Source organism: Zosterops lateralis (genome assembly GCF_965231275.1).
Source record: "Zosterops lateralis genome assembly, chromosome: W".
In the NCBI taxonomy this organism is placed as follows: Eukaryota; Metazoa; Chordata; class Aves; order Passeriformes; family Zosteropidae; genus Zosterops; species Zosterops lateralis.
Window position 1 is genome coordinate 23,967,508 of NC_139801.1, and position 72,089 is coordinate 24,039,596.

Genomic DNA, 72,089 nt, shown 5'->3' on the forward strand with positions numbered 1-72,089 from the left:
CAGTTTTTTCACTTTCTTCCAAGAAATCCTTTTCATATTGGTGGATGAGGGAGTGCTGAAACCTGCCTTCTTTAGAGGAAAAGTTCATTTCAGGACATTTCCTCCTAAACTTGTCTCAAACTGAGACATGTGGATAAGTAAAACTTTACAAAATTAAGACCTTGTTACCCTTGTAAAATCATGTCTCACTCCTCTTACTTCATCTGAGTAGAAAAGGACTCTGGGAATGACTTGGCTGAATTAGAGGTAGAAAAACAAGTTATATATTCATCACATGTTCACACTGTGGTGTATGGTGGTTGGTTGAATTATGTTTGTTGTATTTTAAAGGTATGTAACTGATAAAGGTCTAACTACTTAAAAAGGCCTGTTTTTTGCAATAAACGAATTCCCTTTTGCACCTCTCTGAGGGGGGTCTGCATCACTCTGTTTCGGTACAATTGGCATCCCGTTACCCTTTTGGATCCTTGAAGTATCCTCTCCTGAGGTAATCTGTGCCATGGATGTACAGGGCCTCTGCTCTAGTCACAATAGCATGCTTTTGCCACTCATTCCCAGTCAGGCTAATCTCAGCCTACAATACAATCAGCTGTTTGGATCCCCTTGTGTTCTGGGTTGACGGTGCCTCCTATCCCATATCGTGGACTACATTGTTATGTCTAACAGCTGCTCCCCCCCTTTGGCGGGGGCTGCCATTTTGCTGCTGTCTCTTGGCTGCTGCTTCTCTCTCCGCCGCTTCTGCCTGCTGGCTTTCGCTGCTTCCGTTTTTTTTTTCCTTTTCTTTTCCCCTTCCCTCCCCCTCCCCCGAAGATTTGGATCGGCTCCGGACCTGACCTGAGAATTCTGGGAATCTCCGCGGCCCGCAAAAGCTCTGTGCCCTCCCCTTTCACAGTAACTTGAGCATTGTTTTTTCCTTTTCCCTTGTGTCGAGGAGTGTTTTTTTCATTTGTCAATAAACCGTTTTTTTCCACTCTTCCTCCAAGGAATTTCCTTCCCAAACCCAGGGCTGGGGGGGAGGGGTGGTGGAGGTTTGTTCGTTAGGGGACTCCTTTTAGAGGTTCTCCCCTAATTTATCCTAAACCAGGACACCTTGTCACTCCAGAAATGCAAATGGATTCTGGCCCTACATAGCTTGATGGCATTAGGGTGCACTGTGCACCAGTGTCTACTAAAGCCTTACCCTCCTGTGGGGCTGATGTGCCAGGCCACTGAATCCACACAACCCAGTTATCTCTCTACTCCACCTGGCTGGAGGCAGGACCCCTTTAACTTTCCCTAATAACATCTTGTAAAAATGGATTAAAACTTCTCTCCATAGAGTCAGTAGAATGATCAGACCTTCCATTCTGCCTGGAAAACTGCCCACTGGAGCCTATAGCAGCAACTTTCCTGGAAAAAAACCCCACATTTATGGCTGTTTTTCCCTGCAATTCCCACACCCATGCATCTAGGATTAAGGTAGATTGTCCATCCCACCTCCTCATATCCTCCCACAGGGTACTCTGTGGTGTGTACTTTCTATATGCTCTCTCTTGAGCAAGAGGACACCTGCTGTCAATTGCTGAGATTCAGGCCTGTACAGCAGGGGAGTAGGACATATTCTCTCTGAATTTCTGGAACTTATGAGTCAGTTTATCTGTCAGTTTATCTGACAGCTTTTCCACAGCCACAGTGATGGAGGAAGGAATCCTGTCTTCATATTCCTGGAGTTGCCAAATCACATAACCCACTGTTGCTGGTGCATTATCTTTCCAAAGTAATGTTGCCAAGGGGTTGGCATGTGCCATTGGTGCAATCTGTATAAATTTTCAACACATGGGTCATTGACATAAGACACTGTTGCTTTTGCAATGCCTAGGTTTTGGTAGCAAGGAGGCCACAGAGGTGGCTTCTGTGAGAAGCTGCTAGACACTTTCACTATGTCCGCTCTGAAGAAGGACATGCTGCTGGCCAAGCCTGGGCCAATTAGAGATGATGGTAACGCCTCTGTGATAACATTTTTAAGAAGAAAAATCAAAACAAAGTACACAGTTTTTCTTCTAGTCAAAGAGAAGGTGAGAACATATGAGGGAAACAACATGGAGACACCAAGGTCATTGAAGAAGGAGGGGAAGGAGGTGCTCCAGGTGCCTGAGCTGAGGTTCCTCAGCAGGCTGTGGTGATGACAGTGGTGAAACAGACCGTCCCACTGCAGCCCATGGAGGTCCTCAGGGGATGCAGAGATCCACCCGCAGCCCGTGAGGGAGGTGCTTATGCTGGAGCAGGTGGATGCTTAGAGGAGGCTGTAATCCAGTGGAAGACTCAGTGGAGAGAGGGGGGCCCTGCTTCCAGGCTAGAGCAGCCTGTACTTGGAGGACTGAAGAGGTGTCTTGTCTCTGCCTCGGCCAGCCCTGACACCTCGACAGTAAAGGGTACGGCTTGGTAGCAGGATGAACCTCACCGATCCCTGTGAGTTCTTGTTTGCCCGAAGGAGTGAAGCAACCACAGCAGGAAAGAAAGAGGAAGGCTGTTCAGGGTTAACTGCTGGCTTTATTCATCAGGGTATCTGCCCCAGCAGACACCCCTCAGCAGAAGCAGTGGGGAAGAAAGGCGAGGGGAAAAAAGCGGGAAACCTCCCAATGTAACTCCTTTTATTGGGGGGAGGAACTCAGGGTGGGTTTAACTGGGGACAAATCAGGACCAAGGGGGTATGGCTCTCCAGGTAAATGACATACATTGTAACAAATTAATAACTCAGGTGGGGAGACAGCTGAAGTCTTGTCCAATCACTTGGGGTTCTTCCTGGAACTTTCCAGACTTTTGGGAGAGACCCCAAAGTGACAGACAAGACCCAGGGGCTGTATAACTTATGATTGACATATAACTGGGGTTGGGATAAAACCAATAAGGGTGGAACATGGGTGACATGGAACAAACCATTACAACTTATAAAAAAGAATATAAAACAAGGAACAAATACATACATAAAATTGATAAAACCAAAACCACATCACTACAGAGGACTGCGTCCCGTGGAAGAGTGACCCATGCCACAGCAGTTTTGGGAGGACACTGTGCCCATGGGAGGGACTCACACTGCAGCTGTTTTGGGAATGCTGCTCGTGAGATTTGGAGCCACATAGGAGACATTTACAGAGAACTGTCTCCCATGTGAGGCACCCCATGGTGCAGCACAAAAACTACTCCTCTCCCTGACCATCGGAATAAAATCTCAGGTGATGAACTGACCAAACCCCCCATGCCCTGTCTCCTTGTGCTGTCAGTGGGAAGGAGGGGCTGGGGAAAGAAAAGATATTTTTAAAGGGATTATTTTACTTTTTATTATCCTCCTCTGATTTTGTTAGTAATAAATTTGTTTTGTACCTCTAAGCTGAGCCTGTTTTGCCCTTGGAGTATTTTCTCCCAGTCCTTATTTCAACTCATGAAGCCTTTGGTTTTTTCTCTCTCCTCTGACCAGCTGTAGCAGGGGAGGGTGAGCAAGCGACTTTTGTGGGTGTTGGAGTCCAGGGCATCCCTCTGGGCATACTGGAGGGTCAGGGACCTTGGCAGAGATGTCTGGGACGCGAGAAAGAGGGTTTGAATCCTGGACAGGGGGGTGTGGAGCCGGACCAAGGAGGTTGGAGACCTTGGCACAGAGCCCAGAAAGACACTGGCTTTGATTTTAGTCCATGGGAAAAACTTCCAACATTGAGAGAAGAATTACAAACCACAAAGGTGTGAAAAACAGTAGTTTAGCATAGCACAGAGTGGAAAATTGTATAGTTTTGGGGTTTTAGAATGGAGGTGAATGGGGGACAAGATGGAGGATTTAGGGTGGTGCCCTGGGTTCTTCTTGTTCTCCCTTGGCATCCATCTTCTGATGTGTTGGTGGCACAAAGTAGTTTAAGGGGATTGAATCAAAGTAGAAATGACCCTTTTAGTATAGGTAATAGGTATTGGCATGTAAATGTAAATAAGAGACACGTCATTATCTGTATAAAAGGACAGCAAGGCCCCATCGGCAAGGAGTCACCTCGTGTCCTAGCCACTGTTCAGATCTCGGCTGGGCACGGAGAAAATTGTGAGATATGGAATAATAAACGACACGAGAAACCTTGAAAAACAAGACCTTGAAGACTCCGCTTCTTTCTTGCAACCTGGCTCAGGACTTTCAGAGGGCAAAATACTCTCAACTACCTGAATCTCGGGTGAAGAACCAAACCCAAGAGTGGGTGCCTGGTGTTTGGCCAGCGTCAAACCATGACAGACATCTGGATCTGTGGAGAGCTGTGCATTGTCCAGGTCAAAATATATCATTTTTTTCATGGCTAACTCCCTCAGGTATTAAATATATTTCTCTGTTGTAGTCCATTTGCCTAAGGTACATGGAATATAGTCTTCATAGGGATACCTTTCCCTCACACTTGATAAAGAGTCATCTCCCAGAGACTAAGGACTTGTGTCTTTTTTTCTCATTGCTTTGTCAATGCCTGGTTCCTGGGCAAATGTTTTTGGTTTGCATGGCTAAGTTTTGGTAGAGGGGGAGCTCCAGGGGGGCTTCTGTGAGAAGCTGCTAGAAGCTTCCTCTATGTCCAGCACAGCCAATCTTTGGCATCTCCAAAGACAGACATGCTGCTGGTCAAAAATGGGCCAATTAGAAATGGTGGTAACACCTCTGTGATAGCATAATTAAGAAGGGGGGGGGGGGGGGGGGGAGGAAGTTATTCAGCAGTTGCAGTTGCACCCAGAGAAGAGCGGGGTGAGAATATGAGAGGAACAACTCTGCAGACATCAAGGTCAGTGGAGAAGGAGAGGGAGGAGGTGCTTTTCCTCTGCAGCTTGTGGTGCAGACTATGGTAAAGCAGCTGTCTCCCTGCAGCCCATGGAGGATCACAGGGATGCAGAGATCTACCTGCAGCCCATGGAGGAGACCCATGCTGGAGCAGGTGGATGCCTAGAGGAGGCTGTGATCCCATGGGAGGCCCATGGAGAGAGAAGCCTATGCTGGAGCAGCCTGTTCCTGAAGGATTGCACCTTGTGGAAGAGTGACATGTTGCAGCACTTTGCAGAGAGCTGTTGCCCATGAGATGGGCTTACACGAGAGAAGTTCATCGAGAACTATCTCCTGTGCAAGGGACCCCATGTGGGAGGAGGGGAATGACTCCTCTCCCTGAGCAGCAGGAGAAACAACTTGTGATGAGCTGACCTGCACCATTGAGAGTTCAGTCTGACCTAAAAACAGAATTTACTGAGCTGAGTGTTATGCAGCTGCATATGATTTCCAGTCATATAGCAGCCTGCCAGAGCTGCTGTGAATGCACAATAAGGTTTCAGTTGAAAACAATTTAGCTGGGGTGTAGTGGTAGGACAGAAGGTCACTGGTGTTCACAACTCCTTCCATGAGTTGTTTCAGACTGCCATATCAGGTCTCTACAAGACATCTCAGGAAATATTTAAGGGGGTTCCTGGGGCATGTAGAAAAAAATTAGAGAGGCCAAAGCTCAGTTAGAACTTAATTTGGCAACTTTTATAAAAAATGTTTTTACAAATATATTAACGGCAAAAAGAAGGGTAAGAACAACCTCGGTTCTCTACTGGATGCAGGAGGGAATTGAGTAGCTGCAGATGGGGAGAAGGCGGAGGTGTTTAACACCTTCTTTGCCTCAGACTTTAGCAGAAAGATGGCTTGTCCTCAGGACAGCTGTCCTCCTGGGCTGGTAGATGGTGTCAGGGAGCAAAATGGTCCCCCTGTTATCCAGGAGGAAGCAGAGAACTGCTAAGCTGCTTGGATGTTCACAAATCTATGGGACCAGTTGGGATCTATCCCAGGGTGATGAGAGAGCTGGCAGATGAGCTTGCAAAGCCACTCTCCATTGTTTACCAACAGTCCTGGCTCACTGGTGAGGTTCCAGATGACTGGAAGCTGGCCAATGCGATGTCCATTCACAAAAAGGGTAGGAAGGAGGATCCTGGAAATTATAAGTCAGTTGGTCTGACCTCAGTACCCAGTAAGGTAATGGAGCAGATTATACTGAGTGGCATCATGTAGCACTTACAGGATGGCCAGGGTATCAGACCGAGCCAGCATGGGTTTAGGAGGTGTAGGTCGTGTTTGACTAACCTGATCTCCTTTTATGACCAGGTCACTCGCCTAGTGGATGCGGGAAAGGCTGTGGATGTTGTCTATTTGGACTTCAGCAAGGCCTTTGACACTCTCTCACTGCATACTCCTGGAAAAGCTGGCAGCCCACGTCTTGGACAAGAGCACTCTTCGCTAGGTTAAGAACTGGCTGGATGGCCAGGCCCAGAGGGTGGTGAACAGTGCTGCATCCAGTTGGTGGCCAGTCACTAGTGGTGTCCCCCAGGGATCCATACTGGGGCCAATTCTGTTCAATATTTTTATTGTTGACATGGATTAAGGTATTGAGTCTATCATTAGTAAATTTGCAGATGACACTAAGCTGGGAGCATGTGTCGATCTGTTGGAAGGTAGGAGGGCTCTGCAAAGAGACCTGGAATGGTTGGATGGATGGGCAGAGTCCAATAAGATGAAGTTTAATTAGTCCAAGTGTCGAGTCCTGCATTTTGGCCACAATAGCCCCCTGCAACATTATAGGCTGGGGACAGTGTGGCTGGACAGTGCCCAGGCAGAAAGGAACCTGGGGGTACTGACTGACAGCATGCTGAACATGAGCCATCTGAGCCATCAGTGTGCCCTGATGGCCAAGAAGACCAATGGCATCCTGGCCTGTATCAGGGATAGTGTGGCCAGCTGGACTAGGGAGGTCATTCTTCCCCTGTACTTGGCACTTATGAGGCCGCACCTTGAGTACTGTGTCCACTTCTGGGCCCTCCAATTTAGGAAAGATGTTGAGATGCTCAAATATGTCCAGGGGAGGGCAACAAGGCTGGTGAGGGGCTTGGAACACAAGCCCTATGAGGAATGACTGAGGGAGCTGGGGTTGTTTAGCCTGGAGAAAAGGAGACTCAGAGGTGACCTTATGACTCTCTACAACTTCCTGAAAGGGGACTGTAGTCAGGTGGGGGTTGGTCTCTTTTTCCAGGCAGCCAATGATGGAACTAGAGGACACAGTCCTAAGTTGCACCAAGGGAAATTTAGGCTGGATGTTAGGAAAAAGATTTTACTGAAAGAGTGATAAAGTACTAGAATGGTCTGCCCAGGGAGGTGGTGGAGTCACCATCCCTGGATGTGTTTAAAAAAAGATTGGATGTGGCACTCAGTGCCATGGTTTAGTTGAAGTGATGTTAAGGCATGGGTTGGACTCGATCTTACAGGTCTCTTCCAACCTAGTAATTCTGTGATTCTGTGATATGAATTACGAAGATTAATATCAAAGGTCTTTTCCACCCTAGTTCATTCTGTGATTCTGTGAAAACTGACAAAAGTTATAAAATAAAAAAAAATACACTTGGTATATTTTCCAACAACAATACAAGCAATTATGGTGGCAATTAAATTTTAATCAGTTCCCACACAGCTCCATCTCATCTGTTGGCAGATTCCTATTTAAAAAAAAAAGTGAAAATTTGTCCCACTACAAACTGATTATTAAAAGGAAGGAAAAACTCCTTGTAGCTATCACAAAGGTGACAGGGCCAAAGCGAAAAATTATTATCACATGAAGGCATAAATCTGCTGGCAGTTCCTCCACTCCTAGACTCATTATTCTGATCCCTTCAGTGCAGGGATGCTGGATTTCCTAGAAAAAGAAAATAAAGACACTTCCTGGGAAAAATATGCCTCAGTGAATCAAGTTGTTTAACTGCATCAACTTCAGATTGAAAGGAATGAGAAGGAGATGTCTTTACAAACTATGGGCAGATAAAGCCAGATACAGAGAGGTGAAAGAAGCAATGGAGGGAACCATAAATTCCATAGGAATTCCACTAATTGACACAAACCGTTACTCACCCAAAGCTGTGCTAAATCTCTGGGTTTAGAGAAAAAGAACAGAGACACAAGGAAAAGAAAAGACGGGAGTATATCGTTACAATTCAGGATGGCTCATGTAACAACACGTAGAACTCCAATTTCTTCAGAGGACTTACAGCAAAGTTTATTGAAAGACAGTTTATTTTATACAGAGTTTCGGTACAATGAATAGAATTGGTCCTTTAGGGCACCACCTTTTTGTAAACATCTCTACCAGTAAACAAGTTGGAAAAACACCAGGTGTCAGGAGGAGGCTATCTACAGGGATTGTTTATAGGGATTGTTTTGGGTTCATCCTCACGATTTCCCAGGCCAGACTGAGAGAGTTTTGTCCTTGGCTTTCCCACAGGCTTCGAGGCACTGCCTGTAGCCTAAGAATCCATGTTCTGACCACTGTCAGTTCCCACAGGGATACACATTAGAAAGGGTGTCTATATTAGGCAATTCAGGAACCCTGTACCTCTCAAGTACCTCAGCCAATGGGGAAAGAGAGAGGGAAATGCAGCCCGGAAATTAGGATAAAAAGGAGGCTGTGTCCTCCAACCATTTGAGAGACCCTAGGGGAAATGCCCCATGGCATATCCCTTTATTCAAATAAAGTTACAGGACTCCTCTGTCTCTGTTTTGGACATAAACCTCTGGTGTTTGTGGATTAATTTTCCTGAGAGTATCTTTTAGGTGGAGTTTTAACTTTTATTTCCTGAAGTGCTTGCTGCAGTACTCTAGTTGCTCTCCCAAATTTTCAGTGGAGTGTCCTCTGATGAATTTCTTGTTCAGCGAAGGGAATGAGACTGCTTGTAAAAATTTGGCAAGCATTGGAGCCTGTGAAATAAGGAGTGATTTAGCTGCCTGGGCTGGGTTTCTTTTAAGGTTTTTAGCAAGCTTCTGCTTCTCACCATGGAGCAATGAATTAACCTTATCGGTTTCGCCAATAACATTTGCTCTGTTTATTCCAGTGATTTTAACTCTGCCATTTACCCAGTTTCTCAGCATCCCACTGCATTGGTATTGACTGGATTTCGATCTCACCTGATTTATGGCCAGATTTTATTATTTTGGTAGCCTTACATGGCACCATTTTAGTAGCAGTTGGCTGACCCTCGACAGTTTTAACTAAGGCTCGACATGCTGCTTCCTCATCATCAGATTTAAATGTAAACATCATTTTTCGCTCTTTAACAGAACAGATTTGTTTACATTCTCTCAACTCCTCCACTAAACACAGCAAAAGGTATCGGGATTTAAGCAAGAGGGGACAAATGAAGATACGTTGTAAAAAGATGGTTTATTGCATCAGTCTCACAGAAGGGTGAGATTTTAAAGCTATTACAACCAACACCATAACATCAGAAGTCGTAGTAACTCTAGTTGCAATGCCTTATATAGGTTTACTAGCCAATGAACTGCTGCCACAAAGTTAGTTAGTGTCTTTTATAGCAATCATTAATTGTTTTGTCTTACACGGTTCTGCCACAGTGCGTCTTTTCTTACCCAATCATATAACGCCACACAAACCTACATTACTACACCTTAATCTTCTAAATAACTGTCCTGGGTTGCAGTGTAGGATGTACACAAAGTATTTATTCTATCACCATCTTCATGAACTTTTGAAACCAGGTGGACTAGTGCTTTCCCAAGCCCCTGCCTTTGGGGTGTCTTCTGCTAATGGCCCATCAACGCCTGGCCCATGACTCACAGGTAACTCCCTCCAGGGGTTATCTCTGTTTAATGGGCCATCAAGGACCCACTTCACACTCCTCATCCCATTGTGAGATGCTCTGCCCAGGGGGAGGAGCCAAGCATTCTCACCTGGATATAAGCTGGTATGTGGGACAGTGCAAGGGGCACTTACCCACTGGATTCCCAGAGGAGCAGAGCTACCAGACCTTTCTACAGGATCACTGCTTCAGGAAGAGCACCTCACCTGGACTGCTTCCACCATCCTGCTCAGGTTGTATTCTGACTCTGTCAGTGATCCTTTGTGTTATTGCATTTATTTTATTTTATTTTTACCTTTTTACCTTTCTTCTTATTAAATTATATCTCTGACTTGGAGCCTCTCATTCGTTTTGCTTTCAAACCACAACATTTTTTGGTGCCCAACGTGGGGCAGAGGCACTGAGAAAAGTCAGAACTACAGTTTTGTATTTGAGAAGACTCCTGTTTGCTATGATGCTCAACATGCTTACATGTGTCTTATACCTATCTCTCTATATTTTTCCACACATGGGGCACTATCTGCCGGTCTTAATGCTCCTGCGTAGACCAGGGTATGGTACTAAAATTGCCTTATTGGTCTATTATGTCCATTGCTTGATAAACTCCGAGGCAATGAACAGCATTCAAAATATATACCCAGTTTTGGATTCGTTTTCTGGTCTAGGATGCTACATCTGGGGCCTCAACAATCTTACCCAGCCCCTGTGGGGAGGAGTAAAGAATGATTTTCCCCAGCTTTTCAGGCATAACACAGCAGTTTTTGAAAATATTGAGTACCCTCTTGATACCAAGGACAGTATGATGTTGTTGTTAGTCCTGCTTTGTCTTCTCTGCACAGCCCATACCATGCTTAGGATCAAAACAATACCTGGTGTGATACAGCGTGTTCTTAAGGAAGAGGAAGAGGGAAAGAGAAGCAAAACAACAGCATCAGCATCTACACGGACCATCACAAAGAAGAAGAGAACCAAAGGCAAGACAACAGTGTCCTCACCTACACAGACCATCGCAGAGGAGAAAGAAGCCAAAAGTGAATCAACAGTGTCCACGTCTACACAGACCGACCCAGAGGAGAAGGGAACCAAAGGCAAGGCAACAGTGTCCTCATCTACACAGACCATTACAGAGGAAAAAGAAGCCAAAAGTGAGGCAACAGTGTCCACATCTACGCAGACTGTCACAGAGGAGAAAGGAACCAAAGGTGCCATCAGCATCTCCACACAAACCGTCACTGAACTGGAATCACCTAAACCGGTAGCAGTTGCCACCACTCAGAAGAAGAAGTCAAGGAGCAAATCAGTCCGTGTAGTGACTGACGAGGATGCAGCAGGACCTTCGCAGCCAGCAGAAGAGACAGAGATAGAGATCATCACTCGCTCTCTATCCCTGGGTGAGTTGCGTGACCTGCGAAGGGAATTCACCCGCCAGACCAACGAGTCTATCCTGACCTGGCTGCTCCGCATCTGGGACGCTGCAGCCAATGACACCATTCTGGATGGAATTGAGGCCAGGCAACTAGGATCGCTCTCCCGGGATGTGGTCATTGACCAGGGGATTGGGAAAACCCAAGAACCTCTGAGCCTCTGGCAGCGACTGCTAACAAGTGTGAAAGACAGATACCTTTGTAAAGAAGACCTCCAAGTGCACCAAGGCAAATGGAGCGCAATAGAACAAGGTATCCAACGCCTGAGGGAATTGGCTGTGCTGGAGATCATTTTTTCAGAAGACGAGAGATTTCCTAAAAGCCCAGACGATGTCCAGTGCACATCATGGATGTTCTCGGGTTGGTATTCTCACCCGAGATTCAAGTTGTTTAAAGTCCTTGGCCCTCTAAAAGCCCCGAGTCGCGTTGGTACAAAGAAGCGGAGTCTTCAAGGCCTTGCTTTCTGGTTTCTCAAGTTGTTTATTATTTGATATCACAAAGTTTTTCTCCGCTCCCAGCCGAGGTCCGGACAGCGGCTGGGACACGAGGCGACTGCCCACCGATGGGACGTCACCTTACATTTATACAGATAATTACGTATAGGATATTTACTATTTCACACCAATGCCTAGTGCTTACACTAAGAGGGTCACTTCTGCTTTGACCCAATCCACTCTAACTATCTTATTTCATCACCACCCCAGAAGATGGAGGACGAGAAAGAAGGAGAGGGACACGAGGTACCACCCAAATTCCACCATCTTGTCCCCCTTTACCTCTATTCTAAGAATCCTAAAACTACTGAATTTTGTATGTTCTACTGTATTAAACTACTATTTTCACTTCCTGGTGATTTGCAATTCCTCTCCTAATGCTGGAAGTTTCTCCCATGGGCTAAGATCAAACTCAGTGTCTTCCTGGGCTCTGTGCCAAGGTTTCCAACCCCCCTGGACCGGTTCCATACCTCCCTGTCCAGGGCTCAAATTCCCTTTCCCGGGTCCCAGGTCATCCAAAGGGATGTCCTGGACTCCAACATCTCCCCCTCCTGTTTGCACCAAAAAGACCTCTTTTGCAGCCTTGTGCATGAGTCACCATATGCATTGAAAGAAGCACGGCACGACCATGAGAAGAATTACAAATCCCAACAGGATGCAGAAACCTGTTTTTGAAATTTCCTTCCACAAAGGTGAAAGGTCTAAAAAGTTGAATATGCCATCCAACCACGACCCTGTTACCTTTCCAATTTTGTTCACACTTTCCCGCAATTGTTTGATGTTCTCATGGGTTGATTTAGAATGATCTGACAAGTTCATGCAACACATCCCTTCAAATTCCTCACACCCGTGCCCGTGTGACAGCAAAAGATAATCAATTCCTGCCCTGTTTTGGATAGTTGCTCGTCTTACACTATCGGTGTCCATTAACATGTCACTCAGTGTAAGAGAAATGTCTCGGGCATGTTTACTCTGCCAACAAGCCATATGATCCAATTGTGTCAAGGCTACTCCTGATGCTGTCTGCGGTGAAAAAATTGCAGCTGCAATTCTCTGTGCCTTAGACCAAGTATGAACATCATCATCACATTTTGAATCATATTGCTGGATAGATCTTTTCTCTTTGGGATTTCGCTCTCTCAGTAACGTTATGTTGGGTGTTAACAATGAAAGTCTTCCAATGCTGCATGGACCGCCTTTGACATTTGCGGGGATTGCGGGCCAAACTCTGTCCCCACAAATAAAAAAGATTCCTCTTGGCAATTGCACTGGATCATGGTTGGATGGTCTGCTCACCATCTTAGTGTAGTTACACCAAGACGATGCTTTTCTATAGATTATGTGATTTGGAGTGACATCTATTGTTTTGTTTTCCACCACTCCACAGTGATCAAATTTCACACAAAATTTCATTCTGACCGATCCAAGAATTTCCAGTTCCTGAGGTTCAAAAGGAGCCACAGGAAGGAACTTTGTCCAAACGTCCCATTTGTCCACTGGATTTAAAATGATCTTTAAGATTGCTGGAGGGACGTTTTCTGGAATTGGCCATTTGCTCCCTGGCAACCCTACCAAGCATGTTGAAAAAGGCTTCCCTGGTCTTGAGTGTGTCAGACAAATGGTGTCCAACCCTGATGCATTGGCCAGAGTTTCCCAAACATTTTCCTTTGGTTGAGCCATGGGCCAATCTGCAGCGTTGCTCAAGGCAACCAATGAGAAAATGAGGCAAATGTGTGCTATCAGAGGCCTCCTTCCCCTAGGAACTCCTAAAATGCACCACCACCCAAGTCCCAAGGGAAACCCAAATCCCAAAGTCTCTCTTGCTTGTAGAACAAGGGGACGTCTGCTGTCTTGACATCTCACGTCGGCGTGCCTGTGTTCCTGCTTCCCGTCTTGGGGTCCGTGTCTGCTTGCGTTTGGACTCGGTGGGGCTTCACGTTCTTTGCTGCCACCCATCTCGGTCCAGCTCCTGTGGAGACACAAGCATAACCCTTGCCCCAAGTTACTAATTTGAATGGTCCTTCAATTTGTCCTGTGTCTGGGTTCCTGACCAAAACTAAAGGATTCTCCTTCAGTTTTGCTTTTGTACTATTTGAAAAGTGTCTGATGATTGGCGGAGTGGGCTCTGTAAAAGACCCATTTAGAAAATTCAACACATACAAGGCTTTGTTCAAGCGCATGTGTGGTGTTGCATCTGCCTCCCCCCTTTTCTGTTTTTCCAAAAGGACTTTTAGTGTTTGGTGTGTCCTTTCAATGATTGCTTGACCTGTTGGAGAATGTGGGATACCAAAAGTGTGATGGATGCCCCACTTTTTCAGAAATTTGTCAAGCACTTTCCCTGTGTAGGTTGGACCATTGTCTGTTTTGATTTCTTGCGGCACACCTAATGATGCAAACGCTTGTAAAAAGTGTCGACAAGCGTGTTGTGCCGTCTCGCCTGTGTGCAACGATGCAAAAGTTGCACCTGAAAGTGTGTCTACTGAGACATGGATGTTTTTAAGTTTGCCAAAAGATGGGTATTTGGTGACATCTGTCTGCCACAGTTGCAGACTGTGCAATCCTCTTGGATTGACTGCTCCCATGGATGCAGGAGGCTGTACACGCTGACAGTCTGGACAGGTATTGATGATTTCCTTTGCCTGGCTTTTGGAAATGCGAAAGGCTTCCATCAATGCCTGAGCATTCTGATGAAAAAATGCATGACTCAGCTTTGCCTGCTCGAAGATGTTCAGCAAAGTGTTTGAAATTGGCATAGCCAATTCATCTGCGTGTGCATTGCCCTCTGCTAAGAATCCTGGAAGGGAAGAGTGTGCCCTAATGTGAGAAACAAAATATTCATGTTTTCTCTCTTGCAATACAGTCCTCATACAAAGTAAGTATGAATACAAATCTTCATTGTCAACTTCCTTTAAAAGTGAATTTTCAAGCCTTCTGACCACATTTGTTACATATGCTGAATCTGTGATCAGATTGAGAGGTTGAGAAAACAGTTCGAAGACTCGAACCACTGCTGCCATCTCCACTATCTGTGGTGAACCTTGCACTGCTTCTATGTTTGATTCCCACTTTCCTGTTGTTGCATTTTGCCATGTGATTACTGATTTGTGAGTTTTTCCTGAGCCGTCGGTAAATATGGTTATTGCATCCAACGGCACCTCACTTATTTTTGGCTTTTCTCTAAAACCTATTTTTGCTTTCAACAATTTGTGGCTTGGAAAGTGGATCGTGCAAGTGCCAGGATAATCTAACAATGCAATTTGCAAGTCTTCTGACTTTTGCAATGCCCAGTCAAAATAATCTTTTTTCAAAGGCAGGTAAATTGTTGTAAAATCTTTGCCTGCCATTGTCAACAGTCTGGACCTAGCTTTGATGATGGCCTGAGCTATCATTTCCAGACTTGTGAGAATTGTTCTTGGAGACCTGTAAGATAAAAAGATCCATTCTAAAATCAGCAATGGGTCTGTGTGAGATGCATCCCATTGAAAAAATCAAACCATACAGTTGTATTTTCTCTCCCAACACTGCAAGGAAGAATGGTAATGATTCTACAAAACGATGTGCCTGTCTCTGTTGAAGGGCTTCTGCAATCCTTTCGAGGGCTTCTTGAGCTTCTAGTGTGAGAGTTCTGGGAGACTTTATATTGCAGTCTCCTTTCAAAAGGTTAAACAATGATGTAAGTTCATAATTTGTGATTCCTAAGACTGGTCTCATCCAGTTGATTTCTCCCAAAAGCTGTTGCAAGTCTTGCAGATTGTTGACTTCTGCTTTGATTTGAATTTTCTGAGGTTTTATGGTCTGTTCTGAGATCCTCCATCCTAAGTATTTCCAAGGTGCGACTTCTTGAATTTTCGAAGTAGAAATTTCCAATCCTGCATTTTGCACTTCTGCAATCACGCAGTCACGAGCTTTCTGCAGCTCCTGTTGTGTCGATGCTGCAATGAGCAGATCGTCCATGTAGTGAACGATTCTTGCCTCCGGATATTTCTTTCGCGCTGGAGACAAAGCTCGTGCCACGAACCATTGGCAAATCGTTGGAGAATTTTTGAGTCCTTGGGGTAAAACCACCCAATGGTATCTTTCCAGAGGTTCTTGTCTGTTGATGCTTGGGATGGAGAATGCAAATCGAGGAGCATCATCTGGATGAAGTGGAATGTTAAAGAAACAATCCTTGAGATCGATGATCACAAGTGGCCAGTCTCTCGGAATCATTGAGAGAGCTGGAAGTCCTAATTGAAGTGGACCCATTTCCTCAATGACCTCATTGATTTTTCTGAGATCATGAAGCAGTCTCCATGAACCTGAGGCTTTCTTGTGGATCACAAACACCGGAGAATTCCAGGGACTATTGGTTGGTTTGATGTGTCCCTTTTCTAACTGTTCTTTAACTAAAAGCTTAAGTGCACTCAACTTTTTCTGCTCAAGGGGCCACTGATCCACCCAGACAGGATCGTCTGTTTTCCAGGTCAGTTTCAAAGAGGTGAGTGCCACAGTGACCCCCACTAAAAATCCAGTTCCAATCTCGCACCCCATTGTGCCAAAATGTCTCTTCCCCACGCTGTGATGGGTTTTTGTATGATGAATGGACGAATGACTGCCGTCTTTTTTCCTGGTCCTGAGATGAGAATTGCATTTTCACTCTGTGGACAAACAGAACTTCCTCCAATGCCTGAAAGTGAGCTCAAAGGTGCAATCAGGCTCCACTCTCTGGGCCAAAAAAATATATGAAATTACCGTGACATCAGCCCTTGTGTCAATCATTCCCTGGAGTGTGATTGTCTTCTGGCCATAGGTCAAAGAACATGTAATGATGGGTCGATCTCGACCTAGGTGCTTTACCCATGTGGCATGAACCTCCACGTGCTCACTCGAAGGGGAGTCCTATTGACGAAACACTGGCATGACCTGTTCCGTGGTGTGAGATGGCAATGCAATGGCTTTGGCAATGGAAGTGTTCTCAGGAATGACCAACGGTGGTAGAAGAGCCTTGGCTAAGATTGTCAATTCTTCATTGCAGTTTGCCCAAACAAGTGTTGGATAAATGATGAGACCTAAAATACTACTTCTGTCTTTACCTATAATTAAAAATTCTTGGCTTTTCAATGAAGTTCCAGTGACCCCGGTAGGTATCACTGCATGGCTCTCATTCATGAAACATGTCATTTGGGAAGCTGCCAAGTCACATTGTGCCCCTGGTGGCAGCAAGTCTGGATCACTGGGGATCCTGTAGATTGTCCTGCTGAGGGTATCACATTGACGTTCCCCGACAACTGTGCTGTTTGTGGAATTTGATTTTGAGTCATCGCCATCACTTGTGTCGTCGCGCGTTGACGATTCGCGCTCTTCTTGGAGTTTCCCGAGAGAGGCAGAGGTCTTTCATCCACATCTGTTTTTGCATGGCAATGGCTTGCCTGGTGCTTCCCTCTTCTGCATCTTGGACAAACACCTGATGAACTTGCATTTTTTGCATGTTCTGGACAGTTTCTCTTGAGGTGCCCTTGTTTGCTGCACTTATAGCATTGTGCTCCTGAAAGTTTCGCTGTCATTACTGTTGTGGAGTTATTTTGTCGAAGAGCTGCCAAAGCCTCCTTAAGGTTTTCAGTCTGGGCTTTGATGATTTTTTCCATCTGTTCTCCCCAGATGCTTGCTTGAATGGATGCAACATGCTGTGGTGTTCCTACTTTGCTGCATGCTTCCAACATTTCTGCCAAGGACGGCTGGCCTGGCATTGCACTGATGATGCGTTTGCAGTCTGCGTTGGCATTTGCAAAAGCAAGACTTTGAAGCAGATGTGGCTTCGCTCCCTCATCATTGACTTGCCTGTCTATTGCTTGTGTTAGACAATCAATGAATGAGGAGAAAGATTCTGATGGGCTTTGCTTTACCTCTGTGTAAATGCTTTCTGGAATTCCTGCTGGTGGAATTTGCACTATTGCTTTTCTTGCTGCTTCCTTTACATCTGTCAACACCTCTCGTGGCAAATTTCTTGCTTGACGACTTGGGTCATCATTTGGTGGATCACCTGCCATTTCTGCCACGGTGATGCCTGCATTTGGTCCTCCTTGATATCTCCTCTTGAGCTCTTCAAGGGCTCTTTTCCATTTCGCTTCCCAGATAAGGACTTGCGAATCTGTTAGAATCATTGATGCGATAGATCTGAGATCAAAAGGCGTTAGATCATATATGTTGAATGTTGCCTTCAAAAGCTGCTTGAAGTACGAGGATCCCAATCCATTATCACGGATGGCTTTCACTAATTCCTTGATGACGTCATGATCCAATCGCTCCCATCTCAGATTCTGACCTTGTGCATCGTATGCCACTGGCAATGCTAGACTTCTTGCACCTGTTAAATTGAATTCTTTCAATGCTTTTTTCTTTATCTCAGTCCAATCTGTTGCACTGGGTACCTGTGCATCAGATATCTGTGAATCTTCCAAAAATGGAATTAATTGCTGCGATTTCCATGATGATGCTGCTCCTGTCATTCCGGAGTCTTCTTGTGTTTGGTGTTTGTTCACATCTTCTTGAGATGTGATCCCTTCATCCCTGAGGGATATGTCTCTTCTTGAGATTTCTTTTCCTCCTAATTGAGGAGTAGGAAGCTGGGATTTCTGTGCAGCGCGTGATCCCTGTGCAGCACTACCAAAGGAGAGGGTTGATCCATCGGGTAGCCAGAGGATAAATGGAGAATGCGTCTGTGCAGTTGATTGAAGAGGAGCTTGATTGGCTTTTGGTGAAAGGAACACTTGAGGGAATTGAGTGTTTGAATCTGGGTTGAGCTCCAAAGCTGTTTCTTTAAATTGCAGGAGAAATTGCTTCATGAAATCTTTGGATAATAAAATTGAAGGAGCTTGAGATGAAGAATCTGCAGTTGCTGTTGCTGTTGATATGAAAGGAATGCCTTGCGAAGCAGTGATATGAATCATGCTTTCATCCGTGCTGACTGCTTGTTGTTAGAGTTGAATTGCTTCGTGATCCTCTAAAGTTGACACAGGCTGTGTTTGTTCCTGTTGAAATTGCTGCTTTGGAGAAGAAATCTGGGTTTTGTATGTAATTGGGAAAAAATGGTGTAATGTGGGTGTTCCGCCACTAGCTGGCGCTGTTGCTGGACTGGCTGAGTATGGAAGTTGCCGTGTTTGCTGTAATTGTACAGTCCCGCCACTAGGTGGCGCTGTCATCGAGACAGCTGGACCCTGTCCGACACTAGGTATTTTTTCTGGGATCTGTTCCATCAGCTCCGACAAAAGACGCTGTGCTTGTAACAAATTCTCCGTTTCTGGATCTCTGGAAACTGTTGTAATATTTTTTGGACGTGCGCCCATGCATATGAACGAGCTAGCTGATTTTGAATCACTGAGCGCCTGCTGTGCTGGTATCAAGGCGCCGCTCGTGGGCGGGGTCATGGTCTGCGGCTGCCGTGAGGAGGCGGCTCCCTGGAGAAATTCTCCGCCCTGGCCACTCTCCATCCCCGCCTGCGCCACCCCCGCCTGCTCTGATCCTGCTTGCGCTGTCCCGGCACCCCCCTGGGAGGCGTTCCCTCTCGACCCGCCCCCAGAGACCGCCCCGTCCCGCTCGCCATCGGGGTTTACCCCGCCCCAAGCGAGACTGCGGCTTGGGATCCACTCCACTCCCACCGCGCCTGCGCCAAAATCCGCCGCAAGCGCCTCTGGGGTTTGCAGTGCATGGCTCTGCGCCTGCGCCTGCGCCGCCCTTTCTGGCTCTTTGCCCATGCTTTGCGATGCGAATGCAACTTGGTCCACATTGCTCCCCGTAGCTTGCGTCATCAACCTGCACTCAGCTACCGGCATGGACTTTACCCCGCTGACGTCCCGGTCCCGCGGTTTGCAAAATCCCGACGATCGCCCGCGAGTTGTTTTTCCCCGCGATCCGCGCCCCCTTGACACGGTATGTTTTCCCGCTGCCCCCCGTCACGTTCCCCGTCACCGCCGTATGATTGTTCCCGGCGCGACTGATTCGGATCGCTTTCGCGCGCATGCGCTGCCGTCTTATCTCCCGCGGCTGACGCAATTTGGGGTTGTTTTCCCTGCTGTTCTGGTGTTTGGCGCCCTCCCCCTCCCCCCTGCTGTGTCTGTCCTTGCTCTGCTGGAGGGAGAGGCGGCGAAGCGATTTCGCGTGATGTCTGGGGGGGGGGGGGTAAACGGGCTTCTAGATGGAATATGTTCTAAATCTCCCTGTTTCCCCCCCAGGGCAATTGTCCCATGTCCAGGGGACATGTCTCAAAAGAACGCATGTCTCTATCTTGATCGCTGGGATAGAGTACAAGTTTTTGTTTTCCCGGGACTGGCTTTGGGGAATCAGTTTTTGGGGTTTGAGGCACCGAGACAAGCTGCTGTGCATCATGTGCCTCACCTCGGGGAAGCTGCTGGCTTTCCCCTGATGTTGCCTGGGTGAGCTGATGGCTCTCCCCTCCCACATCCCCACTAGGAGATTTGGGATCCGCCTGCTGCTGAGAGGCAGAACAAGTCGCTGCTGGCTGCTGCCCAGCGGAAGAAACCTTGCTTTGTCCCTCTTGCGCAGTCCTCTGCTGTTGTAAAGAAGGAGGAACTGCTTTTCTGTTACGTGAAATGGACTCTAGCATGGTTCTCGCTGCGGGCAAAAGCTTCGCAGCTGCTTTATCTTTCTTAGTTGCTCTGTTGTAAAGTTCCCTGTTTGCCTCTTGCCAAAATGCAGGCTCAAATACAACGTGGGTCTCACAATGTGGAAAGTTACACCGAACCCACAAAAGAAGAGCTTGAAGCTCCTTTTCAGAAAGGCCTGCAGGATGTGCAGACACTACTACCCTTAATTTTGCTAGGATCCTAAGCTGTTCCTGGGAGATTCCCACCCACACGTGTTCTAAATTCCACCGGTCTTACCAAAGCTGAAAAACAGGGTGCAGGTGTTCTCAAATTCGTCCCAGGGGTGTCCTGATCACTGACCAGCAGATCTCAGGGTGACGACTTCAGGGCCCTTGAAGTTCGTCTGTCCAAGGCGAATTTGAAGGCAGCTGCTTTGGCCAAAAATCTTCCCCTGACTTCTCTGGCTGTTCTCCTGGCTTCAGAGGGCTTCGTGTGTCCACTGGAAAGTACCCAGGGACGCCAATTCTCGGGTTTGTTTTCTCACCCGAGATTCAAGTTGTTTAAAGTCCTTGGCCCTCTAAAAGCCCCGAGTCGCGTTGGTACAAAGAAGCGGAGTCTTCAAGGCCTTGCTTTCTGGTTTCTCAAGTTGTTTATTATTTGATATCACAAAGTTTTTCTCCGCTCCCAGCCGAGGTCCGGACAGCGGCTGGGACACGAGGAGACTGCCCACTGATGGGACATCACCTTACATTTATACAGATAATTACATATAGGATATTTACTATTTCACACCAATGCCTAGTGCTTACACTAAGAGGGTCACTTCTGCTTTGACCCAATCCACTCTAACTATCTTATTTCATCACCACCCCAGAAGATGGAGGACGAGAAAGAAGGAGAGGGACACGAGGTACCACCCAAATTCCACCATCTTGTCCCCCATTTACCTCTATTTTAAGAATCCTAAAACTACTGAATTTTGTATGTTCTACTGTATTAAACTACTATTTTCACTTCCTGGTGATTTGCAATTCCTCTCCTAATGCTGGAAGTTTCTCCCATGGGCTAAGATCAAACTCAGTGTCTTCCTGGGCTCTGTGCCAAGGTTTCCAACCCCCCTGGACCGGTTCCACACCTCCCTGTCCAGGGCTCAAATTCTCTTTCCCAGGTCTCAGGTCATCCAAGGGGATGTCCTGGACTCCAGCAGATGTGGTTGAGATTTGCACGGCTTGGACCAGAGATGCACTCACGTTACCTGGCAACACTGCAATGGAGGGAAGGTGAGGACAAGGTGGGTGTCTTGGCTAATAAATTAAGAGTTTACGAGGACACTGTCACTGCCCCAGTTCACACCCATGTCTCGTCTGTGGAAACAAGACTGGCTGAGCAAGTCTGGAGCTTGATTGAAGAAGGCCATCAGAAATTAAAAGAACTTAAGGAAGAAATTTACCATATCTCACCAGAGCCGATGAGAGACTCTGCCATTAGGAGCAGGCGTCCCCCAGCCAGGGAGAGAGGATACACACCACGGGGTAACCTCTGGTCTTTTCTTTGAGAGCATGGAGAATGCATGAAGAAGTGGGATGGAAAACCCACTTCCGCCTTAGCAGCCCGGGTACGTGAACTGAAAAGAGGAACACCTACCACAAGAAGCCCATCTAGAATCAAGGTTGCCCCAGTCTCTCAGAACTCCAGACGGTACAGGAATGATGATATGACTGATCCTCTTGAAGGGACCTCAGAAACATACGTACAGGAGGAGAACAATGTATGCCATGACCAGGAATAGGGGGGCCCTGCCTCTAGCCAGGAATAGGAAAGGGATAATCGGATCTACTGGACTGTGTGGATCCAATGGCCTGGCACATCTGACCCACAAGAATATACGGCGTTGGTTGACACTGGGGCCCAATGTACCATGATGCCATCAAGGTATGTAGGAACAGAATCCATCTCTATTTCTGGGGTTACAGGAGGGTCCCAGGAACTGACTGTATTAGAGGCTGAAGTGAGTTTAACTGGGAACGAGTGGCAAAAACACCCCATCGCGACTGGCCCAGAGGCCCCACGCATTCTCGGCATAGACTATCTCAGGAATGGATATTTCAAAGACCCGAAAGGATATCGTTGGGCTTTTGGAATAGCTGCAGTTGAGAAAGAAAACATCAGACAGTTGAATACTTTGCCTGGTCTCTCAGATGACCCCTCTGCTGTGGGACTGCTCAGAGTCGAAGAACAACAGGTACCAACTGCCACAACAACAGTACACCGCCGCCAATACCGCACTGACAGAGACTCTGTGATTCCCATACATGAGATGATCCGTAAACTGGAGAGCCAAGGGGTGGTCAGTAAGACTCATTCACCTTTCAACAGCCCAATATGGCCTGTGCGTAAGTCCAGTGGAGAATGGAGACTGACGGTGGATTACCGTGCTCTGAATGAAGTCATGCCAGCACTGAGCACTGCTGTGCCAGACGTGTTAGAGCTTCAATATGAGCTGGAGTCCAAGGCAGCAAAGTGGTATGCGACCACTGATATTGCCAATGCCTTCTTCTCCATTCCTTTGGCAGCACAGTGCAGGCCTCAGTTTGCTTTCACCTGGAGGGGCGTGCAGTACACCTGGAACCGACTGCCCCAGGGGTGCAAACAGCCCCACCATCTGCCATGGGCTGATCCAGGCTGCACTGGAGAAGGGTGAGGCTCTGGACCATCTGCAGTACATCGACGACATCATCGTATGGGGGAACACCCCAGGGGAGGTCTTCAAGAAAGGAGAGAAGGTTACCCAAATTCTGTTGAAAGCTGATTTTGCCATTAAACGAAGTAAGGTTAAGGGACTGGCTCAAGAAATCCCGTTCCTGGGAGTCAAGTGGCAAGATGGACGTCGCCAAATCCCCACAGAGATAATAAACAAGATCACTGCCATGTCCCCACCTACCAACAAGAAGGAATCACAAGGTTTCCTAGGTGCCGTAGGCTTCTGGAGGATGCACATAACTGAGTACAGTCAGATTGTGAGCTCTCTCTATCTGGTTACCCGCAAGAAGAACAATTTCCACTGCGACCTGGAACAGCAACAAGCCTTTGTTCAGATCAAACAAGAGATTGCTCACGCAGTAGCCCTTGGCCCAGTCAGGACAGGACCAGATGTGAAGAATGTGCTTTACTCTGCAGCCGGGAACAACGATCTGTCCTGGAGCCTGTGGCAGAAGGTGCCTGGGGAGACTCGAGGCCGACCATTGGGATTCTGGAGCCGAAGTTACAGAGGCTCCGAAGCCAACTACACTCCCACAGAGAAGGAGATCTTGGCCACCTATGAAGGAGTTCAAGCTGCCTCAGAAGTGATTGGCACTGAAACACAGCTGCTTCTGGCACCCCGATTACCAGTGCTGGGGCGGATGTTTAAGGGAAAGGTTCCCTCCACGCATCACGCCACTGACACCACATGGAGCAAATGGATTGCTCTCATCACACAGCGCGCCCATGTTGGAAACCCAAATCGCCCTGGGATTCTGGAAGTTATAACAAACTGGTCGGAAGGTGAGAATTTTGGATTATCGTCTGAAGAAGAAGAAAAGCAAGTAACGCGTGCCGAAGAAGCCCCACCATACAATGAGCTACCGGAGACTGAAAGACGATATGCTCTCTTCACTGATGGCTCCTGCCGAATTGTAGGCGCTAACCGGAAATGGAAAGCTGCAGTTTGGAGCCCCACACGACAAGTTGCGCAGGCTACCGAGGGACAAGGTGGGTCCAGTCAGGTTGCAGAGCTTAAAGCTGTCCAGCTAGCTTTGGATATTGCTGAACGAGAGAAATGGCCGAGGCTCTATCTCTACACTGACTCATGGATGGTAGCTAATGCTCTGTGGGGATGGCTGAATCGCTGGAAAAAGGCCAACTGGCAGTGCAGAGGAAAACCCATCTGGGCCGCTGACATTTGGCAGGACATCGCTGCCTGAGTAGAGAGACTGACCGTGAAGGTTCAACACGTGGACGCACACGTACCCAAGAGCTGGGCTAATGAGGAGCATCGCAACAATGAGCAGGTGGACAAAGCTGCCAAGGTGAAAGTATCACAGGTGGATCTGGACTGGCAGCACAAGGGAGAACTGTTCCTAGCTCGTTGGGCCCATGATGCCTCTGGTCATCAAGGAAGAGATGCGACATACCGATGGGCCCATGACCGAGGGGTGGACCTTACTATGGACAGCATCTCCCAGGTCATCCACAACTATGAGACTTGTGCTGCAATCAAACAGGCCAAGCGAGTGAAGCCTCTGTGGTATGGTGGACGATGGCTGAAGTACAGGTATGGGGAAGCCTGGCAAATTGACTACATCACCTTTCCCCAAACCCGCCAAGGAAAGCGCTACGTGCTGACCATGGTGGAAGCCACCACTGGATGGCTGGAAACCTACCCTGTACCTCATGCCACTGCCCGGAACACCATCCTGGGCCTGGAAAAACAAGTCCTGTGGAGACACGGCACCCCTGAGAGAATTAAGTCGGACAATGGGACCCATTTCAAAAACAGCCTTATAAACGCCTGGGCCAGAGAACATGATATTGAATGGATATATCACATTCCTTATCACGCACCAGCTGCCAGAAAAGTTGAACGGTGCAATGGACTACTAAAGACTGCCCTGAAGGCACTTGGCGGGGGGACCTTCAAGAATTGGGAAATGAACTTAGCCAAAGCTACTTGGATGGTCAACACTCGAGGGTCTATCAATCGAGGTGGTCCTGCCCAGTCTGAACCCTTGCACACAGTGGATGGAGATAAAGTCCCTGCAGTACATATGAAAGGCATTTTAGGGAAGACTGTTTGGATTATTCCCGCCTCAGGAAAAGGCAGACCCATCCGGGGGATTGTCTTTGCTCAAGGACCTGGTCACACTTGGTGGGTAATGCAGAAAGATGGGGAAACCCATTGTGTACCACAGGGAGACTTAATTTTAAGTGAGAACAATGTGTGACATTTTATTCTCTATGTGTATGCATATCTTTGTAAGAATGTATTGATTTGGATATGATGTAGATGGTAATAGAATAAGGGGTGGATTATGTCCTGGGTTGCAGTGTAGGATGTACACAAAGTATTTATTCTATCACCATCTTCATGAACTGTTGAAACCAGGTGGGGCAGTGTTTCCCCAAGCCCCTGCCTTTGGGGTGTCTTCTGCTCATGGCCCATCAACGCCTGGCCCATGACTCACAGGTAACTCCCTCCAGGGGTTATCTCTGTTGATGGGCCATCAATGACCCACTTCACACTCCTCATCCCATTGTGAGATGCTCTGCCCAGGGGGAGGAGCCAAGCATTCTCACCTGGATATAAGCTGGTATGTGGGACAGTGCAAGTAGCCCTGACCCACTGGATTCCCAGAGGAGCAGAGCTACCACACCTTTCTACAGGATCACTGCTTCAGGAAGAGCACCTCACCTGGACTGCTTCCACTATCCTGCTCAGGTTGTATTCTGACTCTGTCAGTGGTCCTTTGTGTTATCACATTTATTTTATTTTTACCTTTTTACCTTTTTTTCTTTTTAAATTATATTTCTGACTTAGAGCCTCTCACTCCTTTTGCTTTTAAACCACTACACAGGCATCGTTGAGAGAGCTGAAAATTCATTTCTAAAGTCAGTTACTAATGACCAGTTATACTCCTTGCTTTAAAATTAATTTTTATTTTTTCTCAGAGACAGAAACCCTACTTTGTCTTGCACATCCATTCTCACACCTTATTGCCTGGACTTCTGACAGAAGGTGATGTGTGAGCTGATACACTAGCCATGACAACACAGGTGCCTAACATTTTTGAGCAGGCAAAACTCAGCCACTCATTCTTTCACCAGAATGCTCCTGCCTTACATAGTATTTTTAAAATCACTAAAGATCAAGCAAAAGCGATTGTTGCCACATGCCTTGACTGCCAAAAGTTTTCCCTACCCTGCATGGGAGCAGGTGTAAACCCCAGAGGGCTTCACAATTTACAAATCTGGCAAAGTGATGTAACCCACTATGTGTCTTTTGGCAAATTCAAATGTTTACACATATCAATTGACAGTTTTTCAGGGGCAATGTTTGTCTCTGCTCATGTAGGTTAAGCAACTAAAGATGCTATCAAACACTTTCTCCAGGTTTTGCAACCCTAGGCATTCCACAGGAAATAAAAACAGATAATGGGCCAGCCTACACCTCTTGCAAATCACAACGATTATTTAATATGAGGGGAATAAAGCATACTAAAGACATCTCCCATTCCCTCACAGGACAATTGTCCTGGGGTAACTTTTTGATGCTTGTATCCCCAATTGTCTGTTCTGTTTATGCTGGATATTAAGTTCTGTACCTTCAATTGTCTGTTCTGTTTATGCTGGATATTAAGTTCTGTACCTTTAAGACTGGTTCTGAGAGCGAAGGGGGGAAAAAAGAAGCACACAGTTTGTTTTCAGAGATGACGTTCACTCCTCTGCATTCCACTCCTGGACTGTGTTTGTCTGAAGCACGGACAGGCAGCAGGACAGAGATCTCTTTGCTTTTAGTTAGTTTTAGCTAGCTGAGGCAGAGAAGCTCCCTGGACTGTTTTTGTTCCTTTTTCTTGGCACTGTTTAAACCTGCTCTGGACTGAAAAACCCAGAGGAGCACTGGAAGCTTGCACCTGCAGCCCACCGGGGCCCAGGACAGCATTTTTTCAGCACCAGAGGAACTGATAAGAGACTGAGTGAGCCGAGCTACACCCACTACAAGGACTTTCTCAATTTCTCTCTCTTCAGAGTGGCAGGAGATTTTGTTGTTTCTTATTATTCTTTTTTTGTGCTTGTGGGCACTTTGTTTGCTAAATAAATAGGTTTTTTCACCTTTTCTCTGAGATTTTCTCCCAGACCAGGTGGGGGAGGGTTTGGATTTGCTTCCCAGAGGGACCCTATTCAGAGATTTTGTCCTAAATTTGCCCTAAACCAGGACAGGCAGGGGTCCAATCATGGTTACAGGGCAGGGGCTTGACGTTATAAGTCTGAGGCCTTGAACCAATGGGGCTTATTTTTGAGTGACTCTATTAGCATCTTCCTAACATCCCACCTCCCAAGGCCTAAGGTTTATTCCCTCCGTGTAGGGAATCTGGGCTAAGCTTTGATCTGTCCCAGGTAATTAGGTTTCCACATCTGCCCCTTGTCTTAGTATTACAAAGGCCTTTGGTAAAGATTTTTGAAAAACTTAACATACAATTTAAAAAACAGAGTAACAACATAAGCATAACAACAACTTCAAAAATTTGTAAACCTGTTTTGATTAAAGATCCAACTACATAAGTTCCAATCCTTGAATAATCCATTAAACTAGTTGCTGTCATCCTTTTGCAATTTCTTGACTCCTTCCTTGAGAATGTGAATACTGCGACGAATGGACTGGCTATGATTGGAAAGATTCACACAACACATGCCTTTGAAGTCCTCGCAGCCATGCCCCTGTGCTAAGAGTAGAAAGTCTATTGCTGCTCGATTCTGCAAAGTGGCATGCCTGATAGCATCTACCTCTGAAAGCAAGCCACTTAATACAAGGGAGTTTTGCTTACTCAGGAGGCACCCGAGATGGTCTAATTGTCCTAAGGCTTTTGCCGCAGCCACCTAAGGTAGTAATATGAAGGCAGCTATTGTCTTGTTTTTACTCCAAAATGTAACTTCATTATTGTGAAACTTCCAGGGGTCCAAGCCAGTTGGACCCCTTTGAGTTTCCTCAGGACTCTTACCCGATGGCGACTTGATAGAGAGAGGCAGCCTTGATCCAATTGTCCGGAAATGGAATTTTAATAATGAAAAAATGCAAAAAATCCAAACAATAAGGTATACACTATATTTGGAGCAAACTGGAACAAGGCAGTAACAAGGGGCAAAAGGCCTGTGACCAACCCTGCGCCTAGTCCCAGTGAACCTTTTGCTGGGTCCCTCAGCCTCGCGTGGGATTTGCCCAGCCTTGCAGATGTCCCTCTGGGCCGTACAGGTGGGCCTCCTAACCCAGGTAGCTGCCCCCCCAAGCAAACGGATTATGAACATAGGTGCTGATTTTGAAGTTCCACAGGGTCTTCTCGTCTTATGGGTTTATCCTTGCTTTCACACAGGGAGATCAATTTCACCAATTGCCTGTAAGAGACAGTTAAGACTTCATTTAGCCATTCATACGGGTCCCGATTTATGGGACAAATGTTTGCACTACCTTTGTATGGTTAGCATACCGCGACTGTTGAACACTAGGTCACCGGGAAGGCATCACCTTCAATACTTGTCTATTGGTTTGGTGAAGGCTATGTTTTTGGTAAACAGTTGGGCCTTGATGGTTTGCCTAGTTCCTTTTACAGGTTTTAATCTTTCTTAATGGATGCTCCTCTGTCAGGTTAACAAGGTACTTAATATTCTGCTTGTTGGATTTGTCATATATTGGGAGCTTGTTAACAATGTACAGATGTAAGCTTGCACCAAAGAGGGAGGACCCTGGTTATGCATTCTACCATTAATTCTCCTATTGTACTATAGGTTAGCTTGCCAGTGGGGTGAGAATCATATATTTTTATATTTTTGAGATGCTGAGCTTTAACACACTCTGTTGATGGCTGCTTGGGGACCCACAGTATTCTTAAGGAATGATTATTTATCCTCTTCTAGAGCTTGTACTCTTTTTTAAAGGATCTGTACCTCCTTTAAATTGCCCTTAATTCACTTCACTGGGGTTTTGAGCTTTCCTTGGAGAAGAATTAAGAGTGAACTTAGATTAGTTTCACAGGCAACCAGCTATCACCCAGCTCGATTGGCTTTTCACCTCTACTAACAAGTCGTCCCACTCTTTTACAACAGAGACGGGTTGGCTCAACAATAGCTGCTCATAAGTAGCTTGCTTGGGTTTTGGGATGGCAAAATTAAATTCATTTTGCTTGGTTTTTCTTGCTAGACCATGATGCAAAAGGTACAAGGGCTGATCTTTGCCATTTTTAGCTTGGCTTTTTCATTACTATTTCATCTTTCCCTTTACGGTACGTGGTCTCTATTGCTCCAATGGTGTCTTTTCTACCGCCTATACTGGGACTAGTAAATGCTTTAGTTGGGTGTGAGAAGTAGCTTTGTTATTCTAGGTCATGTATGTTGGGCTAGAGTTTGGCATCAAGACGATCTGATGTGAGCAGATATCTTTCAGGTGTAAGCTGAGTGCTTTTGTTAAAGCTACATCTTGGTGTCCTAAGTGCACCTTCCGGTACACTTATCTTGTTACAACTTACCCCCTCTTTAGCTGAATAGCTTATTAATTTAAGGGGATGGGTGGCTTTTGAGGAGGATGATGGGCAGTATGTATGTGCCCCAGAGCCAGCCTAAAGAGGGCTCGATTGTCCCACTTTACTGCTAAATCCTCCTTCCAGGGACAGTTTCATGTATCTTTGCCATTATGTTCTAATCTAGAAAATGTAGCCCATTGCTTCCATTCCATAGGCTATACCTTGACCCATCTTATTAGCGTGGTAAGGCTGTTGCATCCACTGTTGAGCCTTCATGGGGGATGGGCTGGCGACAGCGGTATATAGGCTTATTTGCCAAGGAATGGTCAGGTATATCGTGGATCATCAATTACAGAACAGGCTCCTCTAGGTGGGTTTTGGGCACTGCCAAGTCCTTAGAGTTTTAAGCATTTGTGCTCATAGTTCTCAGGCGGATGCTCCAGTAAGATCGAGCATCAAGATTTAGGGCCAGGCATAGTGGAGTATCTAATCCCAGTTTGAGCCCTGGCTTTCATGGGCTTCAATTAATTGTTGGTCTAAGATCTTCTTTAAGGGGAGGCCTTATGGACATCTTGGGCTTGTGATGGCTCAGTTGCTTTTTAATCTTAGCTACTTGAATAACATGTGACCACTCTTTACACCATTATAAAGTTAATTTGGGTCTCCTGTATGACCGCAGTGGCTGGCACAGGATTTACCGACCCTGGAATTGTTATGACTAACTCAAGTTTGCACTGATTGCTTAATATTAATTACTCCTGAATACCCATGGGGGTGTGGCAATTGCAAGGTGTTTTGGGCTACAGTTAGGATGTGCCTGATACCTGCTCCTACTGACCTAAATTTAAGGTGCCCAGGTCATCTACACTGGAATGCCGATACTTGCATGTATATCTCTAGCAACAACCAACAGTAAGGTTAGGATTAAGTATTTTGTCCTTGGGTGCATGTGGCAACCATCTTGACATCTTCAGTGTCATGCTTTTTATAAGCTACAAGGACTTTAGGTTTAGGTTTTGTTGTTTTGTGATTGTGGGTTGTGTTTTTGTTTGGTTTTTTGGGGGGGAAGGAAGAGAAAAAGATTTTTATTGGTGTTTATTGAATGGGTGTTGAAAAGTTGGGTTGTTTGATTTGAAATGATGGGGAAAAAGGAGGAAAGTTGAATGCAATGAATGAATGGTGGATGGTTTGGATAGTATAGGGAGATGCAGTTAGTTGTTTGATTGAATGAATGAAAAATATCAAGAGAAAAGTAAATGAACGAACAAATAGGCGTTTTAGGTGGAAATCCCAGGAAAGTGAAAATAAAGTAAGCATATCCAGTGACCATTTCATTATTCATTGCTTAAAGGGTAAATACCTTGGGGCCCATAAATAGGGTCAAAGTGCATCAGTGTCAAGTTTGAGATGGGCTTATCCTTCAACCATGACACTTAGTGGGCGCTTGGGGGCAGTAGGTAGTTAGCCAGTCATGTGATGGACATGTCGAGAGGAAAATATCACCTGCTATGCACTTGGAGGGCTTACTGAAGAGACCCCAAAAGAAAAAAAAAGAGTAAAGGAGGTGGGATGCTATTGCCATAATGCTAAGCCTTCTGATGATAGTTTACATACCTTCCTGCAAAGTCTCTCAAAACAATCTATATTGTTTTCATTCCTCTCGATGATGGACTTCTGTATTGACCAGTGAAGTCAGAGAGGTGTTCCTCTCAATGACCAATCCTTGACCAAATCCCAAATACTATATAAACCCTAAATCATAATAAACCTTCCTTCTTTTCCCTGCTTCTACCTGACGGGTGAGTGTGGTTCTTTTCGTGTCCCTAACTGTGACATCTGGTGACCCCGTCCGTGTCTGGACTGCAGCTGGGTCACATCTGGTGACTGCTCGGGAGAATTGCAGGGCGTGGAGTCAGATTGTTTTCAGGTAACGGCTGTGTGGGTGTGCGTAGCCTTTGCAGAAATGATATTCCATATTCCCCCGTGTCAGAGTCTGTCTGTGGATGTGTTATGCCCCACAACTGTCTCCGATGGTTGAAGACCAAGACCCCCGAAGAGACTGGAGAGAGCCCCTGGCCTGGCTGAGGTGGGGCGCTTGCCGAGGACTGATATGCATCTCCACGAGAACGGAATGCAAGAACAATAGTAGCTGGTTACGCTGGACTGAGCTGACTGTACTAGAAGAGTACAGTTTGCAGCTCATTCCTGAGCACCCAACCTTAACACAGGTGCCTGCCTCGGCTATGTGCCACTCGCCTTGGTCTTCGTCCCGACCAACCTATAAAGACCCTGTAGATCCCGTACACCCTTTGTGTACACCCCACTGGAGAAGATCGCGTCTATGGGCATCTCTACGCCTTGAGGACTCGACCCTCCAAGTTGGTAGCTATAATCCCCTCCCCCTCTTTCTCTATCTTTCTCACTATTCTCTATTTTCTTTCCCTACTATCGCATTGTGGGCACTAAATAAAAGTGCATTTTTTGTTTAAGCAAACTGAGTTGTCCCCTGCTGTGTCTTTTGCGCTTTGAGATCTCCAAAACGAACCATCAGGTTCCCCGCATATGTTTGCGGACCCTCACACCCCGTTTGATGCCAAGGCCTTGAAGGTCTGGTGAGGTTTGCTGGACCGGGCAAAGGCTCCCGTCTCGGACGCTGATTTACGGCATCTATATTATTTTGGAAAAGTGAAAGGCTTCTTTGCTTATGACGGGGCGCTGGCCTCAATAGAGGCCTGGAGTCACTTTGGTAATTATCTGAGTCGGACTTGGGCCGCAACTCGCGAGGCAAGCATCGCGGAGCTGGCGCTGCTTTGCAGAGAGTGTGAAAATGCTAGAAAGAGACATGAGAGCTCGAGACCCCCCGTGGGGGTCTGTGTTGCCCTTGAGGCCGCACCCTGCCTGCTCTGCGGGTGCTGCCCCACCCCCGCCGCCTGTGCCGGCTCCCCCGCTGCCTGCCGAGCCTCTGGCTGCGGCGGGGGGCGGTGCCGCGCCAGTCGCGCCCCTCCGCGGGGGCATTCCGCCCCCTCCGCGGGGGCTGCCCGGCCCGCGCCACCTGCGCCGGCTCCCCCGCCGCCTGCTGAGGCTGTGGGTGTCTCGGGGGGCGGAGCCGCGCCGCTGCCAGCCGCGCCCCTCCGGGTGCTCCGTCCCTCCCCCGTGCTGGTTCGGGGGGACAGCGGGGCGGCCTCGGTCCGTCCCCCACGGGGTTCGCATGTCCCGGCTCGGCCCATAGCTGAAGAGGGGTCCCCTGTGCGGACTGCGGTGGCCAGCACTCCTGTGCTGCCGGCAGACACGGGCTCCGTCGGGGCTGCAGCGCCCCTGGAGCCGATGGGCCTGGTCCCGCCGCCTCCCACGAAACCCGGGGCTGCAGCGGTTGCTGGCCCCGGGGGATGTGCTTTGGGCACAGGGGGGAGCATGGGGCCCAGGAGGCCGGTGCCTCCCTGGGGAGATCACGACTGTTCACTTTGTGTTTTTTGAGTTTTCTCTTCACAGAACAGAGAGCCGGTGGCGAGAGGACGGCTTGTTCTGAAGCTACCGGGCTGGCTCAAGCTCACTGAATTGTGGTTCTGGCCAGAGACTGTTCTGAACGATTTATACCCTGTCTGTCCCTGAAATAGACATTGTGATCCTCTCCCTTGCCGCTTGGCACTCTGGAAAGAACTTTCTCTCAAGACAGCCTAGTCACCCTTTGAGACTTGTTAAGAGCTGTTGGACCAGGGTCATCTGGAACCTTCGACCAGTCAGTCCTTGGGACACTCCTGTTTTCTGCATCGAGACAGAACTCTGGGAAATGGAGGTTGTTGCAAGACCTCTGAAAAGTTAATGCCTGGTGAAAGGCATGGGGATGTTGCAGGCTGATATGCTGTCACCACCATGCTTCCCGCAGATTGGCTGATCCTCATTGTGAATCTGAAAGATTGTCTTGTGATTCAGTTGCATTCTACAGGTATCATGGGCCAATGGAATGATGAATGTCCGATCCCTTGCACGTTTTTGGACTGGGTCATCCTGCCCCGTCTGCCGCAAAAGATGGCAAAAATTCATTGTTTGAGCTGATTGCTCGACACCAGCCACAAAAGACGGCGATCCTTTTGTTTGAGCTTTGCTTGATTGATAATTAAATGCAGACAACAATGTTTGTGATTGATGGGTGCAGATTTTTGTAAAATTCATACTCTCGGTTTTACGGGAGGCATTTGAATGGAGCTTTGCAAGCAGTGTTTTTCTGCGAAGTGCTCTGAAAGTTTTTAGGGCAGATCACCTGTCATCTGCCCAGCCATGAGCTATTGCACATGGCAAAATTCTTTAACAATACCCAGGAGCCAGTGCACTGTCATTACTGACGGTTTGGGAAGGACAGGAAAGGCCATTGTTACTTGGAGGATGGATCTGAGTGGCCAGTTTGGTAGGTCATGAAGATGGGTCAGCCCAATTGCATTGAGGGTGCTGTCATGGCATTTCCAAATTTTACCAGGAACCTTTCAATTTAGTCACGGAATTTGTGTTGCCAACATGGCACAGCAGTTGAGTCATTCAGTTTTGTAGAGAATCAGCGATGCTGCTTTGTTTCATTTGTTGATGACTCTGTGTTGTGTCGTTTAGGCAAAAAAAAATAAAATTCTTTTAAACAAAAATGAGGAATGCAGGGTGAAACCCCGCAGAGTCGATTGGCAAAGCTTTGCATGCCATCAAGCACCTTACTGGTGCCACAGAATTCTATTAACCCTGCCATGTTGAAAGCTGGAGACTGCGACCAAATGAAAGGCAGCAAATGGAAGAACCAAGTGATGATTCAGATGTGAGTGTTCACTCCGCTGGTCCTTCCACCAGACTGAACAATGTTCATTTTTCTTTTTCCTTTTCTTTTTTCCTAATGCAGAAAGGGTGAGATATTGCCATAATGCTAAGCCTTCTGATGATAGTTTACATACCTTCCTGCAAAGTCTCTCAAAACAATCTATATTGTTTTCATTCCTCTCGGTGATGGACTTCTGTATTGACCACTGGAGTCAGAGAGGTGTTCCTCTCAATGACCAATCCTTGTCCAAATCCCAAATACTATATAAACCCTAAATCATAATAAACCTTCCTTCTTTTCCCTGCTTCTACCTGACAGGTGAGTGTGGTTCTTTTCGTGTCCCTAACTGTGACAGGATGCCGCAATAAATAGGGAGGAGTATTTAACCAACCACTTGTATCTGTGAATAGCAAGGAAGAAGGCTGGGAGCAAGGTATGGTCCTGAAATTACAACCGGTGGTGCAAAAGAGCAAGTTGGGCCTCGAGAGTTAGAGGGGAAGTATGTCCTTGGAGCCAATAACCTAAAGTATAACTGACACTGAGTAGCTCAATTCTCATGAGAGATACAATTAATAACCAGATTCTCTGGCTTGGGAGTGCCTGAAAGTTGTAGGTGAAGGGTTTGTTGTAGGAGGTGGGCGAATTTTATGACCTCAGGAATTCAAAGGAGTACTGGGACATTCCTTGTATTCAGGATTGGGTCTGTGAGTATATGGAAACATACTTGATCTTGTGTGACCCCTGTGTTTTGGCTGTGGGTAGGATCAGTTTGGTTTATGGCACCTGGAATAGGAATGTGTCTAGAGGTGAAACTGTCCGCACATTATCTCATGGGAGTAAATGTTTGAGTTTTTGTTGGAGGGGAAGTTGGTTAGTATGAGGAAAGTCCTACATTAACCTAATGTCTGATGAGGAAGATAAATTTAAGGCAAAGTAACACATACCATAGAAAGCATGAGAAAGGCATGCAGTGGGGGGAGAAGGGGGGGTGACACTTTTTTGGGTGAGGTAATGCTAAGAAGGGGTATAGTCTTTAATCTTTGGCTTACAAGACTGTCGTCCTGATTTTTCAGCCTTCTGATGTTTTGCATTTTCTACTGGAGCTTTCTCATGCTTGTAATATAAACAAAGAATGATGTTTTGTAAATAATGCATTCCTTTCCAGGGAGAAGGACAAACTGATGGACTTCTAGTTTGACCAGTGGGGTCAGAGAGGTGTTAACCTCATGCCCCAATTGCTGATCAAACTCCAAAAGATATATGTCACGATCCCAATATAAACTTCCTTCTTTTTTGCCCTGACGCTGACTCGGTGGTGTCCTTCTTTTCGTGTCCGTCTGGCGACACAAGACCAATGTTTTTATAAACTATTCGGGTTGGTTAGAGTTTGAGTAGCTCATTTTCTAAAGTGGATACAAGGGGGAAGAGGATTAGTATGATTGCGAAGTAGGTGAATGAGGCTAGTTGCCCAATGATAATAAACGGGTGTTCAACTGGTTGGCTGCCTACTCAAGTAAGGATGAGAAGATTGATGACTAGGGTTCAAAATAGGATTTGTGAGAGAGGACAGAAGGTTATTGAGCATAGTTTGGATATGTGGAATAAGGGGATGAGGAATAGGACTACGACAGAGGCAGCTAGGGCTAATGCTCCTCCTAGTTGTCTTCCAGCAGCACTGTGTATGTGCGGCACAGCTGTCCATACAACAAAATGACGGCTCTCTTCTAAGACCTTCCGTGCAACAAAATGGCTGCTCCCTGTGCTTTTCTGTACAACAAAATGCCAACGCCCTATCTGGAGCATGTCCATTACTGCCGATGCAATTTTGTGACCACTGAGACTCTCAGCCTCCAAGTACAGCACCACCTCTGGCCGCTTCTATTATTGCAAAAGGGGGGAGAAGAACAGAACCAAAATTTATAAACAAATAGCAAGAATACAACAGCAAGAAAATTATTCTATTCCAGAAAACAGGACAGATTTGCAAGATGTAGGCTCACTGAATCCAGAAAACCCCTCAAATTTTAAATCACAAGATATTTCAGGAAACAGTTTATAATCAATTAATTGGGCTGAAGTGAGGTGAAAAACTATTAAAGAGAGAGATTTTGATGTAGTAAATGAACAGCTTTCAATTATGCCTTGTCGGGAAACTCAAAGAAGAGTGCTCGCCTCTTCCTCCATGGTGACCGGAGACACAGAGACCTGGAGCAGGGGCAGAGTGGCTCCACCACCGCTGCTGTCACCATGCCCACAGGCTGCGCCACCCTGCCAGCCAAGCCCGGCCCGGCCTCTGCCTGGTATCCCTCCCAGGCCCAACTGGCCCAGCTGTAGCGAACATAGCCACCGCCAAGAAGGACAACATGATTGACCACAGATAACCTGCAGCGACATATAACAACAGGACAAATCCAATTACAGGCATGTCGGACACCGGCGCTGGTGTCATAGTCATTTCTCATGTGTTTTGGCCTAGAGATTGGAAATTGATAACACATTTGAACTCTCTCACAGGAACTGGAAGAGCTGCATTGTGTTTGCAAACTGAATACATAATTACAATTACAGGGCCAGAAAGGAAAATAGCAATTCCTCCCCTCGTCATGCAAGAACCTATCAGTAGTATGAGGAAGAGACCTGCTATCACAATGGAGAGCAAAAATAGATGTAGATTTTTAGAGTCACAGACACATTCACCACTCTAAAACTAATTTGGAAGACAAATAATCCTGTTAAGGCAGATCCAGGCAGAAAAGATCCAAGAGCAGCCAGCTTCACAGGGAGATGAAAAGAGCTTGTCAGAAATCTCAAAGAAGAGAGTAACAGCAATCCAACAACCCAGAAACTTGCCAAGAAATACAGAAGGAAATAGAAGAAACTTGAATATATTTTACAGACATTGGCAAAATGCTGCAAAGTTGAATAGCAGATTACCAAACTTAATGTTGTTGTCTCTTTTTCTTTAGTAAAGCTGCAGTTACTATGAATTATACTCAAAGTTATATTTAATATGAATTAAGGGTTGATAGAGTTAAGCACAATTAAGCTCCACTATGCTTAGGTCAGAGAATTGTTAAGTTATATGCTATTGCTTCGGTATCCGGATACCAAGTTCTCTTCAGATTAATTTCTATTAAGTGTTGTTTAATTCAAAATTATTCTAAGTTTTGATAAAAGATGCTTGTCTAAATTTCAAAGTACAGTTATTTTTTTTAGAGATGAGACCACTCTGACTGAAGCAGCTGTGATGAACTGCTGGTAAAGACCTGTTTGTAGACAGAAGAGGATGCAGTTTGTTTTGTATGCCTTGAAAACGTTTTGATATAGGGTGTTTTTTAAGTTAATTTTGTTTTCTGACTGAATTCTAATTTTTTACAGTTTTACAGTTGCTGGAGAGATAGAAAGCAGTAAATGCGGTGCCTTATTACCTATCAAAGATTTCAACAGTCTGATTTCTTTAACAAAAATGTTAACAAATTTGCCAAATAAATTACACAAAATACAATCGCAAGAAGCTTCTCAGCTGTTCAGCAGTCTGCCAAATTACACATTATTATATTTTTTTTCAGTAACCCTGCACTCTAAAAAGTCTTATTAAATTTCTGTTTCCTTGAAATTTGCAGTTGCCATGGATATTTTTTTCATAACTAAATTACTTATAAGTTTAATATGCTTGTTGTGACTTTTATCCCTCCAGTACACCATCATGCTGTTATTTCTCTTACAGATTGTTCACTTTTTCATTTTAGTTTTGTGTTAATAACAGTAGAATAATCTACATCTTGTCATATCTATAACTTTTAAAGGTAGTAATTTGCAGTTATGTTTAGTTAAGGTCCAATAATATGATGTTCTGTTACCTTCTGTTAAGCTGAGCAAGGCTAAGTTCTATTAAGTTAATTTTGTAAATTTCATGTCTGCTAAGTTTCAGTATTATTAAGTTTAGACAATGTTTTATTCCAGTTTTATATAGATCACAGTTATATTAAGTATAATGGTTGACTGAGTTTTCTTAAGGGTACCTTCTGTTTACTAAAGTAATAATTGAGCTACATTTTATTAATTTGAAGTCCTTTTAGGGCAGAGTTCTATTGAGTTCATTTTGTTAAACTTTATTGCTGTCAAAATTTGTTTATACCAGGTACTGGTAAGTTGTTCAGTGTTTTCTTTTTCATGCATCCTGATACCCATGGGTTGTGGCTGTGCAGGCTATGCAGGAGGCAGAGCTGTTTGGGCTTGTCTGTGTTTTCTAGGGGTTCTCTGGTTCTGTTGATGTTTTTGAACTTGAGCAGAAGGTGGAAGCTCTTGAGGACCTTTTTCTAAATGGTGGATAAATGTGGATGCTAACAACCAGGTCAGAGAGGAAGCATCAGACAGCAGCAGAAGCTGTGGCAGAGAAAGTCTAATAACTTTTGCATACATTGGTCTAGGAAAGGAATCCAAACAATCCTGCACCTGGTGTTTTTTGCACTTGTTTACTTGCAAGATGATAACGGTGTTGTTTCTAATTAGCCAATAATAGTGAGAGGAGTTGGTTGGAGGACCAGTTAGGTCCAGCTTTCTTGGAACAGTCTTTAAAAGATGCGATTTCTAATAAACTCTGAGATTTGCCTTCTGAGCAGACTTGGAGTTGTGTAGTTATTCAGCCATCCCTAATACAATAGCGAGAGATAAACTCTGGCCTTTTTCCTTCATGGAGTGTTGTTGTCCATCCTTGTTGTGAGATGCTGTGTTTCTTCTCAACTTTAGATTGGATTTGTCGGTGCAGTCTCTTTTTTGCTTTCATCTTATTTTTCGGAATGTTTGGAATATATTATCTCAACTTTTTCAGATAGTTACAACTGATATATTTTTAGGAGAAAAAGTTACAGACCTTGTAGCAATGTATCTGAATAACTTAGGCCATTCACTGTACCAGCCAAACTGTTTGTAGATAAGAAGATACTTGCAGTCTTGTTTTTCAGAGTTCTCAGGGATTCGTCAAGACTACGGGAACAACAACAGGTCTAAAAATAACAAGCAAGAGCCTGGGAAAGTGTCTACAAGAAATGAAAAACTTAGATAGAAGACACACAACGTGGTGATGGACACTTGACCAATTAGATGCCCTGAAGGATGTGTGCCTGTCTGATGGACAAATGACTTACCCAATCGAGAGACACTTGTATGCATGAACAGTAGTGCTAGAAACTATAACTGTGGCTTAATGTAAACAATAAATCAACTTCTATTGGAATCATATTGATTCATGTGTTTCAGTAGCTCATTTTTCCCCTGCAAGACCTCAGCCCTGATAAGTCACAGCTGTGTTATGAGCATGATAAAAGAATGGGTTAACTAGCCAGGGGAAGATCCTGAGGAAGAAGGAACTGAAGATGTTGAGAGAACGGTTTGGGAAGACTAGAAGACTGACCAAATGGGAGACACACTTACTGCTGTGAGGAATCTGCTGTGAGGTAAGTCTGGGTCTGCAGCTGCATCCTGCAGTGAGAGTTTGCAGTCATAGTAGAGCTAGGTGAAAGCCTACAGTCAGAGGCAGCAAGGAAATACTTGCAGTCATATTCTAGTAGGAAATGGCCAGCAGTCAGAGTCTGCAAAAAGAACCCTATGGTGGGAGTTTGCTGCAGTCAAAAGTCAGTGAATAGTTAAGATCAGGATGGCTGAATTATAAAGAAGAATAAACTCTTGTTATTAGACAAGAGTCTGTAGCTTGACCTATCTCTATCTCAAATGTGAGGTCTGAATATCAATTCCATAGTGTGAACTTATTGATATTATAATAGACATTATTCATAAGTTGATATTATTGTTTTATAGCTGGCTTCTTAGAAAACACATGTTGTTTCAAGATTTTTTTTTAAACTGCTTTAAGTATTTCATAACTGCTATTGTTAAGGACCTTGTTTTAAATATGCGTTAAATTGTTCTCTAGCTGTTTATGCTAGTCTTTGCACTGGCTCAGTGGTTTGACCCAGTGCTGCCTCATGATCTTTAAGTATTTTTCAGAATTCCAAGAAACAATATCTGAGCCTTGTCAAAAACATCCTCTGAGCCAATGGTTTTGTGATGCAGTCCTAGTTCTTACTACAGAAGCACTCCAACAGTTTGCTGTGTTTAAGGCATCCCTATCCTGAGGGAATTTCAGAGGAGACCAGCTATTAGATGGTTCAATTAGTCTTTCCTCCCAAGATTCCTAAGAGCCTTGTTTTTAAAAATGTCTAGGGAATTCTCTCCCAGTTAGAGCTTGGGTGGTTGGCCAGGCCTTAGCTCTTCCTGGATGAGAAATTTGTCAACAGACCCAGGTGTTTTCTGCAGCAAAATAATATTCAAGTCACTTTGACTTAGCAATTTGAACCTATTGATATGACAGCTGGACCTATTATTGATGAGAACTTGGAGAATAATTATCCACAGAATGATTGTCCAAATCTCCATTGATTTGAGGTTTATCAGCTGTTGCAGACTCTGTGGTGATGGTACAGTAGTTAGTATTTAATAATTATTTAATTTCACATGTGTTATTGTTTGTGTTTATTATATGACTGATTTTTGATTACCATAAGTTGTTGTTCATTACACATATCATTTTGCCTTAATGTTTTATTATGCTTATAACCAAAGACATACATCTCATATTTACAAAAAAAAGAAAAAAAGAAAAAAAAAGGAATTTAGTGCCTTAAGAATGTTTGAATAATGCAAGATGTACATTAGAAGTTTAAACAACAATTTTGAGTAATGCAATATTTATATTCAAAATTTGGAAAAAGGGTTATCAAATCTAAATTTCAATTGAGTGACAAGGACAAAGCCTAATTAATTTATTAACTTAAAGAGAAAATATACATGTGTTTTTATCATCAACAGGTTAAAAGTAATCTATTTATTTGATTGGACATAAATTGCCTTTGAGAAAATGAGGTTCAGTGAGAAGAGAAATGACCTCATCACCAACTAGCCTTCGTAATCAGAACAGGAGAAAAAGTAGCACTGCCAGAACATGGCTGTGTCTAGAGACTTACAGAGGAAATTTGTCAACAAAAACCTTATGTCATTATCATGGTATAGTGTTCCTACTAACCTTCTTCAGCTATTCCATGTTCCAGGTTCCCAAAAAGACATTCAGTGATGTCAGAGATCAACATTTCCAGCTAATTAATTTCTCCTGAGTCTCAACTAGTTGGACTTTAAAACAATGGTCATTTATCTCAATTTCCCCTAGAGACATTAGACATTATTTTTATTTTTCTCATGCTGCAAGACCCTGTGTCAGCGACATGATTGGATTGAATAAGTTTTGTTGATTGTACCTGGTTTTTTCTGTATCTTGTCCTGTATTTAATAGATAACCAGTAATAGCCTTAATAAGATGCAAATTGTTTTAACAATTAGAACGTGACTAAATATTGCCACAATTGGACTTATCCTGGAAGGACCGGTGAAAATGCGATTGTAAGAATGCTTCCACCAGGTGTCTTTTTAATCTGTGGAGATGAGGCATAGCCTGCAATTCTGAGTAATTAATTTAATGAGCCTTGTTATTTAGAGAAACTTACTATGTTTGCCCCTATGATGCACGAGATGCTGAATCAAACAATTTGGAGAGCGGGACATAGCAAGAGAACTAAAAGAGAAATCACAAGTTTAGGATCTGATTGTGACAATCATGTAGAGTTTTGGGGTGGTCCAGCATGAATAATAGCATCATTCCTTACTCCAGGTGTTGCTGGTGCTCAAGCTTTGGCTACACTTAATAAGTTGGGATGCTGGACATCCAAGCAATTAAATATAACTTCAGCTATTTTAAATCAAATGCTCACCAATATAGATAGTATTAGACACAGCACACTGCAAAATAGAGCTGCTATAGATTTTCCTATTAGCACATGGACACGGGTGTGAGGATTTTGAAAGAATGTATTGTATAAACCTCTCTAACCATTCTACTTCCGTTCACAAGAAAATCAAACAATTACAAGATAACATGAAGTCAACTGTGAATGACTGGGGTTTAGATGAATGGTTTAAAGGATGGGGAATAACTGGACAGTTAAAAGAGGAGCTTTGTTATTACTATTAGTCATTATTTTATTGTTTTGTATTACTTAATGTATAATAAAATTGGTGACTCGCTTGGTAGAAAATACAGTAAAGAAGGTTTGGCTGATGCAAGAAGAAGGGGGAATTTTTGCAATGTATTTGAACAGCTTAAGGCACAGTGTGCCCCAGCCAAACTGTCTTTAGTTATTCTTATCAGAACCCTCAGGAATTCATCAAGGTTACTGAGACAGAGACAGTGCTAAATTAAGAAAGAAGAAGCTGAGAAAGAAAATACCAAGAATGCAAAATTAGATAAAGGAGGCCCATGAAGCAATGGATTGTAACCAATCATATTTCCTGAAGAGTGCACGCTGGACGCATGGACAAGATAGAGGGATGAATCGAATAATGCACAAATGCGTGAATGGTAGTCTTAGAATGTGTAAAGATAGTCTAATGTAAACAATAAATGGCTTCTGCTTAATCATATTCGTTGGTCATCCAGCTGTCCTGAGCTCCTGCAAGGATTGGATATGTCATCATACTTGGCAGTTTGGCTACGGGCAACTGGAGTTGTTTCTTTTTTGGTGGAAATTTCTTTTTGAGTTTTGCTCTCCTTCAATTGACGTACCCACTGTGCTAGAGCAGCAGTGGGTCTTTTATCCTACATTTTCATGTTTTTTCTACAATCACATAGGAAAAACCACAGCTCACCTTGTGATGTGTACTTCCTTTTTCTATTATGGGGATGTTTGCATTTAGTAACAGAACTTTTGATCTGTACTCCAGAGTTAAGAAGGCTTCTGACCCTGAAAACACAGAGAAAACAGACTGATGACACTGATACAAATCGGGATGATATGGTTTAAATTGTTCTTTTTATGTCTGTTATCTGCACAGTTGGTAACCATAACTCAGGATTGGCCCCAAGAGTTGCATGCAACTTTAGTCCAAAACACGTCCAAAGTGCTTAATAAGAACAATTGCTGGATTTGTACTAAATTGCCAGATCTAGATGGGAATGGTAACTGGCCACTGATTGGTGTTTTAATGAGACCAAACTATTTTAAAAGGTGGGAACGAATCAATAAGACCTTTCTACCTCCTATACCCATGAGTGACCTAAAAGATCATGAGAATTATACAGTTCCCTACACAATTGCAAATGCCACAGGAAAGGCTGTTCTTCCTTCATATTGCCATAATACCAAACAGATATCATGGAGACACATTCTGCCACACAGGAGAGGGTGGTATGGGATATGTGAAAATGAGGCCTGGAAAATCCTGCCCCTAGATAAGGTTTGAGCCTGTGCCCTTGGGGCTGTAATTCCAAACATAACAATATTTGATCACATTGAGGATCCAAATGGAAGGATGGGGAGGATGAAGAGATCCATTACAGAATCACAGAATCACAGAACCACTAGACTGGAAGAGACCTTTAATATCAAGTCCAACCCATGTCTTAACACCTCAACTAAACCATGTCACTAAATGCCACATCCAATCTTCTTTTAAGCACATCCAGGGATGGTGACTCCACCACATCCCTGGGTAGACAATTCCAGTACTTTATCACTCTTTCAGTAAAAAACTTTTTCCTAATATCCAGCCAAAATTTCCCTTTGCATAGCTTAAGACTGTCCTCTTGTTCTGTCAGTTGTTGCCTGGGAAAAAGACACCAACCCCCACCTGACTACAGCCACCTTTCAGGTAGTTGTAGAGAGTGATAAGGTCACCTCTGAGTCTCCTTTTCTCCAGGCTAAACAACCTCAGCTCCCTCAATCATTCCTCATAGAGCTTGTGTTCCAAGCCCCTCACCAGCCTTGTTGCGCTCCTCTGGATGCATTCAAGTGTCTCAACGTCCTTCCTAAACTGAGGGGCCCAGAACTGGACACAGTACTCAAGGTTTGGCCTGACCAGTGCCAAGTACAGGGGAAGAACGACTAACCTGGTCCTGCTGGCCACATTATTCCTGATACAGGCCAGGATGTATGTCTTCTTTAACAGAAGAAAAGAAGATAAATCCACAGATGCCATTAGCCTTCTTGGTCACCAGGGCAGACTGCTGGCTCATGTTCAGTCAGTTGTCGACCAGTACCCACAGGTCACTTTCTGCCTGGGCACTGTCCAGCCACACTGTCTCCAGCCTGTAACGTTGCAGGGAGTTATTGTGGCCAAAATGCAGGACTCGGCACTTGGACTTATTAAACTCCATCTTAATGGACTCTGCCCATCTATCCAACCATTCCAGGTCTCACTGCAGAGCCATCCTACCTTCCAACAGATTGACACACACTCCCAGCTTAGTGCCGTCCGCAAATTTACTAATGAAAGACTTAATATCCTGATCTATGTCATCAATAAAAATGGCTCTCGATTTCCTACTGGCTGCACAAGGAGGTGTATGTGCAATTGTTAACACCAGTTGTTCTTATGTGGACCAGAGTGGAAGAATTAAGAAGAATCTGGCTGAAATTCGGGAACAAACTCAAATTTTACATGAAGTGGCTTTCAAAAATAACACCTTGAAATTTGACTATATCTTCCCCACACTCACTTCATGGTTACCAAACTGGGCCTGGATAAAAGAACTGTTCATAGAAGCTGTAATTATACTTGGTTTCTTTGTGACAGCTGGTTGTGCAAATCAGTGCTATGGTTAGATATGGAGTAGAGACTAGACAAGGTAGAGTCTTGTCGCAGTAGAGGTGGACAAAGACACCTGTTTCTTTGTGCAGAATAGCTGAATCTTTATTCACATATCTGGTATTTTTAGGGATATCAGAAGATAATGTGTTCAACTCTAATTGGTTAGTAACTTTCTTGTCACTCAGTTCATTGGTTAGTAGGTGCTCGTGTGTGTACATGCTAAGGCTCTCTTCTTCCTAGATGTTTACATTTTTTCTTCATGGATTCTCACGGGATAGACTTCTTATTTTCACAGGTGTTGGATAGTTTTCACTAGCAATGGCTGATGTGCTTGCAGGTTTTCATGAGACAGGCTAGCTGTTAGCTATACTTAGTCAAAATAACAAGGCCTGGAGCATGGTTTTACAAGGCCTTTCTTCTGTAAGGTTTTACCTATATGTGACAGTCTTGTCATTCTCAAAAGGGAGGAGTGATGCCAATTTTTTTTTTCCTTTTTGCTTCTATGTATTCTTTTTATTCCTCATATATATATCTGTTGGAGTCCAGGGCATGGGGAAAACCCCTCAAACTGCCCTGGGGGGTCTGGGACCCCTGCTGGGACCCGAGGAAAGCATTGCCTTTGACCTTAGTCCTTGGGAAAAACTGCCAACACTTATGGATGAAAAGAGAACAACAAAAATTTAAATTAGATAGTAGTTAAGTTTGTCACAAGGTGAAAATTTGTAGTTTTGGGTTTTTAGAATGGAAGTAGATAGAGACAAGATGGAGAATTTTGGATGGTGTCCTAAGTTCTTCTTCTTCAACTCCATCTTCTGCTGTGATGGTGGCACAAAGACATTGGTAGAATGTAGGTGATGTAGAGAATTATGTGTTTAGATTTAGTAGTAATTATTGGTACAAAATTGTAAATATAGTACATTTCAAGAGTTAATTGGATTAGAAACCTTTAAGAGACCTTGAACACCAGGTCTCGGTTTCTTGGCAGCAGCATCTTTCAGTGTGCTAAGCCTGGTGTTAGGCGGTGCACTGACCTTCAGATAAAAAACTCAATAAACACCTTTCGAGACCGAGCTGTGAGATCCACTCTTCTTTCTAACTCTGGCACGGGACTTTGAAAAGGAAAAAAACCCTAATTAGGGGAATCTTGGACACGAAATCCAAGATATATCTGTAACTCTGTAGCCCATTACTGTATAACTACATAGATCTGTAGGTAGCATTTCACCTAGTCTATTAGACGGAAAGACAAAATGCATTCTCCAGAGGCTCCAAGCCTCTGGGACCAAGGTTAGATTTTCTGAGAACCAAGGTTAAAATGGCTTCTCGAGACACTTCCTCATAAACCAAGTTTACCCGCTGTCTAAAGGTGGGGTTTCAGAAAAGGGTCGAACCAGAGGGGAATTAGCACATCATCTACGTCTCTAATTGGGGATTCTTGTCAGTTAAAATGTCCCTTGGTCCATCAGGAGGTCCATATTTACCACTTGGAATTTGGTAGACTGCCTCATCATCAAATTGGATGGAAAGGGCACTTACTAATGTGCGTTGTGTCCCTGCCGGAACCTGTTGGTAGGCCTTGGAGAGTCGGAGTTTTTTCTCATAGTAGATGTCGTCGTAGATGATTTCTCAGCACCTCAACTGTCTGAGATGGTGAGGAAAGAGGGACAGAATGGCTTGGCATTTGGTGTCATGGCACGGGGCAGTCCCGCGCTCGGCTGGAAGTTACCCTGGTACCGCTGGTAAGACAGATGATGCTGGACCTGCTGGTGACATTGCAACTGGGGACAGTGTTTAAAATTTTCTTTACAGTCCAGGCATGCAGAGGAGTGGCAGTCAGTGGAGGGGTGTTTCTGCAGAAAGTCTATCACATTCCACCTTGAGGTGGCCCAGTTCACCGCACTTAAAGCATCTCATATTTTGTTTATTCTGTGCCACGAAGGCTTCAGCCACGCCTTTGCTGACTCCCAAGGCTACCATATGTTCTGTAGTTGTGAGACGAGTACAAGCTTCTACCATTTGCTGAATGGTAGGTTCAGGTTCTAAAGGCAGTGCCCTGATAATTCTTTTACACTCAGCATTTGCATTGGAAACTGCTAGCTTGTTGAGCAGCTCCTCTCTAGCCTTTGGGCACTCAACTTTCTTATCAATAGTGTCCTTTAATCTATCTATGAATTTAATAAATGTCTCATCTGCCCCTTGGCTGTTAGGAAAGATGGGACAGGAAGGACTTATGAATATGACTGCATGGTAAGAAATACTGTAGATGTAAAACCTGAGTGAAATAGGAATGAAAGCCAGTTTCGAGATGTGTGCATGGCAGGCAGGAAGACGGTGATTAGCTGAAGACAGGAAAACGAAAGACAAGAATGCTGCCTTTCCACCTTGGCAAAGACATCCGGGAACAAGTGCATAAGAAAGGAGTCTATAGAGTTTAGAATATAAAATGACATGGTAATGTAGTAGTTCTTATAGGCTGCATGCAAAGTTTGTAGGTTTTGTATCTCACGCCGGTTGGTCACTGTAAATTAGAATATTCAACACAAAAAGAAATATAATGTAACAAGACGATCGCCCTCTTCTCCTCTCTTGTCCTGGCTCTCCTACCTTTTTCCGTTACCTCTCTCTTCTCCTGGGTCTCCTACCCTCTTCTCTGGCCCACTCACCCTTCTTCCCTTACCTCTCTTGGCCCATCTCCTCTCCTCTCTCTCACCTCACTTGCTCCTGTTTTCTCCCCATGTTTTTCCCCTGTTCCTACCCTGTTTTAACCCCTTAGCTCTCTTCTATCTCTCTCTCCCCTCATTCTCTCTTTAGGGCTTTGCTTCAGCCAAGGCTGGTGGCTGGAAGCAGGCCCTTTTTACCCATGACCCTTGTAATAATAAAGCCACATGTTTCTAGAACATCTCAGGTCTGCAAAGTTCTTTGTCTCTGCCATCCACGGAAAAATTTCTACACTTGGCGAATATCAGAGAAGCTTTGTTGTGGGGTAGTGCCATCTGGTTTTTGAAATAAAGCACTTTGAGCAGCATTTTTAATGTCCTATAGAACAGCTCTGGGGAGGTTTTGGGCCTGTTCTTGGGGTTTATTAAAATCTCCATCTCCACTTAATTGCTATATTGTAAAATGAGCTTGCCCATTCTCACTTCTGTAATATTTTAATAATGCTTTTAATTGTTTTTTCCAAATTGATTCCCACAGAAGAAGCTCTGTGGGTGAGAGAAGGGACATAACATGCTGAAGATCATGGGGCACGAGTACATGAGCTGAGAAAGTTACTTGTAACAAATTTTTAAAATATGGAGATTTTCTTCCATAGTCCTTACATGCTTTGCATATAAGTTCACTGTATAGAATAGATTTCCATTTGGAGTTCCTTTCTCTTTTGGGGTTCCTTCCTCGTTTAAATATAACTGAAACTGCTAGGACTTGCAGTTTCCCAGCCAAATCCCAGTCACCTTCCAGAGCTGCTTGCCTTCGGACTTTTGCCCAGTGATCCTGAGAATCATTATCTCAATCTGAGGAATCACTGCCCACCTCTGGAGAGGAGTGAGATCTGCTGGCGGGGACACGAAAGCTCTGGCTGACCAGCAAGGCCCAGTGCTCGGAGCCCTTGGTATCCCAGACGGATACTTTCCAGTCAGCTTCACTCCCGGTTCCCACGCTGGGAGCGTGGGAGCCGGTAGTGGCAGGATCGGAGGAGACGGGGATTGCGCAAGGCAAGGGCATCCTGGTGGGAGGGGAGGGTGCCAGCGCGGGGACGGGTGCTAGCGAGGGAGTCGGTGCCGGCGTGGTGGCAGAGGCAGCGGGGAAAGCCGCTGCAGTTGAGAGAGCCACTGCAGGGAGAGTCGCTGCCACAGAGGGAGCCGCCACCTCGGAGGGAGCCGCCACTGTGGCAGGGACAACCAGAAGCTGAGCCAGGGACAGGGGGGGCGTCCACGGGGGTGGGAACCCACCGCTGCCAGAATGGCCGGCACATCTGCGAAACCCGGCTCGGAAAGAGTGGTCGTGGTGTGGAGAAGACCCGGTGTGGGGGTGACGGCCGTGGCAAAAAAAAATGGTTATCCTTCTTTCCCTGGGTAACTGGAGCTGCTTCCTTTTTGGTGGAACTTCCTCTCCGAGTCTTGCCTTCCAACAATTCGTGCACCCGTTGTGGCAGAACAGCAGTAGATTTTCCATCCCATCTCATGTCTTCCCCACAATAATGCAGGAGGGCCCATAGCTCAACTCATGGGGTGCCCCTTCTCTCCCTATCTGGGAGACGCCTGCGTTTGGTGCCAGAACCTCTGATCTGTACTGCCGAGATTTGGAGAAAGCCCTCTTTCATCTCATCTCTGAGTTTCTTGTGATTCTTATCTTCTAATTTCTGCAGATGTGTTTCCAAAGCTGCAATTCTTGCATGTGTTGGGCCATGCATGGCATCTGCATATGCTCGGAGCTTCCTCTCCATATCAAGCATGGTCACCTCCGTGTCATCCCACTTAGTTATTGCTAAAGCAGAAGAGTATTCTTGTGGCCCAAGTTGTACAAGTTTTCGCCACATCATGGATGTACATGGTACCAAGTCAGTTCCTAGTGCTTAGGTCATCTGAGAAGACCACCTCTGCCACTGCCATTTCTCTCAAGCATTGAATCCCTTGTTCTATGGTCTTCCACTGGGTTTGCTGCATATAGAGATCATCTGCACACAGATATCTATGTGCCACACTTCCAAGGACCTGTTCCCAGAGACTGCAAGGGGTAGCCTCCCTCATAATTCCTTGATTGATAACCAGATCATGTGACAGGGATCCCAAATGCCTCGCTTCAGTGCCATCCAGCATTGTAGCCTCACCTGCAGCATCCCAAAGATGGACTAACAAACTAATTATAGGTTATCGAGTTATAGGTTATCTTAGGCCACAAAGGTCCTTCAGGGAAAAAGACTCAGTTGTGATTTCTGATCTTCTGCCAGTTGGTTTGGCTTCTGATTTTATGTCAGGAGGCATTTAGAGTCCTTCTCCTGCATCATCATCAGCATTCACTTCTCTATCAGTCTTGTCTGTGTGCTTTCTCCTTCTTGTGCTAGTAGCAACAGCTATTGGTTGAGGCTCACTCTGGTTTAGCTTCTGGCTTAGGCTCACTATCTGGTTTAGCTACTGGTTTAGCTACAGTCTGAGTAGCTGGGGTGTTGGCTGCAGCCTGAGTGACTGGGGTGGCTGCTGATTTATCTCCCTGCCTATCATGGCTCCAGGGCTGCCCACCGGCTAGCCTTTGCCCTGTGGTGATATGATGGAGTTTTTGGCAGGTCTGGAATTCCTGTCTGGAGCATGCTCAAAGGTGTGGAAGAAAGAGAGGGACTCTTGCTTGGGTTTACCAGGCTTTATTCTTGTCCCGGTCGAACCTCGTGCAACAGACAGGCTCCTGGCTTTGGGTCACCCCTTTTTACCTGAGTAGGCATTCCTCCAGAGAGGGGAACCCAGAGCCAATAGCTAACAAGGGAGGGTGTAACCCAGAACAGGGGAACTTAACAGAACAAAAGAAAAAGGTGTTGCCCCCTCACCCAGACCGAATCCTAGGGCTTTCTGCCCTGAATCTTCCAGATCTAACAAGGTAATTGACAGTGTGTCTCAGGGAGGACACCATCAGAGGGTAAGGGTAAGGGGTGTCAGGAACAAACCATTCCTAAAACAAATATAAAACATAACAAAAAACCATACAGAACTTCAGAAAACTCAATCACACACCACCACACCTGTCCCCCTGCCTCTATCTGCTGCCCTATAGTATCTAGCAGCATGCAATAAGCATATGCCAGGGCCCAGCTTATTGCAATGAGCTTTTTCTCCTTAGAGTCATCATGGCAGTTCTCTTCCAGATATTTCCCCACCTCATCTGGGTTCTGATTTTGTTCACATGAAAATTCCCAAGCTGGGGGATCAGAAAATTCCTTCAAGGTTAGGCCCATTCTCTCCCATTCTCCACATCACACAGGATTTTCCACACCTGGGTCTACTTCTGGGTCAGGGGTTGCATCAACTCCTCTGGAAATCTCAGCACTCCTTCTAGAGAAGCTTTAGACTGTATAGAGGAAGCTTACCAGATGAAATACAAGGAAGGTGGTATCTTTAACATTCAGGATAAACTGAACATTCTCCAAAAGTGACGTAACAGAATCAAAAGAGAAGAAGGAAAGGAAAGGCTGAAAAGCTTCATCCCCTACTCCTCCTCTAACAAACTGGGTGCAATTACTAATAAATCCCAAAGACATGCTACTGGAACTAGGATGCAGGGTAGGATGAAGAAACCAAAAACCAAACATACCTGGCACAAACTCCAGTACCTTTATAAACTTTATATAAATCATTATCACTGAGCCCAGCACAACAGCTATTCTAATCCTTGTTCCTCTAATGTAAAAGCTATGTGTTAGGGAGAATACTGGAGCTATATCCGGATCAGATAATAAACCCAGGGACCAGAAAGGTATTAAAACCTAAAAAAAGCCTAGGGAACAGAAACACAAGAAGGCCTCCACCCCAAGAGACATCATAAATTCAAGCAGCAACATGGCTACTGACTGCTTTATCCCAACATAGAGTAAGTACAACCAAAATGCAATCAGTAGAAGTTTTTTCCACTTTATCAAGCCTTGGCCCCCACATTGGGTGCCACTGAATGTATTTGTCCTGGTTTAGGGCAAATCTGGGAGGAAACCATTGAATGGGGTCCCTCTGGAAAGCAAACCCAAACACCCCCACCCCCAACTGAGACATAGATTTGAGAAATCCCAACTGATCCTTTAGAGTAGATTAAAGAGCATAATACTGTATGATAGAATGTATTCCAAGTAGTATTTTAGAATATATAAGATGGCATTTAGTGAACATCGAACACTGTGTCTGTTACCTTTTTGCATATATTTAAACACCACAAGTATGGGAAACCTTTGGCATACTCAGAAGATGAACTAGAAGAACTAGCCTAAACAACAGAATAACAGGGTTAAGAGTGCAGATAAAGAGAAGAACACAGACTCCAAGATGATATGTTCCCTTGAAAACGTGCCAAGGGGGCCAAAGCACACAAGGGAGAGATAAAGGTGAAGAGGTGAATGAAAGAAGACCACTACCACGGCCCAGAGACCACCACCACTAAGGACTGAGCATGCCCAGAAGGGTGTGGAGTAATTACCATACCAAGCGAGGATGGGCGGAGTCTGGGAATTAATATGTATTAAGAGGGTCTGTGGAATGTCATGCATATGTAAGGCCTCAGGGAATAAGAAGGAGGGCAAGTTCCCTGGGGAGTATGCGTGTCTTTGGTGAAATTATTCCCCACGCATCTTGACATCGATAAATACATACCGCTCTAATAACTATTATTAGCTGTGGAGTTCTTTCCGCGACATTGCACCAACTGGTCCAGGAAAGAAGTTTCCTTAGAGAAAAGTTGAAAATGCTATTTATTTAACAAGCAAAGTGCCCACAAGCATTAAAAATGATTAATATGAAACGATAAAACCTCTTGCCCTTCTGAAGAGAGATGGCAAAATTGAGAAAGTGCTTGCCATGGGTATAGCTAGGCTCACTGAGTCTCTTATACATCCCTCCAGTGTCGGAAAATGCTGTCTTGGGCCCCAGGGGGCCACAGGAGTGAGCTCCAGGTGTTTTCTGGGTTTTCAGTCCAGAGCAGGTTTAAACAGTTCCAAGAAAGGGAAAAAAAAAACAATCCAGGGAACTTCTCTGCCTCAGCTAGCTAAAAACTAACTAAAAGCTATGGAGATCTCTGTCCCACTCTGTCCATGCTACAGACAACACAGTCTAGGAGCAGAATGTGGAGGAGTGAGTGCAGTTTCTGAAAACAAATTCAGTGCTTGTCTTTCTCCCTGCTTTGCTCTCGCAACCAGTGTTAAAGGTACAGAACATAATATCCAACACAGACAGAACAGACAATTGGAGATATAAGCATCATAAATTCACCCTAGGACAGTGAATTTAACAGTGGACAAGTGGGAAAAACACAGCATTGTGACTGGCCCAGAGGCTCCTGTATCTTTGGCATTGACTATCTCAGGAGACAGTACTTCATCAATACAAAAGGGTATTGATGGGCTTTTGGTGTAGCTACTGTGAATACAGAGAAGATTAAACAGTTGTCCACTCTGCCTGGCCTCTCAGAAGATCCCTTCACTGTGGGATTGCTGCAAGTTGAAGACCAGCAAATACCAGTTGTTACCAGGACAGTGCACGACTGTCCCAGGGGTGTAAACACAGCCCTACTATTTGCCATGCACTGGTGCAGACTGCACTGGAATAGGGAGCTCCAGAACACCTGCAATACACTGATGATATCATTGTGGGGCAATACAGCAGAAGTAGTTTTTGAGAAAGGAAAGAAAATAATCCAAATTCTTCTGAAAGCTGGTCTTGCCTAAAAACAAAGTAAGGTAAAGGGACCTGCACAGGAGATCCAGTTCTTAGTAATAAAATGTTGGGATAGACTCCATCATGTGCCTATGGAGGTGGTTAACATGATAGCAACTATGTCTCCACCAGCTAACAAGAAGGAAATATGTAGCTGTGTGCTTTTTAGATGTGGAGCTGCTACCTATATCCCAATAACCATCTCCAGTGGAAAAGCCTCTTGAGGAAAATTCAGGCAAAGCAATCAAGCTCACACATCCACACACACCACGGCTACGCTCAGCAAAGAGAGGCAAGAAAGGCCTTTGCATGATTCAGTTCCAGCAGAGGTTTATTCCTGGCACCGAAGGGAAGATCAGAGACAAAGACCAACCCATGTGCTGTGCACAGGCTTAAGTATGGGGTCAGCGGCCAATGACCTGAGGGCACAGGGGCTGTACGAAGGCAAGGAAAAGGTCAGTGGCCTATAAGGAAAACGGGGCTTGGCCACCCAGGGTGTCACCACCAATAGTGAAACAGGGAAAGGAGAAACCACTACAATTAGGGACATATGGGGAAAGCAAATGGGTGGAACACAGAGTGAAAGCACCATGGGGAAGGTCCTCTCTTTCAGCCTCGGCAGGGAAGAATCTATGGTCTATCCTTCCAAGGCAAGACCCTGGGAATTGACCTGAGGGGTTCCAGGGACTCCGCAGAAACACAAGCTTTTCCAGGCTTTGTGGCATTCTGAAGAATGCACATTCTATGTTGTAGCCAGCTTGTCAATGTCCTTGTTCTGAATTTGGTTTTTTCAGTGAATTTTTCTCTTCTCTGATACCTGGAAAAAGGACCTTGGAGGGGGAAAGGCATTGTCTGAGGGACAAATGGGGCAATCAGAAAACAAAAGATGTAGTTGGATGTCCCAACATTCCATTGAAATAGCCCTGACTGGGGGCGGGTTGGGCATAATACCACAAGAAAAAGAAAAAAAAAAAAAAAAGGTGAGGGCGCAAGCTGGAGGCTTGGCTGGGGTTTGCTTGGTCCTGTTTCCAGGTTCGGGGGATGAAGGAGCTGTTTGACTGTCTCCCTGCTGCCTGGCCCCTCAGAGCTCCGAACCAGTACGTGTGGTGCTGAAACATCGGGATCGTCTCCTGTCGGACCTTCTGCCCACGGCGCATTGCCGCGGCTACTCCTGTGTGTTGGACTCCGAGATCCTGGTCTGCTGCAGTTTCCTATGCTGCAAGTCCGCCTAATTTTTTTGTTTCCCAGCCGTTTGGGGGAGGGGTCCAGAGCCCATGTGTGGGGTGTTCCTATGTATGGGCCACCTCTGCCCAGTAACCCAGCAATTGCAATCAGCTGCCACCTGTGACCTCCCGTCTCGGCCAAGCTGCTATTAACCACGTGGAGAGGTCTCCGAGCTCATGCCACAGTGCCCCCTGCAGCCGTGGGAAATCATGGCACCTGCCCTGCCCACTGAGAGCCTGCCAGCACCCCTATCAGTTGCAGTGGTAACTACACCAAAGAGGAAATTGCTTAAAGGGCAGGAAGTGACTGTTTATTGGGTTTTCTGTTTTGGTTTGTTGTTGCCATTGTTGTTCTTTGTCTTGTTTTATATATATATTAGTAAAGAACTGTTATTCCTTTTTCTATATCTTTGCCTGAAAGCCCCATCATTTCAAAGTTATAATTTGGAGGGAAAGGGGTCATATTTTCCATTCCAAGAGAAGTTCCTGCTTTCCTTGGCAGACACCTGTCTTTTGAACCAAGATATCCCTCTATTGAGTGACCCAAAAGAAGAGGCATTTTGACTGGGGCCTTGAGCAACAACAGGCCTTTGAGCAGATCCAACAGGAAATAGCTCGTGCGGTAGCTCTTGGGCCTGTTCAGACAGGGCCAGTCGTGCGAAATATGCTCTATACTGCAGCTGGGGAGCAGAGTCTTACCTTGAGCGTCTGGCAAAGGACCTCAGGAGAAACCCAAGGTTGACCATTAGGATTTTGGAGACAGGTTTATCAAGGATCAGAAGCCCACTATACTCCAACTGAAAAAGAGCTGAGAGGTTTGAGCCACCTCAGAAGTTGTTGGGACAGAAGTGTGTCTCCTCTTAGCACTGTGATTACCTGTGCTACACCAGATGTTCAAAGCAAACATCCCCATAACACATCACATAACCAGCACTGCATGGAGTAAGTGGATAGTACTGATTACACAAATTGAAAACCCAATTTCCCAGGTATCCTGAAAGAGATTATGGATTGGCAAGAAGGCAGAGATTTTGGAGCATTGCTTGAGAAGGTGACTTGTGACCAAGAAGCACCACCATGTAAGGAGTTAACAGAAAATGAAAGACACTATGCTCTATTTACTGATGGACCCTGCCATGTGATAGGAAACCATTGGAGGTGGAAAGATGCTGTGTAGAGTCCCACATGACAAGTTGTTGAGGCTGCTGAAGGAGAAGGCAAGTCGAGGCAATTTACAGAAGAGAAAGCCATCCAATTAGCCCTAGACATTGCTGAATGAGAAAAGTGGCTTATACTCTGTCTCTATACTGACTCCTGGATGGTGGCTAATGCCCTATCATGGTGGCTGTAGCAATGGAAGAGCAGCAAGTGGCAATTCAGGGGTAAACTTATCTGGGCTGATGCATTGTGGGAGGACATTGATGCATGGGTAGACAACGTGACTCTGAAGGTATGTAATCTAGATGCTCATGTGCCCAAAAGTCATGACACTGAAGAACACCAAAACAACAAACAGGTAGATAAGGTTGATAAGAATGGAATAGCTCAGATAGACCTAGACTGGGAGTGAAAGGGTGAGCCATTTAGCCCAATGGGCCCATGAAACATCAGGACCTCTGTTGTGGTCAGGAGAGACGGAGAGACAACGGGAGACTCTGAGTTTCATGCAGCAGAGAGTTTATTGGTGTGCACAGCTCTTTATATAGGCTATTCAAAAGACTCCACATTCGAACCTGATTTGCTATGATTTGATTACCACCCAGCTCAGTGACCAATAGCTGCCTGCTTACATCTATCATCAGGGATTGGCTGGGGTCTGCTCTCTGTGGCCAAATCCCTTCTCCTCAGTCCAGCTGTATCATAGACATCTAGGTAAGGACACAGAGTACAGATGGGCTTATGATCCAGGAGCGGACCTTACCATGGAGGCTATCGCATAGTGTCCTGGGTTGTAGTGTAGGATGTATACAAAGTATTTATTCTATCTCCATCTTCATGAACTGTTGAAACCACGTGGGGCAGTGTTCTTCCCTGACCCCCTGCCTTTGGACTATCTTCTGTTAATGGCCCATCAATGCCTTGCCACATGACTCATAGGTAACTCCCTCCAGGAGCTATCTCTGTTTAATGGGCCATCAAGGACCCACTTCACAACTCATCATCCCATTGTGAGATGCTCCGCCCAGGGGGAGGAGACAAGCATTCTCACTTGGACATAATCTGGAATTTGGGACAGTACAAGCAGCCCTTAACCACTGGATTCCCAGAAGACCAGAGCTACCAGACCTTTCTACGAGATCACTGCTTCAGGAAGACCACCTCATATGGACTGCTTCAACCACCCTGCTCAGGTTGTATTCTGACTCTGTCAGTGGTCTTTTGTATTATTGCATTTATTTTATTTTACCTTTTTACCTTTCTCCTTATTCAATTGTATTTCTGACTTGGAGGCTCTCACTCGTTTTGCTTTCAAACCACTACTACATAGGTCATTCATGAATGTGAAACATGTGCTGCTGTGGAACTGACAGTGGTCAGAAAATAGATTTTGGGCTCCAGGCAATGGCTTGAAGCCTGTGAGAAAGCTGGGCAACTAACATTCTCATTCTGGCCTGGGAAATCGTGAGGAGGAACCCAAAACAATCCCTGTAGATAGCTTCCTCCTGACACCTGGTGTTTTTCCAACTTGTTTACTGGTAGAGATGTTTACAAAAAGGTGGTGCCCTAAAGGACCAATCCTATTCATTGTACTGAAACACTGTACAAAAAGAATCTGTTTTTCAATAACCTTTGCTATAATGCCCTCTGAAGAAATCAGAGTTCCATGTATCGTTACTTGGCAGTCCTGAACCATACTGATATGCTGCCATCAAGTGAGTCATGCAAGTAAAATCTCCTTGGAATAGAGAGCAGTGGCTGGGTGTCCAATAAGGTTGATGCCTAAAGATGTATTAATGTATTTTTCATATATTTGTAACTCTGTGGAATGCTATTGCATAGTTATGTACCTCCTAGTATTTTTCCTACCCTTTTCCTAGATTTTAGAACAATAAGCTAACCTTCTAACACATTCCTGAAATACTGTTTAGTCTTATTGTCAAGAAGAGGACCTACAAGAACAACATTCCATTTTCCAATCAGGGCCTGAGAAGACATTATGAGAACTAGAGCAAAGAAGCCCTTGGGCCAACTCCAAGGGGCTGACCTGGGGTGGGTTACTGGAGCAACTGAATCTCCCATTGGATGTACCTGCTAGATATCCTAATTAAGTCATCTTATAAAATTGTAGAAATCCGATGACCAGGTGTACTCACGACCACCAGGACACCTGGAAGCTTCCAAATAAAGATCTGATTTTGATTTTACTATTTTAACAGTTTTAACACTGTTGGAAGGGTTTTTCTCTTTTGATAACAGGCAACATGGTGAGGTCTGGGAAATGGACTATATTGGACTACTCTCACGAACATGCCAAGTTACATGGTTACCATGATAGAGGTAATGACTGGCTGGCTGGAAACATACACTGTAAACCATGCCACTGCTTGAAACACTATCTTTGGCCTTGAGATGCACATTTTGTGGCATCATGGTAGCCCAGAGATAATTGAATCAGACAGTGAGATTAATTTTAGAAATAACCTCATAAACTCTTGGTCAAAGAAACATGGCATGGAGTGGATATATCACATCCCTTATCACCCACTCTCGGAGTCCAGGGCATCCCTCTAGGGGCCCTGGAAAGTCACAGACCTTGGTAGAGAGGCCTGGGACCTGAAGAAGAGGGTCTGGGGTCTATGCAGGGGGGTTTTGACTGGCACAGAGCCCAGGAAGACACAGTCTTTGATTTTAGTCCATGTGAAAATCAGCTAACAGAGAGAAGAATTGCAAGTCACAAATGTATAACAGATAGTAGTGTAGTTATCATCAGGTAGAAGATTTTGTAGTTTTGGGATTTTTCGAATGTAGATGCAGGGGGACAAGATGGAGATTTTAGGGTGGTGCCCTGGGTTGTTCTTCTCCCTTGGCATCCATCTTCTGCAGTGATGTGGGCACAAAGTAGTTTCAGTGGATTGGGTCAAAGTAGAAATGACTGTTAGTATAGGTGATAGGCATTGGTATGAAATGGTAAATAATAGCCACGTAGTTATCTGTATAAAAGCAGAGTGACCTCCCATCACGGGGGGAGTCACATCGTATCTGAGCTGCTGTGAACATCTTGGCCGGACACAGAGAATTGTAAGATAAGAATTAATAAACAATGCAAGAAACCAAGAAAACCAAGACCTTGAGACTCCTCATCCTTCTCTTGCCGAGCCCAGACTCAGATCTAAAATCCTTCAGAGGTCGGAGAGGGGAAAACACTCCCTTGAGCCCACCAGAACCACCAGCCTTGGAATCTCGGGTGAAAGAACCATAAAACCCGAGAACCCACAAGCCTCTGGAAAGATTGAAAGGTGTAATGGACTGCTGAAGACTATGATAAGAGCATTAGGTAATGGGGGACTGTTTGGGTTAGGTTTTTTCAGGGAATTTCTTTCCATTTGTTGTCAAGGAAATGGTTAATAGACAGTGATCAAGAGACAAAAGAGGTAGCTGAGTGCCTTAACATAGGGTTGAAATGGTTTGGAGGGGAATGGGATTGTTTTTGCAGTTTCTTAACTTGGGGTAGTCAATCTTTTCCCTGCTTGGAGGGGAGACAGTTGTGGTGTTTGGTACTGGACTTCTACCCAGAGGGCTTGGCACTGCTGTGGAGTTTGGGCTGCCTATTGGTAAGCTCACCGCTTGCAGGAATGGCTGGTGGACTGGGATTTTTTCAGCACCTGCCCTCCCTGGGAGAGAACCTCACCATCTGGGTGGGTGCCTCAGGGGAAAACCGGGCCCCCATCTCCTCCCCCTTTCTGGAGAGAACACCTCCCAGCTGCTGGTTGACTGGAACCTCCCTGGAGCCACCATTGCCAGGATAATGCAGCGGACATGTGAGAAGCCAGGGAAACCGACCCCCCACCCTCTGTCTCTCCCCAGGGCTGCCATTAACCTTTGGGGAGGCTCAGGACTTGCTTTGGAGTGCCCCCATAAGCCATGGGGGAGTCATTGCAGCTCCTCTGCCTTGCCTGGGCAAACAGCACCTCCTGCCGGTTGTGGTTGTAACTACACCAAAGGGAAAAAATTACTTAAAGGGTGGGAAGATTTCTGTTATTGTTATTTGTTGTTTGTTCTGTTTTTTATATATTTGCTAGTTAAGAACTGTTATTTCTTTTCCCATATTTTTTTGCCTGGAAGCCCTCTAATTTTGAAGTCATAATAATTTGGAGGGAGGGAGTCATCTTTCCATTCCAGGAAGGTTCTCACCTTCCTTGGCAGACATATGTCTTTTAAGACAAGACAGACATGGAAGCATTTGGATGCAAATTTAGCAGAAGTGACTTGGCTGGTTAACATTTGGGCATCTGCTAACCACCATGGTCCTGCCCAAAGAAAACCCTTATACACTGCAGGAGGAGATAAGATCCTAATAGCACACCATAGGGAAGTGGCTGAGGAAGTCAATGTGGATTTCTCCTCTCATGGGAAAAGGCAAACCTATTTGTGGGATTGTCTTTGCCCAAGGACCAGGGTGTACTTGGTGGGTAATGCAGAAGGATAGGGAGACCTGGCGTGTACCTCGAGGAAATTTAACCTTGGTGGGAAAATAATCTGTGGTGTAAGTTGTATGTTGCAGGAAGTAAAGTAGGAGGAATGACATGAACTATTTAAGAATGAGTTTTCAAGGAGTAAGGAGAATGTGATGATGACCTGAGCCAGGCTGATGTCGATGCTCAATGATCAGGTATGCTGCTTCTCTTTTCCTGACCACTCATCAGGATGGAATGGAACCCAAGTCATGGATCTGGAGGGATAGAGGAAGCACATGAAATAGGAAAATAATATGCTTTAGTAAACTGCCTTATCCTACTAGGGTTTTTTCCATCTTATTTTCTCTCCCCTGTCCTGCTGGGAATGGGAGTGATGCCAAAATGATTTTTGTTTTTATATTTCCTTTATATATATTTGTAGCTCTGTAGACAATTGCTGTATACTTATATAGTTCGTATCTAACTCCAGTACCTTTCCTACCCTGATAGGCAGAAAGACAAAACACATTCCAAGGCTCCAATCATATTCTGCTTTTTCCTGGGAACAAAGCGTGAACTACCCTCCCCAGACACTTTCTCATAAACAAAGTACAGCTAGTACAGCTAGTAGCAAGAAAGGGGGGCTCCAGAAGAGGTGGAATGAAAGGAGGAGAATTACCTCATTACTCGTGCTTCTAATTAGGAGTTCTTGTCAATTATGTTAGTTTGCTAAACTTATAAAATTTTATTCGCCCTATGTTACGCAGACACTTTTCCATATCTGCCCCTGGAGGCCTCCAAATAAAGACTGGCTTTTATATTACCTCCCATACCGTCTCAAACATGTGTTGTTTTATTTCTAGATCTTTAAGGCATCAATGGAGCAGCTTGGTGGGCACCTGGTGCCCAGCCAAGGTAAACTCACTGCAGCAGCACAAAATACTCAATTGGCTACTCAGAAATATGAGAGTGAAATGATAAGATCTTTGCAAGATTCATTGGATAACTAGAAAAGAAACACTCACAGCTGCTGAGTGTGAAACAGTTCAGGGGGAAATGGAAATGAATTTATTGCTTTGATCAGCTCTTCAGTAGGCAGAGTTGCTGCATGTTACCAACCTTGAAAAGAGGCTGCAGGCAGAGGCATTGCTTGCTTCCAAGCACGATCACATTGAAAAGCTACAGACAGAGTTTTGAGGTGCATATGAGAGAGAGAATCTTACAGAAAGAACTGCAGGATGTAGAATCTGGACTGTTTGCAGAAACACAATCTTGCAACTGACTTTTTGCATCCAATGAAGGGCCTGGAAGATGGTAAACATGTCTGTTATAATGATAAAGAAGGAGGCGTAATGTTTGCATTGACATCTGATGTTGAGAAAGTAACATAACTACTCAATTAAAACTGAAACTAGAGATGATGGTCTGTAGTAATGCACCCCACACACCCAACAAATGATTCTATATAGAGAAAGTTTAAGGCTCACTCCTTAAGGTAAAGAACTTAGATTCTTCCATAGCCTCCTAACAAAGATTGGCTCAGTACCAACACAGGAGCGTAGATTGGGCTCTGAGAGTGCAACTCAAAACTCCTTAGTGATCCTATTGGCTGCAAGTCAGATTATCCCACCTAAAACATTAAGTATTTAAGAAAGAGTACAAAAAAAACCTCCAGGCTTTTCGAAATGTTGTAGAAAGGTGTCTGAGATTTCACAGGCTCCTGTGCATGGCTTTTAATTTGTTTTCTGTAACATTTTGTTACTTTGTTATTTTTTCTTTATTAAAACTTTTGATTTGCAAAACATCATCAAGGAGCAGTCCTGCTCAAATTAATTATAGCCACTTTTCTCCCAGGCTAGACCCTCAAAAGTGTGGGGAAAAAACCATAATGGTCAGGTTCAGCAAACTGCTACTAAAATGGTGCTGTGTGTGATGTTTTTATCTTCTCTTCTTCTGTTAGAGCCGGGATTAAATGCTGGGGAGATGCAGTTTTCGTGTTCAGACTCAGTTGTTTATTAATTCTTATCTATAGTACAGTCTCACAAGTCCTGAGTTCTACCTAACAAGGTGAAAAATGACTCTCTCTCCTACTCTTTTGTTCTGGGTTGACGGTGCCTCCTATCCCATATCGTGGACTACCCCTTTCAGGGAGGGGGCTAGGACTATTTTGCTGTTGGCTCAGCTGGCACTCTCTCTCTCTCTGGGCTGGCTTCGCTTCGCTTCACTTGCCGCTGTCTTTTTTGTTTCCGCTGCTTGTTTTTCGCTGTTTCCATTTTTTTCCTTTCCCTTCCTTCCCTCCGCCCCCCCCCTCCCCCCCCCCCCCCCCCCCCCCCCCCCCCCCTTTTTGATGTTTTGGACCGGCACCGGATCTGACCTGACCTGAGAAGTCCGAGGATCTCCGGGGCCCGCAAAAGAAGCTCTGCGCCCTCCCCCTCACAGTAACCTGAGCTTTTTTTTTCTTTTTCCCTTGTGTAGGAGGGTGCATTTTCATTTGTCAATAAACCGTTCTTTTCCACTTTGTTTGAGAAATTCCTTCCCAAACCCAGGGCTGGGGGAGGGGTGGTAGAGGTTTTGTTATTAGGGGATTCCTTTGGAGGTTCTCCCCTAATTAATCCTAAACCAGGACACCTTTTGGTGCATTCGCCCGGGAAACCGAGTCAAAGAAAGTGGAAAAAACCTTAATAATAATATTGGTGGTTCTAATTGTTTTGTGGGTGTATCGGGATGTTTTTTTCTGGACTCATAATGGCATTCGAGGTGAAAGCCTGCCAATATTTCTGGTCCCTAGGGTTTTTTGAGGTTTTACTACCTCTGTGGTGTCTAGGGTTATTTCCTTACCCGGAGATAGCTTTGGTATTTCTCCTTATACGTAATTCATGTAGCCGTGGGGCAATAACCAGAATATTCACCGGATTGGGCTTGTTTGTGATTGTTTACCAGAAGGCTGTAAATATGCTTGATGATTCGTTGTTATGGTTGGGCACTCAGTTTGTTAGGGGAGAAGCAGGGGAAGAGTTTTTTCAGCCTCTGTTTTCCCTCTTCTCCTTTGAATTGTTTATATCTCTATTAGAAAATATTCACTTTCCCCTGAGTGTTAAAGAGACCATCTTTCTGGCATTTAATTTAGTAAGTTTTCTCTATACTGTCTGCAGTTTATATAAAATGAAAGGTGAGATTTCCAAAGGGGCTAATGAGACTTCTGATTTAGGGGCAAAGCCAAGTAGGAGAAATCTTGAGTGGAGTGGGAAATGGGAAGATATAGGCCAAATTTTAAAGGAGTTCTCTGATCCTATAGTCTGGGACTTTCCATCTGAACAAATTCAGAAACCAGCCGAGGTGGCTAAGTATTTGAAAGAGAAGTGCCATGGTAATACCAAGGAGAAAAGGATTATTGCAATGAGCTGAGCCCTGGCATATGTTTATCGTACTCTCTTAGATACTGAAGGGCGGCAGACAGAAGACAGGGAACAGGGAGATAAACTAGTTACTATCCCAGTCACTCAGGCTGCAGCTAATATCCCAGGCTCCAGGCCAGTAACTGAATCAGACAGTAGGGCTCAACCAAGGGCTGTTGCTGCTAATACAAGAGGCGGAAAGTGTACAACTAAGACCGATCGCAAGGTGGAGGATGATGATGATAATCCAGGAGAAGGACCTTCACCAAAATCAGAAACCACATCGAGGGATGTAGGTTCTGGAGCCAATATTGATTCCTTTTCCCTAAAGGATCTTTGAGGCCTAAGAAAGGATTACAGGCGACAACCTGATGAATCTATAATAAGTTGGTTAGTCCGCCTCTGGGATGCTGCAGGGGAGGCTACAGTTCCGGATGGCACTGAAGCGAGGCATTTGGGATCTCTTTCACTTGATCCTGTTATTGATCAGGGCATGATGAGGGAGGCTAGTCCTCACAGCCTCTGGGAACAGATTCTGGACGGTGTAGCACAAAGATACCTGTGTACAGATGACCTTTATTTGCAGCAGACACAGTGGAGGACCATAGAACAGGGGATCCAACGTCTGAGAAAGATGGCGGTAGCAGAGCTCATTTTTTCAGATGATATAACAACTAGGAATCCAGACCTGGTAGCATGTACACCTGTAATGTGGAGGAAACTTGTGCGACTTGGGCCATCTGAATACGCTTCTGCTCTAGCAATAATAAAGCGAGAGGAGACAGATGAGATTGTGCTCGATATGGCGAAAAAGCTTCGAGCATATGCTGACGCCGTACATGGCCCAACTCATGCCAGAATTGCAGCTGTGGAAACACGACTGCAGAAATTAGAGGACAAAATAGAGGAGAATCATAGGAAACTCAGGGAAGAGATTAAGGAGGACTTCCTCCAAATCTCGGCTGTGCAAATTAGAGGCCCTGGTATCCAACGCAAGCGCTCCTTTGATGGGGAGAGAAGGTACACCCCACAAGCTGAGTTGTGGTTCTCCCTGCATGAATCTGGAGAGAACATGAGGACATGGGATGGAAAGCCCACTGCTGCTCTGGCACAACGGGTACGTCATTTGAAGGAAGGTAGGATTCAAAGAGGAAGTCTCACTAAACAGCGAGCAGCTCCAGTTGTTCGCAGCCAGGATGTCAAGTATGATGTCGATGATGACATGTCCGATCCCCTTGAAGGAACCTGTAAGACATATACCCCAGGAAAGAAGGATAATCATGCTTAGAGGGGCCCTGCCTCTAGCCAGGTAGAGGTTAGGGAAAATCGTGGTTTTTTTGGACTGTGTGGGTTCGTTGGCCTGGCACATTGAAGCCACAAGACTATAAGGCTTTGGTTGACACTGGCTCGCAGTGTACATTGATCCCATCGAGATATGTAGGGGCAGAATCGGTTTCTATTGCTGGTGTGACTGGGGGATCACAGGACTATACGTTGGTGGAGACAGATGTGAGCCTGACTAGGAATGAGTGGAAGAAACATCCTACTGAAACTGGCCCAGAGGCCCCATGCATCTTGGGCATAGATTACCTCCGGAGTGGGTATTTTAAAGACCCAAAAGGATTCAGGTGGGCCTTTAGAGTAGCAACTGTGATGGCAGAAAGTATTCAACAATTGAACACGTTGCCTGGACTGTCCAAGAACCCGATCACAGTAGGACTTTTAAAGGGAGACGAACAAATAGTACCAATTGCCACTTCAATAGTGCATCGTCGGCAATATAGAACCACTCGAGATGCTGTGATTCCCATCCACAAGATGATTCGAGAGCTGGAGAGCCAAGGGGTGGTCAGCAAAACCCACTCACCCTTCAACAGCCCCATCTGGCCTGTGCGGAAATGTGACAGAGAATGGAGATTGACTGTGGATTATCGTGCCTTGAACGAAGCGACTCCATCTCTGAGTGCAGCCATACCACACATGCTGGAACTGCAGTACGAGCTGGAGTCCAAGGCAGCAAAGTGGTACGCCACTATTGACATAGCCAACGCATTTTTCTCTATTCCTCTGGCAGCAGAATGCCGGCCTCAGTTTGCCTTTACATAGAGGGGAGTGCAGTACACCTGGAACAGACTGCCCCAGGGGTGGAAACACAGTCCTACTATATGTTATGGACTGATTCAGGCCACACTAGAAAAGGATAAGGCTCCAGAGCATCTACAATATATTGATGATATCATTGTGTGGGTGTTGTGGTTTGAAAGCAAAATGAATGAGAGGCTCCAAGTCAGAGATATAATTTAATAAGAAGAAAGGTAAAAAGGTAAAAGTAAAATAAAATAAATACAATAACACAAAGGATCACTGACAGAGTCAGAATACAACCTGAGCAGGATGGTGGAAGCAGTCCAAGTGAGGTGCTCTTCCTGAAGCAGTGATCCTGTAGAAAGGTCTAGTAGCTCTGCTCCTCTGGGAATCCAGTGGATAAGTGCCCTTGCACTGTCCCACATACCAGCTTATATCCAGGTGAGAATGCTTGGCTCCTCCCCCTGGGCAGAGCATCTCACAATAGCATGAGAAGTGTGAAATGGGTCCTTGATGGCCCATTAACAGAGATAACCCCTGGAGGGAGTTACCTGTGACTCATGGGTCATTTGCAGGAGACACCCCCAAAGGCGTTAATGGGCCATTAGCAGAAAAAGCAGGGGGCTTGGGAAAACACTAGCCCACCTGGTTTCAACAGTTCATGAAGATGGTGATAGAATAAATACTTTGTGTACATCCTACACTGCAACCCAGGACAGTGGGGAAACACAGCAGTGGAAGTGTTCGAGAAAGGAGAGAAAAATCATCCAAATTCTCCTGGAAGCCGACTTTGCTGTTAAGAAGAGTAAAGTTAAGGGACCTGCTCGGGAGATTCAGTTCCTAGGAGTGAAGTGGCAAGATGGACGGCGTCAGATCCCTACGGATGTCATTAACAAAATCACAGCTATGTCCCCTCCAATGGATAAGAAGAAAACACAAGCTTTCTTAGGTGCCATAGGTTTCTGGAAAGTGCACATTCCAGAATACAGTCAGATTGTGAGCCCCCTTTATCTGCTTACCCACAAGAAGAATGATTTCTATTGGGGCCCTGAGCAGCAAAAAGCTTTCACCCAGATCAAGCAGGAGATTGCTCATGCTGTAGCCCTTGGCCCAGTCAGGACGGGACCAGATGTGAAGAATGTGCTTTACTCTGCAGCTGGGAGTCATGGTCTGTCCTGGAGCCTTTGGCAAAAGGTGCCTGGTGAGACCCGAGGCTGACCACTGGGATTTTGGAGTCGGAGCTACAGGGGGTCTGAAGATAACTACATCCCAACAGAAAAGGAAATCTGGGCCGCCAACAAGGGAATCCAAGCGGCTCCAGAGGTGATTGGTACAGAAGCACAACTCCTCCTGGCACCCCGACTACCGGGGCTAGGGTGGATGTTTAGAGGAAAGGTTCCCTCCACCCACCATGCCACCAGTGCTACCTGGAGCAAGTGGATTGCCCTCATTACACAACACGCCTGAGTTGGGAAACTGAATCGCCCTGGAATTTTGGAAGTAATTACGAACTGGCCCAAAGGTGAAAGTTTCAGTGTCGCAGATGAAGAACAAAACCAGTGACCTGGGTTGAGGAAGCTTCGCCATACAACCAGCTGCCGGCAGAGGAAACACGTCATGCTTTATTCACCGACGGTTCCTGCAGTGTCATAGGGATGAGTCGGAGGTGGAAAGCAGCTGTATGGAGCCCCACACGACAGGTCACAGAGACCACTGAAGGAGAGGGTGGATCCAGTCAATTTGCTGAACTCAAAGCCATTCAACTGGCCCTAGATATTGCAGAGAGAGAGAAATGGCCAAGGCTCTATCTGTATACTGATTCTTGGATGGTAGCCAACGCTCTGTGGGGATAGCTGAAGAAATGGAAAGAGACGAACTGGCAGCATAGAGGAAAACCAATTTAGGCTGCTGAAGAGTGAAAAGATATTGCCGCCCGGTTAGAGAAACTACCTGTGAAGATTCGCCATGTAGATGCCCATGTCCCCAGAAGTAAAGCTAATGAGGAGCAGCAAAACAATCAGCAGGTAGATCAAGCTGCAAAAATAGGGGAGTTGAAGATAGACCTTGACTGGGAGCACAAGGGAGAGTTGTTCCTAGCACGATGGGCCCATGATGCCTCAGGTCACCAAGGTAGAGATGCCACCTATAAGTGGGCACGAGACCGAGGGGTGGATCTAACCATGGACAGCATTTCTCAGGTTATTCATGACTGTGAGACGTGCGCGGCCATTAAACAAGCCAAGCGGATGAAGCCCCTCTGGTATGGAGGGCGATGGTCTAAGTACAAGTATGGGGAGGCCTGGCAGATTGATTACATCACCCTGCCTCAAACCCTCCAAGGCAAGTGCCATGTGCTGACCATGGTAGAAGCCACCACGGGATGGTTGGAAACCTACCCTGTGTCTCATGCTACAGCCCGCAATACTATCCTGGGCCTTGAAAAGCAGGTCCTTTGGAGGCACGGTACTCCCGAGAGAATTGACTCAGACAATGGGACTCATTTTAAAAATAATCTTATTAAAACCTGGGCGAGGGAACATGGCATTGAATGGGTGTACCATATCCCCTACCATGCACCAGCTGCAGGTAAAGTGGAGAGGTACAATGGGTTGTTAAAAACCACCCTGAAAGCATTGGGTGGGGGGGTCCTTAAAAAACTGGGAGCAGCATTTAGCAAAGGCCACCTGGCTAGTTATCACCTGAGGTTCTACCAACCGAGCAGGTCCTGCTCAGTCCCAGCTCCTTAATAGAGTAGATGGAGATAAAGCTCCAGTGGCCCATGTTAGAGGTTTGTTGGGAAAGACAGTATGGATCAACCCTGCCTCGAGTACAGGCAAACCCATCCGTGGAATTGTCTCTGCTCAAGGACCGGGTTATACATGGTGGATAATGCATAAAGATGGAACAACATGATGTGTACCTCAGGGAGATCTGAATGTGGGGTGAAACTCATATGTGCTGGATGTTACTACCATTGTCTGTGCATTAGATCACTCAGACATGAAACAGAAGGAAACGTATAAGTGTCAAAGGTCTGAGCAAGTAAGACGGATGGAAATGTGTAAGTGTCGAAGGTCTGAGTAAGTGAGATGAAAGTTTTTATTGTGTGTCCACGTATGGGATAAGGGGTGGAATGTTCAGGGTTGATGGTGCCTCCTATCCCATATCGTGGACTACCTTGTTATGTCTAGCAGCTGTCCCGTCCCCCCGTCCCCCCCCCCCTTTTGGGGAGGGGGCTGGGACTATTTTGCTGTTTGCTCTGCTGGCACTTTCTCTCTCTCTGGGCTGGCTTAGCTTCACTTCACTTGCCGCTGTCTTTTTTCTTTCCGCTGCTTGTTTTTCGCTGTTTCCGTTTTTTTTCCTTTCCCTTTCTTCCCCCCGCCCCCCCCCCCCCCCCCCCCTTTTTGATGTTTTGGACCGGCACCGGATCTGACCTGACCTGACAAGTCCGAGGATCTCCAGGGCCCGCAAACGAAGCTCTGCGCCCTCCCCCTCACAGTAACCTGAGCTTTTTTTTCTTTTCCCTTGTGTCGGGGGATGTATTTTCATTTGTCAATAAACCGTTTTTTTCCACTTTGTTTGAGAAATTCCTTCCCAAACCCAGGGCTGGGGGAGGGGTGGTAGAGGTTTTGTTATTAGGGGATTCCTTTGGAGGTTCTCCCCTAATTCATCCTAAACCAGTTGTTTATTAATTCTTATCTATAGTACAGTCTCACAAGTCCTGAGTTCTAGCTAACAAGTTGAAAAATGGCTCTCTCTCCTACTCTTTTCAAGGTCTTTTAAGCACTAATTGTCCAATTGTGGTGGTTTCATGTTTGCCAAATTCTGTTTGCCAACTGGGAGATAGGATTTTGGGAGAAAAAGGCGAAACAGGCTCAACCTAAAAGTAAACAGTTTATTAACACACAGTGAGGAAAAGAAAGAAAAAATGAAACTTTCAAAATCCTTCTTCTCCCCTCACAAGTGTTCACTTTTCTACAAACAACATAGAGACAAAACCTGTGACATTCAGTCAGTTTCACCATTTAAATATAGTCTTTCATCAATTCTTCAGGAAAGGAGTCTCTTGTTTACCATGGAATTTTCCCACTGACAACTTAGAAAAAGTTCTCTTTTGGGTTGGAACTCTCACATAAACAACTGCCCAGGGAAACCTGCTTCCATGTGGTGTCCTCCCATTAGCAGTTTCCGAAGCTGTTTATGGGTCATGGAACTCAGGAATCTTTTAAAAATAAGCAACTTCAAGGCAAAGGATTCTTCGTCTCAAGGAACAGAGATGTCTTCTCACTTCTTTCACTGGTGCAGGAGCTTCTCATATCTCTCTCTCTCTGTTCAGGCATCTTATGGGACCATACAGTCCATCACAAACACCTTTGCTCAAAAAACCACAAATCATCTCCCCAAATGCATATTTTCCCCATGATTTAAAGGACAATCTACCAATAGAGTTCATTTCCATAGCTCAAACAAGAAAGTCCTACCAGCAGGCAACTCCTTCATCCTTCCTCTAATGAATCCTTTTCTCATGCTCTCCATCTGACTGTAATGCTAAGTCTTCTCTATGCTCAATCACTTTGTCTGTTCTCACTCTGGGAAGTTCCATCAGCTGGCAGGAAAGAGTTAAAGCTTGCCCAGGCTTGCAATGGTCATGTGATCTCTGCCGGGCGGCAGCCAGGATTTTCAAAAGCCCCGGGAATAGGGGAAGAAACTCAGGCCGGCAGATCTCAGAGCAGCCCGGCTGATGAAAGGCTCCTTGCCCCCACCCCTTGGTCTCATTCAGGGTGGGCCCAGCTTGGAGCGGCTGCGAGCTGCAGGCTCCCCTCCCCCTGCTGGGGGAAAGGGCCCAGGCCCACAGCCAGGCCTCGGGCTAGCTCCCCCCATAGGGAGAGCTGCAGGGTGTTTTACGGCTGCTAAAAAACCGATCTGTTCCGGGACGGGGGCACATCATCCCCTCCTCCGGCCTGGGAGTCACCGGGCCAGGCAGGCCTCCCATGAAAGCCCAGACCTTGGGCAGGCCAGACCATCCAGGCCCCTCCCAAAGGAGAGAGCCAGGACTGCCTTACCTACTTTGAAGGCAGAAGGAAGAGAGAGATCCCAGGCTTCCTTCTAAATTTTAAGGCTGTGTGACCCAGAGGTGTATCCCTGCATGAAATTGGCTATTTTGGTTGTCAGTTCAAAGGAAATCACCAATTGCACTTCACCACCTGTGCTAAACCAACACATCAGATCACACCTATATTATTTTTACTTTTAACCCAATAACCAAACACCCGTGGTCTGCAATGCGGACTTTTTCATCCAAATACAAAACACCACCCAAACCCATGGAGAAGAAGGTGAAAGAATAAGAACTTAGCCAACACCTTAAATCCTCCATCTTGCTTTATATATATTACTACAGTCTAAAGCCTTAAACTCTAAGTTGTCCACCCTGTGATATTACACAATTCTATTCAAACTACATACCCATAATCCCAGTGCTATCACTCAATTTTGGAAGCCTGTTCCACGGTCTCAGGTCAAATGTAGTGCTTTCTTAAGGGTCAGTGCCTGTTAGCACAGAAAGCCTAAAATTCTCAGCTTCCAGGGTTCCAACAGCTGTGTATGGCTACCAAGATATCAAAGTATGGCCATAAATCAGGCAAGAGTGAAATCTAGCAAGTGGAATCCTATCAGTGCATCCCATACATTCAGACTCCAGTTGGTTCTCATCAAAAAATAATGAAATTTCTAATAGATATGGAAGCATAACATTCAATATTTATGCAGCGGGCTGCTGAAAAGTCGAGTGAGCAACCTGGACAGAAAGAGTTAAAATCACTGGAGTAAATGGAGCCAGTGTTACCTGCCAAACTGCTGAGGTTAATTTATGGGTCCTGTGTTAGAAGCAGAAGTCTGCTAACCTTAACCCTAAAAGAAATCCCAAGATTACAGTGCTGTTACTTCATGCAATACCTGCACTCCCTGATTCAGAACGTACTAATGTAGCACAATACCAAATTTCTGTTGCAGCACAAAATGGAATTTCTGAAGCCATAGCTGATTTGACTCCACTAACAGCTGCAATACCCAATATCTCAAACCTAACAGCCACAATACAAGCACCCATGTGCTTGGGTGTGATAAATGTGACATTGGGGTAAAAATTTGTGATGAAAAATATAGAAATATATGTTAGATTGGTGTTAATATAAAAATGTAAAAAGGTATAGTCTGTTTTAAAAATTCTTCCCGAGTCAGGCGGCTGCCCATACAGCAACCGCTTCTCAGCCTGAGACAAAGAGCAGGACAGGGGCCATCAGGATGGACAAAGAAACTGGCCAACCAAGATAAGAATTGGCATCATACCCAGACGGAGATTCCTCTCCGAACGAAGAGGAATTCCTCACCGGAGACTACACATCGATGTAATCGTGGACCAGCGAGCCCGATACGCATGTGAAAAGAACCTTCCCGGAATACAAT